Source organism: Mauremys mutica, unplaced genomic scaffold (assembly GCF_020497125.1).
Source record: "Mauremys mutica isolate MM-2020 ecotype Southern unplaced genomic scaffold, ASM2049712v1 Super-Scaffold_100101, whole genome shotgun sequence".
Taxonomy (NCBI): Eukaryota; Metazoa; Chordata; order Testudines; family Geoemydidae; genus Mauremys; species Mauremys mutica.
The window spans coordinates 631,790-702,273 of NW_025423268.1; the positions used below are offsets into that span (position 1 = coordinate 631,790).

The window sequence follows — 70,484 nt, forward strand, 5'->3', positions numbered from 1 at the left end:
ATCAGCCAGAGGTGCCTGGGCAAAAATGGGAATGACTCCCAGGTCATTCTCTTCTTTAAGCGTCTGTCAGCACCATCCAGTAGACATACAGTGACAGTGAAAAAAGACTGAATGGTTGCCGTGCTATGGCGTCTGCCTGGGCAATCCAGGGAAAAGGGAACGAAATGATTGTCTGCCGTTGCTTTCACGGAGGAAGGATTGAGTGACAACATTTACCCAGAATCACCCGCGACACTGTTTTTGCCCCATCAGGCACTGGGATCTCAACCCAGAATTCCAATGGGCAGGGGAGACTGCGGGACCTACGGGATAGCTATGGGATAGCTATCCACAGTGCAACGCTCTGGAAATCGATGCTAGCCTCGGTACATGGACGCACACCACCAAATTAATGTGCTTAGTGTGTCCATGTGCACTCGACTTTATACAATCTGTTTCCAAAAACCAGTTTCTGTAAAATCGGAATAATCCCGTAGTGTAGACATACCCTGTGGTTAACAACTTTGGTGGCTAATTGAAAGGCTGATGGTTCAAACCCAAGTGAAGATGGAGGTGGGTTTTTTTAGCGACGAGAATCCAGTACATTTTAACAGGCAGAAAATCTCCTCAATGCTGCTCTAGCCTCATCCAGGAAGCATAAGTTACACCTTTGCCAGATGCATTGGTGGTATAGTTATGAGCATAGTTGTTTTCCAAGCAGTTGATGTGGGTTCAATTCCCAGCCAATGCAAAGTTGTGATGTTTTCTTCCCTGGGAATTGGTTTAATTTCAGTCACATTGTATCAGTTTATCAATGGAACAAGAGAATCAATGTCCTGCAGGTCATTAAACACAAAATGGAGGAAGAAAGGGGTGGGACTACACAATGAGCTGTTGGAGTTATCCTGGTATTACAATGTTTGGTTTATTTTTTAAAAAAAAATTCCTTACTTCCCTCTCCCTTTTAGACTCAGAGCCTTTAAGGTCAGAAGGGACCAGTGTGATCATCTAGTCCAACCTGCTGCACCTTGCAGGCCAATAGACCCCACCCACCCACTCCTGTAATAGACCCGGGAGGGGCGGCAGCTCTGTGCTCTGCCCCTACCCCAGGCAGCACATGGATGACCTCTGCTCCCCTCCCCCCATGGGTGTGCAGAGATGTGCCCACTCTGCTTCTGTCCCTCCATGTCACAAACAGAAATGGCCGGCATGTCCCAGCATCCCCTGGGGTTGGGGGAGTGTCTCCATTCATTGCCCCTGCCCCGAGTACCAATTCCGCAGCGCCCATTGGCCAAGTCACGCAGAACAGCCGGCCGCCAAAGGCCAACCTCCAAGGGCAGAGGAGACCAAGCCACACGGCTTCAAAAGGTGACTGGCCAAGATCCTCTAGCTTTCCCCTGCTGATGCCAAGGCTTTTTCCTCAGCTCATTTCACCACCCTCTATCCTGCAGGGGTTGGGGTTATCACAGGTGTTACCCGAAATTGGGCCAGCTAGTAAGCGTAGGGAGGACTAATGACCCACCAGATTTTGGCAGAAAGCAGCACATTTATTATACTGACAGCTAACCTCAAAATAAGCGGGGGCGGGGGTCACACTCGCACTCGCATACTCACGCTCCCAGGACTGGCACAGCACTGGAGATGTCAGGATTCTGCAAGGTAAGTGTCCCACAGCGCAGCTATGGACGGTGCGATGAAGGTAAGTCTTCCTGAGGCACAATGAAATACAACGCAGAGAACCACTGGTCAGGTGGTCCTGGCAAAGGGCATTCACTGGAGGTACAAGCTTGTGAGTGCTCTCCTGAGCACATGGCCCCTTCCCCTTTTAAGGGCCTGCACCTCATGGCCTGCAACTACAGATGACTTGGCTGCATCTGGTTGGTCACACTCCACCTTGGGCAGTGTCCATGCTCTGGGTGTGTGATCGCTGCCTAATTAGAGTCCCAGACACCTTGTCTACCTGGGAGCTCTTCTGCTCTTCAACCAACCCATTCATCCCACGAGCATTCCAGGAGGGAGCGGGATGGGGAAAGCCACTTCACAGGCATTCAGAGAGGGAGAGGAGACAAAAGTGGGAGCAGGGGAAGTATAACAGACCTTCTGCGCATAGAAATCACTGCTGCTCTTACAACAGCAGAGATAGGCCAGTAGGAGCTGGGAAAATTAAGCCATTGTGTTTCTGCCTGGTTTCAGGCCAGAGACCTTTTGCGTATTAGGCAAACATGATAACCACTACACTACAGAATCTCTGTCACAGGGCTTTGCCCCTCTCTTCATAAGAACATAAGAATGGCCATACTGGGTCAGACGAAACGTCCATCCAACCCCGCATCCTATCTGCCAACACTGGCCAATGCCAGGTGCCCCAGAGGGACTGAACAGGTAATGATCAAGTGATTTCTCTCCTACCATCCATCTCCACCCTCTGACAAACAGATGCTAGGGACACCATTCCTTTCCCATCCTGGCTAATAGCCATTCATGGACTTAACCTCCATTAATTTATCTGCAAAAAGAAAGAGGAGTACTTGTGGCACCTTAGAGACTAACAAATTTGTTTGAGCATAAGCTTTGCTGGGCTAAAACCCATTTCATCGGATGCATGCAGTGGAAATAAAGCAGTAAGATATATATATACACAGAGAACATGAAAAAAATGGGTGTTGCCATACACACTCTAACAAGAATGAGCAGTTAAGGTGAGCTATTATCAGCAGGAGAAAAAAACCTTTTGTAGTGATCATCAGGATGGCCCATTTCCAACAGTTGACAGGAAGGTGTGAGTAACAGTAGGGGGACAAATAAACATGGGGAAATAGTTTGACTTTGTGTAATGACCCATCCCCTCCCAGTCTTTATTCAAGCCTAATTTAATGGTGTCCAGTTTGCAAATTAATTCCAATTCAGCAGTCTCTCGTTGGAGTCTGTTGTTGAAGGTTCTTTGTTATAATATTGCGACTTTTAGGTTTGTAAATGCATGACCAGGAGATTGAAGTGTTCTCCGACTGGTTTTTGAATGTTATAATTCTTGACATGTGATTTGTGTCCATTTATTATTTTACGTGGAGACTGGCTGGTTTGGTCAATGTACATGGCAGAGGGGCATTGCTGGCACAGGATGGCATATATCACATTGGTAGATGTGCAGGTGAACGAGCCTCTGATAGTGTGGCTGAAGTGATTAGGTCCTATGATGGTATCACCTGAATAGATGGACAGACATGGCAATGGGCTTTGTAACAAGAATAGGTTCTTGGGTTAGTGTTTTTGTTGTGTGGTTGCCGGTAAGTATTTGCTTCAGGTTGGGGGGGCGGGGGGGGCTGTCTGTAAGCAAGGACTGGCCTGTCTCCCAAGATCTGTGAGAGTGAGGGATCATCTTTAAGGATAGGTTGTAGATCTTTGATGATGCGCTGGAGAGGTTTCAGTTGGGGGCTGAAGGTGATGGCTAGTGGCATTCTGTTACTTTCTTTGTTGGGCCTGTCCTGTAGTAGGTGACTTCTGGGTACTCTTCTGGCTCTGTCAATCTGTTTCTTCACTTCAGCTGGTGGGTACTGTAGTTGTAAGAACGCTTGATAGAGATCTTGTAGGCGTTTGTCTCTCTGAGGGTTTGGAGCATATATCTTATATCTTAGAGCTTAGCTGTAGACAATGGATTGTGTGATGTGGTCTGGGTGAAAGCTGGAGGCATATAGGTAAGTATAGCGGTCAGTATGTTTCTGGTATAGGGTGGTGTTTATGTGACCATCGTTTATTAGCACAGTAGTGTCCAGGAAGTGGATCTCTTGTGTGGACTAGTCCAGGCTGAGGTTGATGGTGGGATGGAAATTGTTGAACTCATGGTGGAATTCCTCAAGGGTTTTCTTTTCCATCAGTCCAGATGATGAAGATGTCATCAGTGTAGCGCAAGTAGAGTAGGGGCATTAGGAGATGAGAGCTGAGGAAGCGTTGTTCTAAGTCAGCCATAGAAATGTTGGCATACTGTGGTGCCATGAGGGTACCCATAGCAGTGCTGCTGACTTGAAGGTATACATTGTCCCCAAATGTAAATAGTTATGGGTGAGGACAAAGTCACAAAGTTCAGCCACCAGGTTTGCCGTGACATTATCGGGGATACTGTTCCTGACGGCTTGTAGTCCATCTTTGTGTAGAATGTTGGTGTACAGGGCTTCTACCTCCGTAGTGGCCAGGATGGTGTTTTCTGGAAGATCACCAGTGGATTGTAGTTTACTCAGGAAGTCAGTGGTGTTTCAAAGGTAGCTGGTAGCGTAGGGCCTGAGGAGGGAGTCTACACAGCCAGACAATCCTGCTGTCAGGGTGCCAATGCCTGAGATGATGGCGCAACCAGGATTTCCAGGTTTATGGATCTTGGGTAGCAGATAGAATACCCCTGCTGCTTTTTTGGCCTGCTGCTTCTCTGTCCGGGATGTTTTTGTCAGCCCTGGCACACAAAAAGGGCATCACTACGAGCACCCACAAAGGCGAAATGAATTTTTGCCTGCCTTGCTCAGCTTGACTTGCTTTCTCACCCCATTCCTGCCTTAGATCCTGGGTCACCTGGTGGCTGATGATGGTCCATTGTCTTAAGCGGTGCCAGAGCCTGACACAGTGCCCCCGGGCCGCCTTTGCTCTGCACATGCCGGCCGTGCACATTTGCAAATACTTTAAAGCTCCTGTCAGTAAGTTCTGGGGACAGTTGCTCACCTTCAGAGGAAGCTCCTTAAAATTGGCCTGTCTCACCCAGTGGTACATTGACCTCTGTTCAGACTGAGCCGAAGGGCTGGGGGGGGGGAGGCTCACTGTTGTGGCCGCCGCTGCTGTGAGGGTGTCCACTGTTGCAGATGAAGCCATCCTGCAAGCACCTTCCACCTAGCCACCCACTGAAAATCCTGTAGGCTGTAAGGTGGGAGTAGAAGAACACGGGGGGGGGGAAGGCCTTCCTAATCTCCTCCCCCTTCCGCCACTATCGGCCATTTCATACCCGGTGCTGCACCCAGTGGGGTAAAAAAAATATGGCCATATCGGAAGAGTCAGTTGCATTCTTTGCGGTTGCCCCCCCATTCCCCTCGGGCCTGACCTGCCTTCCAGCTCAGCCACACACTGAAAATTGAAAAACAAAACAGGTAGAGTCATAAAAGTCTTCGAAGCCCACCAGGCCCAACCTCCCTTCTAATACGGCAGAAAAGCCGCACTTCTCCTGACTAGGTAGGGACATCCTATGGCCCCACAAGAAGTGGAAGGCCATCGTGTTCGGTCTCTGCAGCACTCGTGGAGCAGGGGGAGATACCTGGCTGAGGAAATTTCCCACAGATGGGTCTTGAGCATCACAACCTTGTAGGTAATGACAAGGTCCACTTACGCCACCGGCTGAGCCACTCCTCACAGGCCAGCAACCATTTCTCCCGGTTCGCGTTCCCCACCTTGTCCCCAACCGAACGCTAGAAGGCCCAGCCATCAACCTGCCCACTCTTGCAGCCCTCCTCTTCTGCCCTGACTGATGCGGGGGAGTATTGAGCCTCCCTCCCTTAGGCCCTTCAGCATCCCTGGGGAACACCAACACCGCCCAAGTGACTTTGGGCCAGTAGGTCAACCAATAGGGCTGCCTCCTAGGCCAGGCTGCAGCCCAGCTTTAGGACTCAGAGGAAATGGAGCTCGCATCCCTACCTACAGGACTCCAGGCACGGCCAGGCTTCTGGATCAAATGTCCCTCTTGTGCTCAAGTCACAACAGCTAGCGGGTGAAAGACAGGCTTTCATGGCATTGGAGAGAGCAAGATAGAGCCTTGGAAGGCCCAGCAGGGTTTGTGGCACAGAAATTGTCCTCAGAGCCCACTGAGACTTCAGCTCAGATTGCAGGACTCAAAGTCCCGAGTGCTGGCCCTTAACCCATGGGACCAATAGGGAACCCCCAGACCTCTGCTGAGCTCTGGTGTGGATGACCCTGTGGGGGCAGCCCTGCATTTGCTCACCAAGTTGTCATGCAGCAGTTTGCTGCAGCTCCCAGAGGCCTTTCTTAATCCAGCCTGAGAGGCCAGTGGGCATGTGAGGACGTTGCCCCTTCAGTCCCAGGCAGTACATGGCCCTTCCTAGTGAAAAGCCAAGTCCTGGGGAAAAAAGGTGCTGTCAAATAACATCCTTCTTCCATTTCACGTGACCAGGGACTTGAACCCTGAGATTAAAAGTCTGATGCTCTACCAACTGAACTAGCCAGACTCACATGTGAAAGAAACAAATTTAGTGCACGAGAGAAACTAGTCATGAAAATGAAGGCAGGAAACAATACAGAAAACCTGCTACTCTCGCTCTCCTAGCAGTCCTAGCCCCAGCCTGCTCCTCCATCCGGTGCCCTGAGGCCTTATTCTTTTTTTAGTTAAATATCAAATCCAGGAGAAAACACAGTTATACAAAGCAAAACAAAATCACAAACAGAAATGTCATTGGAAATACAGAAATAAAAAAGGAAAATGCAATCCCCATCACTTTATCGTGTCAGGGCCATTCCTGTATCGAGAGCACTTGCTAAGGTCTCTGTGTGCTTACGAGAAACCTGGAGGAACTCATACCACAGCCTGAACATGAAACTCAACTGCTCCCAGGTGCCGCAGTAAAACCCTTTCCCTGCTGTGACGTTGCACTCCATAGGATTTTATGAAAATATGCGAATGAGTGTGAATATAAAGTGACTGGACTATGCTTCATGCAAAAGGTCTCTTGTAAGGTATCACCTGGTACAGGAATCCATCTTAAACCTGGGGCTCTTCCCCAGGAGAGAGAGAAAAAATTCCTGCCTTGTACCAAAGCTGTATAAGGGGGTGGAACTGAACAAACATGGCTGCAGTCATGAGACATCCCCTAGCTATCACCTGAGCTGGAACAAGGGCTATACCAGGTGAAAAGATTGGGTCCAGACAAGAAATGAGTCTAGTCTTTGCCTCTCAGTCTGTGCAGATGGGACCTTTCCCTCCAGTGCCTGAGGATTCTCTGTTCTCATCTACCCTTGTCCCAAGCAGCGCAGCAGGTGGGAATCTTACATGTACAGAGGAGACTTAGGAGCAGAAACCCCCCCAGACCTTCCATGCAATTGGCACTTACCCCTCACTAAGCAGGATTGAAATTCCTGCAGGGAGATTGCAGGGCCACATCCCCTCTGGGCATAAGCAAAGCAGCAGGGTGAAAAGAACCTGGAGATGTTGGGGATTGAACCCTGGACTTCATACATGCAAAGCATGCACGCTACCATTAAGCTACATCCCCAAATGAGCTATGTGCGCTATAGGTTACATTCAGAGCCCTCCTGTTTCCAGAGCACCTAGTGGCCTAAGAGCAGCATGGGGGACACATTCCCTGCTCTGAGGCCAAACCTGCTGTCCTGGAGGATGCTGGTTCTTAGGGGTCACTTTGCAGCAGGGCCAGATTCGATGTGTGGGGCAGAGAGAGTGGGTGCCCTGGACTCAGGGTGCAGAGATACACTCAGCCCTTTCCCCTGCATTGGGTGGGGGGTGCTGCCACCTCCTGCTGGAAGGTAATGTGTGTGTGGGGGGGCACTGTGAGTGAGCAAGTTCATGTGGAGGAGAAACTATGGAAGAAAAAGGGCGCAGGAAACAATAGAGGAAACCTGCTGGTCTCTCTCTCTCTCTTCCCAGCCCTTGCCCTGGCCTGCTCCTCCCGCCAGCGCCCTGAGGCATTTTGCCAGCACCATGCCCCAGTCAGCTCCACCCTCCCCAAACGCTGGAAGGCCCAGCTCAGGAACCTGGCCGCTCTCACAGCCGCCTCTTCTGCCCTGACCAAGAGGGAGAAGGATTGAGTCTCCCTCCCTCAGGCCTGTGCTTCAGCTTTCCTGGGGAAAGACCAACACCGCCAAAGTGACTTTGGGCCAGTAGGTCAACCAAGAGGGCGGCCTCCTGTGCCTGGCTGCAGCCCAGCTGCAGAACTCAGAGTAAACCCAGCTCCCATCCCTCCCTACAGGGCTCCAGGCAAGTCACAACAGCCAGCAGGCAAAAGACTAGCTCCTGCATCATTTGAAAGAGCAAGACAAAGCCTTGAAACTCCACATATGCTTAGGTATGAAGCCACAGGTCCCAGAGTCCCCCTGAGCTCAGCTTGCACTATTCAGTGGAACTCGGGCAGCTGTCACTTGATCCAGTCATACAGTCACACGCTGACTGGCTCCCCTGCCTGGATGCTCTTGTGGAAATCCCACAGGCGACGCTGCAGGACTTGGCACCGTTGGTTTCTTTAATGTTGCGGTGTTTGCCCGACTCCCAGAACAAAGCCGCCGACTCCCACCGAGCCCCCTGGTTGCCATAGAACCCTCTGCTGCTTTCCCGTTCTGCCAACACCACCAGGCCTCACCCCCCTGCTCCTTTATCTTGCAAGCTCTGGATGTTCAGCTTCCAATATCCTCTGCCCTGGGTCAGGGAATTGCCCACATTGAGCACACAGTGAGAGCTGTGTGATCCGAACAGTCCATTGGCACCACCCTGCACTGGGCTGTCGACGTGCTCTCCTTCACGGAAATCCGGTCAGTGCGACTCCTGGCCTGTCCCCTCAGAAAGGTGTATCCTCTCTGTGGCTGCTGTGAGCTCAGGTCAGAGGAATAGGAGGTTACTGCCCACCCTCCACTGGTTCCACTGTGCAGAAACACGTTCTCTAAGCCGACCTCACTACAGACCTGCGCCAGGTAGTGCTCATCATAGAAGAGTTTCCTCTGACGGTTGGGAAAACAGGACCAACAGTCCTCAGGCCGGTGCAACAACTGAAATCCCCCCTGACACCAAACACCGTGCGGTCTAGAAGAAGGGAGCCTGTTCCTTCATAGAACTTTCCTTTCATGCCTTAATTGGGGACCATACACACTAATATAGCAGTAACCAGTGCCATGGAGCACAAAGCCACCAGTAATGCTCTCCCTGGTCGGAGCTCCAGCCCCTTCTGTACTCGCACTGCGAATGTGAAGAACAAGACTCCAACCCCATCATCCTTCCCTGGCCTGGAGGACCAGAGGGATGGGCCCTTCCTCCAATCACCCTCTGCCCATCAAGCTACCCTAGAGTTGTTAATGTGCATTTCCTGAACACCCACCGTGTCCAAACCCAGCTGCTCCAAGACACTGAACATCAAGTGCCTCCTCCTGGGCCCCCAACTCCCTTCCACATGGCCACTTTCACACATGCCCCTTCCCTGGTACTGCCCTCCCTCAGCTGCACAGAAGAGTTTTCATCCTCTATACCTGCCTGTCACTACCCAGTGCCCCCTCTAGCACTCTCTTCCTGCCATATTGGGTCCACCAATAACTCACTTAGGAGAGACAGCTCCTGTCCCTCATTGTTAAATGTCAGGCCAGCCAACTAGGGACAGATGCCCACAATATCTTTTCCTACTGTAGAGCCCAAGCTCAGGGACTCACCTTCGGTGCAGGGACCACTGTGCTCCCAGAAAACAAGCCACCACTGTGCAAAGAGGGATGAAAGGGCCTGCCAAAGCCTGGGATTGAACCAGGGACCTTCAGAACTTCAGTCTAACGCTCGCCCAACTGAGCTACTTTGGCAGCTGTGTAGTAATATTTTGGCCTGTTGCTTCTCTGCCCGAGATATTTTTGCAGCAGTTGCACACAAAAAGGACGTCATTGTGAGCGGCCCATGAAGACAAGACTCGCTTTTGCCTGCCTTGCTCAGCTTGACTTGCTGCCTCACCCCGTTCCTGCCCTAGTGCCCGGGTTGACCTGGTGGTGGAAGGGGACGGGGGGCCAGTGGCGCGGGGAGGAAGTTGAGCTGGACCCTGAGCTAGACTAGACCCTGGCGGTGAGAGTCTGGCCACCACTTGCCGCCCCCCTCTGTTGTCCTGGCTTCCCCCACTGGGCGTCATTTCGGGAGGGAAGTGGGGCTTGTGCCTCCCCTCCCCGATTTTCACACCGCAGAGGAGTGCGAACAGGAAAATGAACGGCTGCTCCACACCCCCACCGGAGGAACCCGGCGCCCTTAGCTGCTCCCCCTGCTCCCCCCCAGCTATGCTACTGAGTGGAAGCGTCCTGTGCCCATCACACAGAGGTCGATTAATCAAAACCCTCTTCTGCCAGCACCAGGCCTCCTGCTTCTTACACTGGGCCTGCAAGCGAGGGGGCGGCTGGCACAGCGCCAAGAGTCTAACCTGTGAGGCAGGAGGCGGCTGACGCCCGCAGCCTGCTGGGGAGCTCCCAGAAGTTATTAATGGACAGAGACTCCTCAATGCCCTTAGTAACAAGGGTTTGGGGGTCACCGAGGCCAGTAAGGGGGTCACTATGTCAGCCCTATAACCCTGGGTGTCAGGTCACTGTGCAGCTTTGAACTAGAGCTCGGATCCCAACAACCAACCAGCAGCCCACAGCCTCCCCCTGGGTCTGCCCCACCTGGTTACTCCTTACAGGCCGACCTTACCCCCCTTCCAGCCCCGGATTCGCCCCCTAATCATCCTACTGCCACTCAGAGCCACAGCCGTGGAGGTGCTGAAGGAGGGAGGGGTGACTCTAGGGTGGGGTTCTTCTCTAAAGATGGCTGGCAGAAAGGTGGTGCTCAGCTCTGGGACCTGCCCAGGTGCCTCGCTGCCAGGGGATGCAGACGTTTCTGTAAGGCCATTAAATGGGTATTTGGCTTCTGAGTGAATGTGAGGAATGTGCAATCCTGAGAGGGAATTTCCATCCTTCTTTTCACTGTTCTTCAGGGCCCCAGTAGCCTAATGGATAAGGCATTGGCTTCCTAAGTCAGAGATTGTGGGTTCAAGTCCCATCTGGGATGGAAAAACTCCTTCCTTCTTGTATATTGCAACAAAGCCTTGGTGTTATTTTCCCCAAGCAAGCTGGGAGACGTTTGAAACCAAAGTACTGGATCTTGGGAGCAATCCCCCAGAAACAGCATCTTCCACTTGACAAATCCTTTCTAGACCCATCAGTAGCAAACACTTAATACTAGTGTTTGTCTGAGAATAGAAGGAAAGGGAGTGTTTACTCCCACACCTCAGTGAGTGACACAGACAGGAAGAGCAAGGCTGTCCTGAAAGAGAATGGATCTGTCTGGAGACAAAGCAGAACCTGAGAATGAGCAACGGTGTGAAAAGAAGAACTTCAAATGTGTGTTAGGTGTTAGATAGGTTGGTCTGACAAATTTCAAGAAAATACCAATGCTCGTAGACTGATGCGGACACTGGCTGCTACTGATCTTTTACTGAGAATTCATTGAGAAATATTTTCCTTAACTATGTTATGGAATATTGGGTGGGCTATGAAGGCACCATTCCTCCTGCTTTCGCCCTTGGAGACAACACGGCTACATGGCGTGCGGCCAATGCTCACCTTCCAGTCAACTGCTAGAGAAGACAACACAGATAGGGATGGCAGCAGGGCAGACTGGAGCTCCATGGAGATGGTGGGACCAGGTCTCATCAATGGGGAGGTGGCCACCCCAGCATGCACAAGGCTGAGCCAGCAAGTGTGGTGTGTGCTCCACGGTGCCCCTACTCCCTGCACATGGTGGTGGAGGGCAGTTACTGAGTTTGGTTCGTCTGGCAAATTTAGGGCTTGGCTACACTTGCAGATGTAGAGCACTGGGAGTGAAACCACAGCAGGGAAACCGCTGCCGTGTGTTCACACTGACAGCTGCAAGCGCACTGGAGTGGCCACATTAGCAGCTCTGGCAATGCCACAGAGAGCAGTGCACTGGGGTAACTATCCCAGTGTGCAAGTGGCTGCAACGTGCTTTTCAAATGGGGGGCGGGGGTGGAATGTGACAGGGAGTGTGTTGTGTGTACGTGGGGGGAACGACAGTGTGTTTGGGGGGCTGAGAGTGTGTCAGCATGCTGTCTTGTGTGTTCGAACAGCAGCAGACCCCCACCTCCCCTCATACACACTCACAACAGCAGCAGCATTCCACACTAATGGTTGCTTTGTCCCGGAGCAGATAAGCAGCCGGCTGTCAGAAACTGAGCTTTGAAAGGGGATATCCGCATGCCTGCAGCCGATTTCAAAACAATGACCAGAGTGGGCACTTGACTTCAGGGGATTATGGGACATTTCCTGAGGCCAAACACAGTGCAGTGATGCAACACGTAATCCACACTGATGCCCGGGTATTTCAGCAGGGCTCAGCGAGCTTTATACTTCTCATGGAGGTGGATTACCCAGAGTGCTCCACCTGCAGAGCCCAGGCGCTCCATGTGCCTTGCGAGTGTGGACACCTCAGGAGTTAGGGCACCCGGGGCTGCTTTAATGGGCTCTAACTTGCAAGTGTAGCCAAGCCCTTAGACTATGTCACTTGTGTGACTTACTTGTGCTATTGTAATAAATACAATAGACGTGCAATGGTCAGAAATTGCACCAGCAGAGAAGTATATTAAAGGGAAACCCTAAGGAAATTAAGAGTTTAAATTATCCTCCACATGTCCCGTGTCCCACTAAAATGAATCCAACCCACAGGGCATGTGGGCAGAAGTATCGGTGTCAGGATGCTACATTGTTAGCACAGTAAATGAAGCTGCAAAATAAATGATGCTTAAATGACCTCACTCTATTTTTTTACAATTTGGTATTAAGAGGTAATAGATACAGATGGACACCAGGCAGGGTCGTTTGGAGGATGAAGCCTTTACGCTTCCATCTCCCACCACTGTCAACTTTTAGCCAATTAGGACAAGTCAGCAAATAAGAACAACCTCAGGTCTCAGTAACTGCTCCAGGTAGCAAAGTCCTACAGGGAGCAGTTTCTGGCACTACACCTGCCCAGCTCTGCTCCCTGGCTCTTCTTGGGCTCCTGCTCTCTCCTTAGCTCTGCCCCACTCTGGCCCAGGCAGGTCCAGCTCCCATGGAGGATGGGACCCCCTGGCCTGGTGACTCCCTCATTACACTGCCTGGCCTGTCAGTGCGGCTAACTTGGAGCTTTGGCCTCTCCCCATTGCCCAGGGGACTGTCAGTCTCAGGGTCCTGATTTCCCATTGGCCCTTCCCCCTTCTATTGGTGCTGGGAACTAGCCAACCAAAACCCCCACTAAGCTTTAGTAAGGGGCCAACAGTCCCTTACATGAGCCGGCCCCATGAGGGTCACTGATGGCTAGAGAAGGCAGCATGAGCTGGTCCCATGGTGTAATGGGCAGCACTCAGGGCTCTGAATTCTGCAATCTGAGTTCAAATCTCAGTGGGACCTTGTGGTAAAGCCCTGGAGCTCACACTGCTCCACTTCCCTGTCTCCAGCTCTGCAAGAGCAATTTTTTCCCCTCCTGCTGGATGGGTCAGGGCTCTAGAACTGACGCCTGAGGGTTGGGATTCTCACGGCTTCACATGGTGCCCACAAGTCTGGCACTTGCCCCTGTGCTTGAAGGAAGCAGGGCTGGGCAGGTGGGAGCCCAGCACCTCTCCTCCTCTGGGCACCTAGTGCAGAGGCGGCTGGTGCTGACAGCTCCAAGGGAAGGCTTAAAAGCAGCGGAGGTCAGGGCAAGAGGAGGAGAGGACCATGATTATGTGTGGCCAGCAGACAGCCACAGGGCCAGCCTGCTCCCTGCTGTGCTGAACCCCACTGAAGGCCACCCACAGACCGGTATGCAGCGCGGCTGCTGATGTTTCTCAGGTCATCTACTGAGGGGGGCTGAGACACTCTGGGCACAAGAAGTTAAGTTCCCAGCGACAAGTGAGACTTAATTGTATGGACCCAGGTGCAGGGCTTTGGCAGGGAGGCTTGGGCATGGGGGATTGAGGTGCAGCGGATGGACCGGCTGTCTAGGCACAGAGATTTAGTCTCCCTGAGGAGGAGGAGGGGGAATCCTGCTGACAGGCAGTGGCTGTGCAGTCTCCCTCGGTCCGCAGCTTGTGGCCGGTGTACACAGTGCAATGCCACATCTGGCGACAAAACTGCCCTGTTTTGGTGACAAAATAAAATGACTTCGATGAGAGGTCTAGAGCTTTTTGCAGCAAACTTAAAGTGACAGAGTAGACGCTGCTGTTCATTATATCACCATAACTGGCCTCCTCCAGTATCCCACAATGCCCGCCGTGAACTCGCCTGCCCTGCATTCCTGCTACAGAGCCATGGGCCCCTCCCCTTTCATCGCTCTGAACCTGTAGGGTTTTTGTCCTGGGACTTTTTTTGCCTCTCTTTTGCCTGCCTGCTCACTCTTGCCTGCACACTGGGATAATCACTCTTGTGGTGAATGGTGAAGATGTTTCCTAACAAGCCCAGGTAGCTCAGTTGGTAGAGCATCAGGCTCTTAATCTGAGGGTCCAGGGTTCAAGCCCCTGTCTGGGTACTCAGCTTTTAAGTTGCCTTGTGTGCCAGGAGCCAAACTCTCTTCACAGCCACACAGGGAATCCCAGAAGCTGTGGCCATTTCCTGGAAAGGTTCCTTTCCTTAGCAAGCAGGAGAGAGGCCTCATCCACAGGAGCAGGCCTAGAACATGCAGTCTCTGGCTGGCAGGAAGCGCTGTGGGTCCAGGTGCTGAGAAAGCCCAGAGGGGGAGCAGCAGAGATGGGGGGGAAGGGATACAGAGAAGCAATGAGGACAGAGGGCAAGTGTACAGGGGGCATCTGGTCTGGCTATTGTGGGGAACTTGCCTGGTTTATACACCACCCTGGTGGAATTGGCCAGGGGAAGGATCTGATTCCCCACCCCCTTACCCAGAGGCTGCCTGACCTCAAGGACTGTTAGGATACAGATATTCAGGCCTGTCTGCAAAGGCCTGTACTTTAAGAATTTAGGTGTATTTTTATCACTTAGCTAGTTATAAAGATATAAAAGAAAGAATAAAAAATCACCATCTGTCTGTGTAATGGCCTTCTCTTACTGTGACAGTCTGAGGCCTGGTTCTTCGGCTAAGCAGCAAAGGCAGCCATAAGGTGGGAAGTGTATGGTCACATCCTCACATTCCCAACTAGTCACATTGAACTAAGGTGCTATTGGGCTGTTAGGAATACAATCCTGTCCTGATATTCCTGTCACCTCCAGAGAAAGGGAAACTTAGTTTGGTAGCATCCTGTCTGGCAAGAACTCACTTATCAATAGACCCAGCTGGAAAACCCTTATGTCTGTATAGATGTAGTTGTGAAATCCTCCCTTCTGTATTGTTTTGTATGTTTATTTGCATGGTCTCTGTCTGGTTCTGTGATTGTTTCTGTCTGCTGTATAATTCATTTTGTTGGGTGTAACCAGTGAAGGTGGTGGAATATAACCATGTTACAGTATATTAGGACTGGTTAGTCTAGAGAAGGAGTGAGGGTGCCAGGCGGCGCGGCGGTCAGGGCCACGTGGTGAGTGTCCCGCTGAAGCACTGGCTGCCCCCCTTCTCTCTCCCTCCGCTCCCTCCCCTTCCCCCCGCACTAGACCGGGCGCGCACTCTGCAGCACAGGGAGTCCCCTGGCTCCGCCCCGCCTGGAGGGTTTTTTTGCGTGTTTGTCCCGTGCCTTGCCGGCCGCGACGTTGTTTTTTCCCCCCAGCCCCCTGCTTTGCTGCTCCAGCCCCACCGTTTTTGTGTTGTCCCCCCCCCCTGTGCCACTCCCGCCCCGTCGTGTCCCCCCCCGCTTTGCCGCTTCAGCCGCGCCGTATCCCCCCCACCCCCCCACTTTGCCGCTCCACCCGTGCCGTTTTTCCCCCCCCTGTTTTGTTGCTCCAGTGGCCCCACCCCATTTTTTTTGCTTGGGGTGGCAAAAAAGCCAGAGCCGGCCCTGCCCACACCTGACTCCTGCCATCTCTACCGGGGCCTGACAAGCTTTACTTGTGTTTGGATTCTGCAAAGCAGAGGAGCAGGTGAGGTTTTCCTTGCAAGTTGTGTGTGAGTCAATCTTTGGCCAGGTCTGCACTACAAAGTTGTTTCAGCAGAATTATATTGCTCAGGTGTGTGAAAAACACACAACACTCCCTCGGTCGGCAGCTTGTGGCCGGTGTACACAGTGCAATGCCACATCTGGCGACAAAACTGCCCTGTTTTGGTGACAAAATAAAACGACTTCGATGAGAGGTCTAGAGCTTTTTGCAGCAAACTTAAAGTGACAGAGTAGACGCTGCTGTTCATTATATCACCATAACTGGCCTCCTCCAGTATCCCACAATGCCCGCCGTGAACTCGCCTGCCCTGCATTCCTGCTACAGAGCCATGGGCCCCTCCCCTTTCATCACTCTGGGAAGTTCTGACAGCTGAGCCTGCTGCTCTGCTCCGGCAGCCAGGAGCAAATCACTGCCGTGGATGCTGCTCTCTCCCGCCCTGCGAACACAGGGCAGGGTGGCGGGAACTTCCATACATTGGGGGGGGAGCACCGGCATCCGAACTGTGATGCCCCCATGACACCCCTTCTATCAAGGATGCTCTTACCTTCTAAACAGGGACAGCTGTTTTCTAGTAAAATCAATAAAAGGGAAGGAGAAAACTCAAAAGAGGTTCCCCCTGGCACTCACGTACGTGAACCTGAATACTCTGTCAGTCCTCAAAGAGAGACCTCGGAGAAGCAAAGCCACAGGGGTCTCTGAGGTTTCCCTGGCCCCTCGCCCCTGTCCTGCCTGGCTGATGTCAGCATCTCTCTGTGAGGTCACCAACTCCCCACCACCTTTGACCAATAGTCTGAGGTCCTGCAAAAGCCTTTGTGATGTCACTGCCACACACCCCTCCCTTGCTGTGCTAATGTCCTGCCCCTGGCCAGGCACTTTGGAGGTTTGAGCTACTCCCTGTGGATCACCCCACTCAAGGAGCGTTCGTTCTAGGCAGCAAGCCGGCTAGACAGGAAAACATCAGACACTGCTCCCAATGCTACACTCAGTTTTTCAGAAATTAGTCAACTTTATGGCCAGAAGAGACCATTAGAGCATCTAATCTGACCCCCTGCATATCACAGGCCTCCTGTATGACACAATAGCTACTTTTGGGGCAAACACATTCCAGAAAGGCATCTAGTCTTCATTAAATGACATCAGGAGATGGAGAATCCACCACTTTCCTTGGGAGCTTGTTCCTGTGGTGAATCATCCTCGCTGTTGAATATTTGTGCCTTAGTTGTAATATGAATTTATCTCTTTTCACCTTCCAGCCATTGGGTCTTGTTATGCCTTTCTCTGCGAGATTAAAGAGCCCTTTCATACCCAATCTTTTCTCTTCATTAAGGCACTTCAACACTTCAATGAAGTCACTTTTCATTCATGAAGGAGCCCCCGCCACCGAATTGCCGCCGAAGACCCAGAGTGGAAGAATCTCCGTAGGCCCGGACCCCACGAGAGTTTTCCAGAGCTCCCGGACTTAGTGAAGGACCCCGTCCAGGAGCCCCAAAAAACTCTTGTGGGGGCCCCTGCGGGGACCAGGGCAAATTGCCCCACTTACTCCACCATCTGGGCAGCCCTGATGGGACCTGGAGCTACTGTTATTTCAGGACTCCTGTGAGACCCTCAGCTGGTTGGTTTGCACTGTGCTCTTGGGACTCTCTCTCCTCCTCTCTCTCTGCTGCTCTCCTCCCCTAGACATTGAACCCAACCCTTGCTGCTGCCAACACCAACTGGCAGAAGGGCCTATAAGTCCCCTGCCTGAGGGGAGGCCAATGCATGTGGTCGGCCATAAGCAATATGATATTTTCTGTCTTATTCTCTATCCCTTTCTTAATGATTCCCAAGATTCTCTTTGCTTTTTTGCCCGTCATTGCACACTGAGTGGATGTTTTCAGAGAACTATCCGCAGTGACTCCAAGATCCCTCTTGAGTGGCAACAACTATTTTTGGGCTCGTCATTTTATATGTATAGTTGGGATTATGTTTTCCAATGTGCATCACTTTGCATTTATCAACAAATCTGTCATTTTGTTGCCCTTTCACCCAGTTTTGTGAGATCTTTTAGTAACTCTTCGCAGGCTGCTTTGGACTTAACTTTCTGTAACAGGTCGGACTCACCCCCGCGGCGCCTCCTGCTGGTGACTCCGGGAATTAGCTCTGTTCCAGCATTCGGAGCGCCCTCTGCAGGCTGGTGATCCACCTGTCTTCAGGCCCCCGTGTCCCTCCCTGGATCCGGTGCCCTCTTACATGGGGTGCTGCCCCCTAGCAGTAACCCCTTTCTCTCTGGGTCTCCTCTCCTTAGGGAATCCCTACCCTCTATCCCCACCTTGCCTCAGTATTTGGCTACTGCCAGTCATTGTCTAGCCCCACACTCTGGGGCAGACTGCAGTATCAGCCTACTCATCACAGGCAAAGGGGTTTGGACCTGCTGCCCTGGCCTACCCCTGGGCTGCCCTCTGCAACCCCCAGTACCTGTTGGCCCACTGCTAGGCCACAGCCTGGGGCTTTCTAGGCTGGAGCTCCCCAGCCTTCCCCAGCCCTGCTTCACTCAGGTATCCAGTCTCAAGCCCCTAAGCGACCAGGCCAGGCCAATCTCTCTCTATAGCCAGAGAGAGACTCTCTGGGCTTCTGGCTTCCCTGGCCTTCTTATAAGGCCCTGTTCCTCAGTTTGGGGCGTGGCCCCAGCTGCAGCCACTTCCCCAATCAGCCCAGCCTTGAGAGCAGCCGCTCTCAAGCCATGCCAGGCCACTTTTAAACCCCTTCAGGGAAGGAGCAGGGGCCACCCTGCTACACTTTCCTGAGTAGTTTTGGATCATCTGCAAATTTAGCCACCTCCCTGTTTACCCCTTTTTCCAGATCATTTATGAATATGTTGAATAGTACTTGTCCCAGACCCCCTGGGGGGCACCACTATTGACCTCTCTGCATTTTGAAAACTGACCATTTATTCCTACCTTGTAATCAGTTATTTACCCATGAGAGGACCTTCCCTCTCATCTCATGAGAGTGTAATAGAGCAGAACAGGGCTTCCTTGGGTGTGGGCGTGAATTGAGAATATATCAGGGGACATTTATTGTCCTGGTGAAAAAGTGTGTCTGAAACTCAGTCTTTGCTGCTCCTGCCGGCTGTGACTGCTGAGGACATTTTCCTTCTCTGCTCCAGGGTCTCTCCTCTGCCAGATTCTCAGCAAGTCAGGCCCCCTGCAGACTATGGCAGAGCAGTTTGGTAATAGGCTGCAGGACTCACCACGTAAGAATGTAGCTGCTGTAGCACCTTGACTGTCCATGGGCCAAATCCTGCAGCCCAGGAAACCTCCCACTTATGGTGATGGGAACTGAGCCTTTGTAACTAGCTGCTGGTACCTGAGGTCTCAGTTACGAATTAAACTGGTGGCAAACACAGCTTCAGCCAAAGATGAGAAGGATATAAGTGAAAGAGCAAAGCCGGCCATCTGGGGAGCTGCTGCAGTCCCGTCACCACAGCTGGAAGGGAGAAGAGGAAAAACTCCCTAAAGTGCTGGGAGCAGCCCTGATAAAAGGAAGTTTGTCAGTGAGATCATTCGCAATAACTATGAAATGACAGAGTGCTTTCTCCTCTGTACCAACATGGCTGAATTGTGTTACTTTACTGTGAGAATAAGCTTTAAAATATCCTGCTCTAATTTCAGGATGGGTCTGTAACCATAACTGGACTCTGTGGGAAGTGGCCTCTGGATAGTGATCTTTGGGCAGAGCTGGCTGAAGAGCCTTCCTACTCACCAGGAGATCCTGGCTTGGCCTGACAGTTCTTCCTTGCTGAACCTGGCTTGTCTGTCAGGCTCCTTTCTTTTATTTCTTCTCATGAAAAGAAAAGACCTCACTGCACCATCCTTGGAAGTGCTTGTTCAAGACACAGAGACCCTTCCTTGCAGCTAAGTCTTGGAAAGTGTTAAGTGGTAAATCTGGAGCTGATGGAAAGGTTACCATGACTCAGAGTTGAGCTGAAGCTGCTGTGAGTGGAACACAGAGCACTAATCAGTATCTGATCACAGCAGCTTGTGGGAGAAGTGCATGTTAGAAGCCCTCTGTCAGCTCAGCTGTGGCTTTCTGTGCACTGAGCCAGCCTGCTCAAGGTCTGCAAGTCTTGAGGGAAATGGGGAACATTTTTACTTTGGAATTTGAAGGTGTAGTCTTGGGCCATGAAGTGGAGTGGTTGCAAATGGCCTGCTGGGGAACGTACCATGGCTTAGTAGGCTAAAGCACCTGTCTAATGAACAGAAGATCCTGGGTTCAACTCCCAATGGTGCCTTGTTCTATAGCTTTTGTCTCCTCTGCTCACATTTTCCTGTGTCTTCCTAGGAAACAGAAGAGACCTCCCTTGACAATCCAAGTAATTGCTTGTGAAGGAAAAGGCTTCTTTCCAACGGAGCATTGGAGAGAATCAAATCCTCAGTCTGGTGTTGATGAAAAGGCTATTGGCATTGGCAAGGAGGTTGCTTCCACTGCAATTTGCTGTGACAGGAGAGCCTGTGTTGTGCGGCCATGCAATTCACTGGGGATATCTATGCACAGAGCCCCTTCTAGAGGGTTCTCTGGAGGGCTTGCAGGAAATGGAGAATTACTGTCCTTTCACTTTTCAAGTTATTGTTGATGAAAAATGGAGCAGTTCGGGGAGAAGTCCCAGAGCGTGGCACCATGGCAGAGCTTGCCAAGAGAGCTGCTGGATAAAGAGCAGATTCAGGATCCAGCATCCAGTGCTGCCTTGCTGAACGTGCCTCCTCTTGACCCCTTTTGGTCAATCTTTTTTGTTAATGGAGAAGCCCAACTCTGGCTAGCTATAGAAATGCTTGCAAAAGAAACGGGTCTTTTTGCTGACAAGTGTCAAAAGGAGGCTTTGGATAAACATGGAAACAAGGTCAAGGTCACTGTAACTCATCTTGCATGTGCAGCTGTTGAAGCTACAAGGCAGAGCACTAAGCACAGTATTACCATGGCTGGTCACAGCAGGATCTCTGTGTGGTGGGATCCGTGGGGTACAATCCCAAACTGTGGAACTGCTCTGTCCTCTTATCTCTCCAGCCTGGGCTGTGTCTTACAATGCTGCACTAGTGACAAGCAGCAAAACCCCCTCCATGTGCTGTGATCACTCAGCCAACAACATGCAGCAATGCACCCAACTAAGTGGCATGAATGCTCTATAAGCCACTCCTCAATTTTACATAGAGAGACACCAGCATATCTTCCTCAGCCTTGCACCTCAGAAATGTACCATCTTACACTGCTCAAAACCTCTTGAAAAGTGCAAGCTCATTAATTAATTCACCACTTTCTCAAAAAGAAAGTGAACATGCACCAGCCTTTTTAATCTGAGCAGCTTTCCCAAGCACTTTGGACAATTTCACAAGTAAGTATAAAACATTAAAATAAGTTTATTAACTACAGAAAGATAGATTGTAAGTGATTATAAGTGTTAGGCAGAGAGGTCAAAGTTGGTTACGTAAATGAAAATAGAATCTTAGTGTGACATTCTAGACCTTTGGGGGAGCGGCTGTAACCCCCATATTCCTCATTTTCATATAATCGTGATCTTACATATAGAGCATGACTTGTAAGGTATCAGGGGAAAGGATATGATCTGCTGAAAGTCATTTCTCTACCCATAGATGTATACCATTCACGCATATGCAGTTATAAGAATTGTGTAGTATGGTTGTCACTATGCTGTAAGCAGTGATGAGCTGCCAAAATATTAACAACCGGTTCCCTCCTTCTCACCTCACGAGGGGGTCGTGCCCCCCCAGGAGGTCATGTCCCATCCAACCCCCCATGTTTTTGACACCCCCCCCAGGACCCCTGACCCATCCCCCCCTTTCCCTGTCCCCTGACTGCCCTTTGCAGCCCCATCCAACCCCTCCTCTCATTCTTGATGGCTCCCCGGGACCCCTGCCCCATCCAACCACCCCTTCTCTCTGTCCCTGAGTGCCCCCACCACCTCATCCAACCCCTGCTCCTTCCTGATTGCCCCCGGGATCCTTGCCCCCATTCAATCCCCCTGTTCCCTGCCCTCTGACCGCCCTGACCCCTATCCACCCCCCCACAACCCACCAAATACCCCCTCCCTGCTCCCTGCCCCCTTACCACACTGCCTGGGGCTGGGACCGGGTCCACTCCGCCGGGACCTCAACCGGCCCTGCGGGGCCCGACTCCCCGGGCCGGGCCGGCACCGGGGCCAGAGCCGCTCCGCCGGCACCGGGGCCAGAGCCGCGGGGCCCGACTCCCCGGGCTGGGCCTGAGCTGGGGGTGCTTGGCTGGGACCGGGCTGGGGCACTCGGCCAGGGCCAGAGGGAGCCCTTCCGCCCCCACGCCCAGCTTACCTGCCTGCTGCTTTTTTCTGGCTTCCCATGAACATTTGATTCGCGGGAAGCAGAGAAAAAGGAGGGCGGAGCATTCAGGGGAGAGAGGGAGGTGAGTTGGGGCCAGGCAGACAGCTGCCTGAGCCTTTGTTAAATTTAAAAGCTTTTTAGAGCCGGTTGTCCTGGAACCACCGGTTCTAAAAAGGCTTTTAAATTTAACAACTGGTTCTTGTGAATGGGTGTGAACTGGCTGGAGCTCACCACTGGCTGTGAGTTGGGGGAATCAGCCATCACCTGCATGAGGCCACACAGGGGGAATTGCTCAACCTTGCTTGCAAAGACACATGGTGCTGGGCCCCCCATCCAACTGAAGTCTTCGGTGTCACAGTGACCCAAGGTGTGTGCACAGAATGGGGATGGTGTATGTGTGGGTGGGTGGATGGATGGATGAATTGATTTCTGCATGTGTTTGTGTGGTTTTCTGCAAGGGTTTTGTGTGTGGAGGGGGGTGTTATTACAGCTCTGGGGGTTGTGTTTGTGGCTGTGCAAATGTGTGTGTGTTCATGTGGCTGGATTTGTGCATGTGTTTGCATCTGTTAGTAGTTGTGTTGATGTTGGCTGGATTTATGTGCGTGTTTGTGTATATTAGCAATTGTGTGTGTGTGTGGCTGGATTCATGCATGTGTTCGTGTATGTTTGCAATTGTGTGTGTGTGTGTATGTGTGCGCGAATGCTCAGCTGCCCTCTGCCGGTGCAACAACCGTTCTCTATATGTCCCAGCCCCCATACCGTCGACCCCGGTCGTGATTTCCCCATCTTACAAGGGCTGGCTGGCCTGACACTTAATCCCTCTGTGGAGTGTGGTGGGGGCTGCAGCTCAACCCCTGTGGGGCAGGAGGGCCCAGGTGCGGGGCACTGGGCTCCGATGCACCTGGAGAGCAGCTCAGGTGAGGCTGGGCAGGGCATGTGGTGTCCGTTCTGTGTTGCCTGGTGCTGGGCCATTGCACAATCCCCAGCCACGCCGCACAGCGCACCCTGGGAGGGGGCAGGGGGCCAAGCAGACGATCCAGCACGAGGGGGAGAGGATGTGTGGTTGGGGGGAGGAAAAGCCTTGGGCTGCACTGGGGGAGTGCAGAACAGGGGTGACACCCCAGAAACCTGCAGCAAAGGGATGGACAGGTGGGGTGGGTGGATAGAAGAGGCAGCGGGACTAAAATCTAAAAGGGGAGTGTGGGGTCTAGTGATCAGAGCGAGGGAAGGGGATTGGTGGTCAGAATTCCTGGGTTCTATCTCCAGCCCTGGGAGGGGAGTGGGGTCCAGTGGTTAGAGTGTGTGTTGGCGGGAGGGAAGAGCCAGGACTCCTGGGTTCTCTCGCTGGCTCTGACTCTCTCATGCAATCCCTCGGCAGTTACCCAACTCACCAGCATGTGGGAGCGAGAGGCTGGGGCCGGGTTGTGACACAGCCCAGAGTCCCGTACTGCCCCTTTGTTACCCAACCCGGGGCAGGGTGGGGGATGGCCTGGGAGACCCGCTAAGAAAGGTGCTTCTGGTGGGTCTGTGTGTGGGTACGCTGCCCCCTGCTGGATAGACCCCCTCTAGGTCAGAACCAGTCTCAGCCCGGGTCAGACCCTGGGAGCCAGCCCCCGCTGTCGCCATGGCCATGTCTATTGGTCTCCTGGAAAGGTCCATTCTCATTGGTAGCTGTCCAGTGGCAGTGAGTTCCACACGCCTCGGCACACGCTGTATGGGGCAGGAGGTCCTTGTGTTGGGAGCAGTGGGAGTGAACAGTGTGCGGTTGTGTCTCTGAGCACAATTGCGAATATTCTGGTGTGTGTGTGTGTGTGTGATTGTGAGTGTGGCTGTGGGTGTGATTGTTTCTCTCTTTGGGGGTTGGGCTAGCATGCCCCTCTGGGTGTGTTGTGTGTGAGTGTTCTTGGGACTGAGAGTCCCTTTGTGCGTCAATGTGTGTGTGTGTGTCACTTGTAGGGTGACCAGACAGCAAGTGTGAAAAATCAGGACGGGGGTGGGGGGTAATAGGAGCCTATATAAGGAAAAGACCCAAAAATCGGGACTGTCCCTATAAAATCGGGACATCTGGTCACCCTAGTCACTTGCTGCAGGATACAAAATCCTGCAAAGCCACCACACACACACACACACACAGAGCGGGGCTCAGCCACACCAGCAGGGGGCAGCAGGGACACACACGTCTCTCCTGGGCCAGCTTGGACAATTTCCCATCACGACCCGGCACAGTGCGGGTGCCCCCACATGGGGGTGGGCAGTGACTGGGCAGGGGGGGCAGATGTGCTGGATTCAGAAGGAAGCACTTTGGGAAAATCAGTCAAGGCCCTTAGCAGAGCTGGAACACAGACCCAGTGAGCCCTGCACCACCCTGGGAGGGGAGTGGGTTCGAGTGGTCAGAGCAGGGAGGGGGCTGGGCACCAGGACCCCTGGGTTTCATCCCTGGTCCTGGGAGTGGAGGGGGTCTACAGCAGGGGGACTGGGAGCCAGGACTACTGGGTTCCATAGGGGAGACTGTTTTTTCTTGTGCTTCCCTCCCTAGAGATCCCAACCCAGCCCCCTAGTGGAGAGTGAGTGGCAGCAGGGGAATTTGCTCTCCCACTTCAGAAACATGATTCAAAACCCTCCCCCATGGGCTGTGACATCATGGACCTCCCCATCCCCAAGGCAGACAGTAGAAGCCCCGCCCCCCCCGGAGAATGTGGGGATCTAGTTGCACCCACAACAATCCCTCTCATGGTTGCAAAGAAACCCCCACATCCCCACAAACCACTGCTAGGACAGGATCTGCTGCTCCCATTGCTTTCTTTTTCACCATGAGCTGCTCCCCGCCAGGCACCACACCCCATTCACACGCCATTGGTCAATACGTGGCTCGGTGTGAATCACTGCCCCGAAGTGACTCCGGTGCAGGCACCCACAGCACGAACTCCCCACACCGGATTCTGTCCACACGCAGAGAATTCTCTCCGCCGGGCTCCTTCGGTTCCTCTCGCTGCTCTGCGTCCTGCCGCCAGACACTGCTCATCTGCATAGCCCCGCCCATGGACACGTGACACCTCCTGTCGTTTTGGTCTCCAGTGAACGAGTCGCCTGCAGAGAGTGAAAACGTCAGCGCACGTCACAACCCCAGCGCACGTCACAGCCGCCGGGCGGGGATTGTCTGTGAGCCCCGCGCTGGGGGCGGGGCTTCAGGAAGTGACCCAGCCCCATAGACAGACTGGGGCAGGGAGATATTGGGTGAAGGGATGAGGGGATGTGGGGAGAAGGGGGGAGGGAGAGACCCAGCCCCATAGACCTGTAGGAGCAGGGGATCTTGGGGTCAGGAGGGGAGAAGGGGGATTTGCAGAGACCCAGGCTGGGGTGCAGGAGAACTGGGGTGGGGTGGAGGGAGACATGTCGGGTGGGGGTGGGGTGTGTGAAATGTTGGTCCAGGGAAACTGAGTCACTCCCAGGACATCGTGTGCAGGGGAGAGCACAGGGGCAGGGAGAGAGCCCCAGCCCCAGCCCCACAGAGCCCCAGAGGGATATTGGGGGCAGGGGAGGGGATGGAGGGGGGAGAGAGACCCAGCCCCACAGACCCCTAGAGGCAGCGGTATATGGGGGGGGTAGGAGAGGGGATGGCAGAGGAGAGACCCATCTCCATAGACCCCCCGAGGCAGGAAATGAGGGGAGAAGGGGGGAGGGAGGGATCCAGCCCTATAGACCTGTAGGGGTAGGGAGATATTGGGGGCAGGAGGGGATAAGGGGGGTTGGCAGAGACCCAGCCCGGGGTGCAGGGAAATGGGGTGGTTTGGAGGGAACTGGGGAGGAGAAGAGACACATGTTGGGACAGGGAAACTGACTCACTCCGAATACATGGGGAGCAGGGCAGGACGGAGGCAGATCATGCTGGTCCCAGGGTAATTTCGGGGGGTTCTGATTCCCCACTCAGCCGGGGGGCTCCCCTCTGGGCTGAGGAGCCCTGGGGTGGGGCGGGTGCAGGGGCTGGGTGTGTGTGTCAGGCTGGGGGAGCTGCCTGGGCAGAGGGGCTGGAACCAGGGGCGGCTCCAGGCACCAGCACACCAAGCGCCTGGTTGGGGGGGGGGCAAGCTGCAGGGGGGGGCTCTGCTGGTCACCGCAAGGGCAGCAGGCACCCCCAGCCCCTCCCCCACTCTACCCCTCCCCTCCCAGAGCTGGGGGAGAACCCAGGAGTCCTGGCTCCCAGCCCCCCCGTATTTCCACATGGCTCCATCCAACAGACCTGCCCCCGAATCGGGAGAGACCCCCGAGGCCAAGAGAGAAGCAAGCGGGGGGGGGCGCGGCGCTGCGGGGGGGGGCAGGGCCGGGCCGAGACCCCTGGACACGCGAGTTCGCGTCAGGAGCCGGAGGTGGGCGGGGCGGGGATGAGGAGTTGCGTTGGGGGGGGAGGTGTCAGGTTGACCCAGGGACCCGCCCTTACCTGGGCTGGCGAGGACGGAGGCGCCCCGGGGCAGGCTGGGAGTTGTAGTTCCTGGCTCGGCTCAGAGCGGAAGTGACGGACAGTTTGCTCAGACAACGCCCCCCTCCCGGTGCACTCTGGGAAGCGTAGTTCTCTCTCGCTCTCTCTCTCTCACACGCGGCCTCTATTGGAGGAGGGGCCGTAACTCATCACTTCGCCGCGCCACTCCCCGCTCCCTGATTGGCGGAGAGAGCGCGGGACAGAGACTCGGCGCGTGGGGGGAGGCCCCGGTTCCCTCGCCCCGAGGCTTCGCTGCTCCCCCGCCCCGCCCCCGGGCGTGGGATCCGGGCTGGGGGGGGGCACAAGGCAGAGGCAGAGCGGAGTGAAAGGGCTTCACCCCCCCCCCGCTGTGACCCTCCCACCAGCCCCGCCCCCGACCTCAGCACCCTGCCGCCCCTTCCTCCTCCCCCTCAGCGCCCCGACCTCCTCCTCCCGCCCCACCCCCTTCCTCCTCCTCCCCCTCCCCGTCCTCAGCACCCTGCCCCCGCCTCCTCCCCCTCAGCGCCCCGACCTCCTCCTCCCGCCCCACCCCCGACATCCTCCTCCCCCTCCCCGTCCTCAGCACCCCACCCCCCTTCCTCCTCCTCCCCTCCTCCCTGTCCTCAGCACCCTGCCCCCCGCCTCCTCCCCCTCAGCGCCCCGACCTCCTCCTCCCGCCCCACCCCCGACATCCTCCTCCCCCTCCCCGTCCTCAGCGCCCCACCCCCCTCCCTCCTCCTCCCCCCATCCCTGTCCTCAGCACCCTGCCCCCGCCTCCTCCCCCTCAGTGCCCGGACCTCCTCCTCCCGCCCCACCCCCGACATCCTCCTCCCTCTCCCCGTCCTCAGCGCCCCACCCCCCCTTCCTCCTCCTCCCCCCATCCCTGTCCTCAGCACCCTGCCCCCCCACATCCTCCCCCTCAGCGCCCCGACCTCCTCCCGCCCCACCCCTGACATCCTCCTCCCCCTCCCCGTCCTCAGCACCCTGCCCCCCCGCCTCCTCCCCCCATCCCTGTCCTCAGCACCCTTCCCCTCCCCCCCAGCACCCCACCCTGACCTCCTCCTCCCTGTCCTCAGCACCCCGCCCCCTTCCTCCTCCTCCCCCCCATCCCCATCCTCAGCACTCCTACCCTCCTCCCCCTCTGTAGGGACCCGACAGCCCTTTCAAGCCCTCCCAACCTGCCCCCCCGTGTCTCCCCTTCTGTTGTGACCCTCTCGCCAGCCCCACCCCCATCTGTGGGGATCCCTCAGAACCCAGCGTCCCCTCCCCCATCCTGTACACTCTGCCTGGCCTTTCCCTTTGCCCCTGACTTCCTCCTCTCGCCCCTCCCCCGATGACCTCCTCCTCCTCCTGCCCCTCCCCCTGTTCTCAGCACCCCATCCCCCCTTCCTCCTGCCCCTCCCCGTTCTCAGCGCCCTGCCCCTAATTGATTCCAACCCATTTCTCCATTGCTGGGCCCCACTTTCCCATCCCCCCACTCCCCCAGCCCATCCCCAGGGTGTGAGGTTCCTCATCTCCAATCTCTGCTACCCCCAAACCTGCCGGGTTCCCCTTTTCAGCCACTGTGGAGTCCTCCAACCCGCCCCCACCCATCCACTCTGGGCTCTCTAAATCCCACATTCCCACAATGCACCTTGGTATTCCCACACTCTTCTATCCCTAATCCCCCTAGTCCCTTCCCTTGGGTCCTCCTGGACACCCCAACCCACAGTCCGGCCCCCACATACATCCCAGTCCCTCATTCACACGCTGAGCTAGTTCTTCAGGGATCCCCACAGCCCACCAAACTCCTCCATCCATGAGCCACTCTCACAATCACCTCCCCACACACCATAATATTCACAATCACGCTCAGAGACACAACTGCATGCAGTTCACTTCCACTGCTCCAAATACAAGGACCTCCTGCCCCACACAGCATGTGCCAAGACCTGTGGAACTCACTGCCACTGGACAGCTACCAATGAGAATTTTCCCCTTATGCTGGATCATCTGCTTGCTCCCCCCACTCCCTCCCAGGCTGCACTGTGCGGCGTGGCTGGGGACTGTGCAATAGCCCAGCACCAGGTAATGCAGAACAGACACCATACGCCCTGCCCTGCCTCACCTGAGCTACTCTCCAGGTGCATTGGAGCCCAGCACCCCGCACCTTGGCACACCTGCCCCACAGGGGGTGAACTGCAACCCTCACCACACTCCGCAGAGGGGAGAAGTGTCAGGCCAGCCAGCCCTTGTAAGATGGGGAAATCACTATCGGGGTCGACGGTATGGGGGCTGTGACATACGGAGAAATGGTTGTCGTGCTGGCAGAGGGCAGCAGAGCATGCGCACACACACAATTGCAAACATACACGAACACATGCATGAATCCAGCCACACACACACAATTGCTAATATACACAAACACCCGCACAAATCCAGCCAACACCAACACAAGCCTGGGAGCCAGGGGAGCAGAGCAGGCCGGGGCCGGGTCACTCCACTTCCTGCAGGAAGTAGCCAGCCCCCCATGTCCCACTATGGCCTGGGACCAGCCCCCTTCTGCTTCCCCCCACAGAGGCCTGGGGCCCCAGCCTGCTCTGCTCCCCTGGCTCCCAAGCTTGGGGGGAGGGGGGAACCGCCCCACAGCACTCGCCGGTGGCGTGGCTGGGAGCCAGGGGAATGGACCAGGCTGGGGCTGGGTCACGCCACGTACCATGCAGTGAGTGCAGGGGCGGGGGCCAAGAGGAAGAGCCGGGCAGCCCCCCTGCAGCAGCTCCCCACCCCAGCTCACCTCCGCTCCGCCTTCTCACCTGAGCACGCCGGCGCCGCTCCACTTCTCCCGCCTCCCAGGCTTGCGGTGCCAATCAGCTGTTTAGTGCCGCAAGCCTGGGAGGGGAGGAGAATCAGAGAAGGGGCGGCGTCCTCCGGGGAGAAGACGGCGCAGAGGTGACCTGGGACAGGGAGCGGTGCCCCTGCACACACACACCCCCGTTACTTGCTGTGGGCAGCCCCCCCCGCACCTCCCCCAGCCCCCTGCCCCAGCTCACCTCCACTCCCCCGCCTCCCCTGAGTGCGATTTTTGGTGCCCCCAACCACCTGGCACCCTGGGTGGCCGACTAGTTCGCCTAGTGGTTGCAGCAGCCCTGGCCACTGCCTGTCAGCAGGATTCCTCCTCCTCCTCCTCAGTGAGAATAAATCTCTGTACATAGACAGCCGGTCCGTCCGCTGCACCCCAGTCCCCCATGCCTGAGCCTCCCTGCCAAAGCCCTGCACCTGGCCCCATAGAATTAAGTCTCACATCTCACTGGGAACTTGACTTCTTGTGCACAGAGAGTCTCGGCCCCCCTCAGTAGCTGACCTGAGAAACACAGTGTCTGCAAAAGCAGCAAAGAGTCGTGTGGCACCTCACAGACTAACAGACGTATTGGAGCATGAGCTTTCGTGGGTGAATCCCCACTTCATCGGATGCATCAGTGTCTGCCTTTTCCAAAGAAGTGCCTGGAGGGCCTTTTCCTATGTGACCACGTGACTAATGGAGAAGGCGTCTGACTTCGGATCAGGCGATCGAGGGTTCGAGTCCTTTCGTGGTTGTGCTTGTGCAGTTTTACCGTTGTGCTGAAAGTCCTGCTCCCTTCAGGGCTGGAACCTCTTCTTGGCGGCTCAGGCCAATGCTCTGGCTTCAGCTAGAGCCCCGGGAAGGAGTTGGGGGTTGGGCGTCACAAAGGCTGGGACATGAGCCCCAGGTGCTTCCAGTCTCGCCTTTGCCCTTCCTGACTTGCCAAAGAAAATGGGCGGCTGCCTGGGCAAGTGTATGGAGCAGTTTCCCTCTTCCAAGTGTGCGCCTGTCCCTGTGCTGGAGGGTACTTGCTAAATAGCACCTTGGGAGCCTGGGTGTTTCTCTGCTTCTCGCCAGCTGGGGAAAAGCCTCTTGGGGTAAAATCTCCTGCCCCACTGCCAAAGTGAGCCCCTTGAGTGGGAACAGTAAGAGGCGCCACCAGGGGGGGTGGCCCTGCTTTCCTACCATCTTCTGATGTTGGCCACAGAACATCAGCAGCCGCCCCACATGCTCCTCTGCGGGTGGCCTTCAGTAGGTGTTTGGCATGGCAGGGAGCAGGCTGGCTGGGTGTTTTTGTGCCTGTCTGAAGACCACACATAGGCATGGTCCTGCCCTCCTCTGGCCCTGACCTCGGTTGCTCTGTGGCTTTTAAGCTTCCCTTGGGCGCTGTCAGCGCCAGCCGCCTCTGCTCCAGGTGCCCAGAGGAGGAGAGGGGCTGGGCTCCAGCCTGGAAATCTGGCCCCGGCACTGCTTCCTTTAAATGCCATGTGGGCAAGAGGAAGAGCTGCAGCTACAGGGACCAAAGTTGTGGGCATCAGGTGAAGCAGGAAGAAACCCAACCATCAGGTCAACCCGCAGGAATCTCTAGCCGGACTGTTAAGTTGTAGGACCCCACCCTATGGCGGCCAGCTGGACCAGAGACCCATCTCCAATGGGCACCAGTGACCCAGGAGGAGGAGAAAAAAAATCACTCTAGTTCACCCTGAGAGAGGGTAACCAAGCACATTGAGCTCCAAGGCTTTGCAGAAAACCAACACACCTGCCAGAGGTCCCACTGAGATTTGAACTCAGATTCCAGGATCCAAAGTCCTGAGAGCTGCCCATTACACCATGGAACCCACTGCTGTTTTGTTTTCTAGACCCCTGTGACTCTCAGCTGGCTGGTTTGCACACTGCACTTATTGCTTCCCACCAGCGGCTTCCTCTCGCGGGACTCTCTCTCCTCCTCCAGCAACTATAGTCCTGCGCTACCGGATCCGTGGGTCCTGCCCTGAGTCCCTGCATCCCCCTGCTTTGTCTCCATTCCCTGCAGGCTGCAAAAATGTCAGGGGAGGCCGCCCCTCCCTTCACTCAGAGCTCCTGCTCGTATCAGCCAGCTGCAGCCTCATCTCCTGGAACTCGGGCAGCTGTCGCTTGATCCGGTCGTACCGTCACACGCTGACTGGCTCCCCTGCCTGGATGCTCTTGTGGAAATCCCACAGGCGACACTGCAGGACTTGGCGCTGTTGGTTTCTTTAATGTTGTGGTGTTTCCCCAGCCACCAGAACAAAGCCGCCAACTCCTCCCTCACTGACTCCCACCAATCCCCCTGGTTGCCACAGAACCCTCTGATGCTTTCCCGTTCTGCCAACACCGCCAGGCCTCACCCCCCTGCTCCTTCATCTTGCAAGCTCTGGATGTTCAGCTTCACTATCCTCTGCCCTGGGTCAGGGACAGGGGCGGCTCCAGGCACCAGCGCAGCAAGCTGCGGAAGGCGGCCTGCCGGTCGCTCTGAGGGTGGCCGTCAGGCTGCCTTTGGCAGGCTGCCTGCAGGAGGTCCCCTGGTAATGCGGATTAGGCGGCATGCCTGTGGGAGCTCTGCCAGTGCCCCAGCTGCAGCAGCAATTCGGTGGTGGTACGCTGAAGGCACAGGACCGGCGGACCTGCCACAGGCATGCCACTGAATCCGCCTTACTAGAGGACCTCCCGCAGGCATGCCGCCAAATCCCACAGGCATGCTGCCGAATCCGCGTTACCAGAGGACCTCCCGCAGGCATGCCGCCGAATCCGCCTTACCAGAGGACCTCCGGCAGGTGTTGGGATAGATCTGTATTACATTATATACTAATGTTAGATGTGTAGAAAGTGTGACTAGAAAGGAGCAGTGTGACGGTGCTGCCTGTGGGAGCCAGCTGAGGTCACTCAATAAGGGTGAACTGCAAACAAAACGGGGCAGACAAACCCCAAACACTGGTGGTTATTCCAATACTTAGATTTACCAACCAGCACAAAACAGCTTCTGTAGCACCTCACTGGTCACTTAGAAGTCCAAACCACGCAGTTCCCTTAACGTGCCCAGCCTCAGGCCTCCGTCCAGACACACGTCAGATATGATGATGATTCCTGAAAATCTGATCTCATCATATAAAAGAAAAGGTTCTTCCAATCCCAAAGGATCAGCCACAAACCCAGGTTCAATTATAACTTAGATCTTACCCAAAATACACATAGGCGGCAGGTTCATATAATTTTTGGTGGGGCCCAAAATGGTGGTCCCCTCCCACCCCCGCTCTCACCCTGTAAGCTGATATAAAATGAAGCTACAATGCGTCAGCACCACAACATTACAAGGGTCAATTAAAAGTGGAAAGTCAGAAGCAGCACTTGCCTGCTTCAATATACAGTATTAAATTTTGTTGCACCTGTTGTGACAAAGTGGGAATGTTCTTAATGTTTTCTCTGAATACTGTGTGGGTGCCTCAGTTTCCCCTGCAAAGTGCCAACTGACGGTGTTGGAGACAAAGAGATCAGGTGGCCTCCTTGTCCGGAAGAGACACAGAGGCCAGAGGAGGGAGTGTCAGTTTGGAGCTGGCTGGGGAAATCGGGAGAGGCCCAGAACTTGGGTCTGGGCTCCCCACCCCCCAAGATGGACCTGACAGAGGGGTTCTGTTTTCTGTACCAACAAGCTCTGTTTAAACTGTGTTCCCATCATCTAATAAACCTTCTGTTTTACTGTCTGGCTGAGAGTCACATCTGACTGCAGAGTTGGGGTGCAGGGACCTCTGGTTGCCCCAGGACCTGCCTGGGCAGAGTCGCTGTGGAAAGTGCATGGTGTGGAAGGGCAAACTGAATGCTCCGAGGTCAGACCCAGGAAGGTGTAAGCTTCTTGCCCTGGAGACAGTATGCTCAGAGAGGAGGCTCCCCCAGAGTCCTGACTGGCTTTGTATGGAGTTGTTCCAAAGCATCCCAGCATCCCCTTCCACACCATGCGCTTCCCGGAAGTCTGCACAGGCACTGACACTCCCTCCTCTGGCCTTTGTCTCTTTTCCAGGCATTAGAAGGCCACCTGATCTCTTTGTTCTCCAACACCTTCAGCTGGCACCTTGCAGGGGGGTGGCCCAGGCCATCAGTTGCCTGGAGGCAGGGTTGCAGCCATTATCTGTGCAGACGGCATCACACTGGCCCTCTAGGGCTTTACAACAATCACACCCCCTTATCCCACCATCTAGAGCCTTAAGAAATGCATTGGGGAAACTGAGGCACACAGACAGTATTCAGAGAAAACACCTGTATACGACCAGTTACATACTTTGAAGGGTGTAAAATAATCAAATATTTTGCTAAATACAATGATACTCCAAACACCTTCAGTTGGCACTGTCATGGTCTGCACCCTCACTTGGAACTGTTGGGCTCCAATGTGGGGACCTGACTTGGTTTCCCTCTAAACTAAAATCCTAGTTTAGATCTAGTAAGCTGCCACCACTCAATCAGGAAATGTGGATTGAGACACAGTCCTTCCCCAAAATCCTAGGGGATTCCAAGAGCCCCAAATCCATGGAGTTCTTACACCCAGGAGAAACAAACCATTCCCCCTGCTTCCTCCCCCCTCCCTTTTCCTAGGAGAGATACCGGGATCTAACTAGAGAGGGATACCTCCCCCTTGTTTTTCCCTGAGAATCCACCCAAGGAAAGACCAAACAAGTCCTTAATAGAAAAGGATTTATTTAAGAATAAAAAGAAAGTAACTTGTCTCTGTAATTCAAGATAGAACAATACAGGGTCTAAGCTTATCAATCTCTGGAGAGAATTCCCCCTCCCCCTTTCTCAGTAAAAGCAATATCAGCAAACAGGAATAAAGCATTTCCTTTAGCAAACACACAATTGCAAATATAGAAATCAAATCATAAGACTAATTCGCCTTTCTAATTAATACTCACTATTAATTAGTAGGAACTACTCCAGGAGAACTTGGAGACATGACTGACCTCTCTTAGATCCAAAAAGAGCTCTCACAAAGAACACAGACAAAGGCTTCCCTCCACAGAGATTTGAAATGATCTCGTCTCTGATTGGTCCTTTGGTCAGGTGGTCACCAGGTACTACATGTTAACCCTTTCCAGGGAAAAGAGACCTTAACCCTGATCTGTTTATTTATGACACGCCCCCCAAATCGCAGACAGTGGGGGAACCACACTGGCGGTGATTTCCTTCTAGAACTTTAAAATAAACAGATTAACAAAACATATGCACTATTACATATACTACTAAGTATGTAAACAACAAGGTATTTGACATTGAACAACACTTTTTATGCATTTGACCGGACATATTTGGCAATGTCCTTGCCCATTGCCTCCCAGTGGAAGGACTTCCCCAACCTGTCTTTGGTTGTGTTCACCCCAGAATGACCACTGGGATGTCATGGCCCAAGCTTAAGAGCTTGTACCGGTACTTAGTTGGAACTACCAACTCTTTTTGAGGATTGTGGCCTTTCTGGTGTCCACCAGAAAGAATGTCCTTATATAAAAGTCCTTGTTTTACAACAAACTGGAATTGATTAGAAGAGCTGAGAGGCGGTGGGTTGCTCCGTGCCGCCGCCCAAGCTGTCTTAAGGCTGTCATTGGCTTCCTGCTCAGTCTGGAACTGTTCCCTTGAAGCTGGAGACACCAGTTCCTCCATAGACTGTGGACTTGGAATTGGTCCCTTTGGAAGCGATGTAGGTAATGATGTTGTTTCTGTTGACTGTGAACCGCTCTCCGCTGGTGCACAAGGTGATATTTCAGGCTCTGGCTGAGCCTCTTGGGAAGAGTTGTCTGCTGCTTCTGCCAGTTCAGGCCCGTTGGCGCCCCCTGGCGGTGGAGTTGCAAGCGCTGGCGTCAGTGCTGGCGCTGGTTTTGCCGCTGGTTGCTCTTCCAGTTCCGGTCCTGGGACTGGATGTACTATGGCTGCTGTAGTTGTTGGCATGAGATCCGGTTCCACCACCTCTGTCTGGGTGTCTGGTAACACAGACCGGGTCTTGGTGGATGGCTCAGGAACAGGGATGGGAGTGCCTGCTTGTTCGGCCTGGCTGCGGGTGACCACTCCCCCCCTCTTGGCCAGCTGCACATGGTTGGCCAAGTCTTCCCCCAGTAGCATGGGGATGGAATAATTGTTATGGACAGCAAAAGTCCACTTTCCTGACCAGTCCTTGTACTGGTCTTCAGGGATTCTGTACCCATGGCAGGTCCTTTTAAATTTTTTCAAGAAGGCCTGAGTGTCCTCACCTGCCATGTAGGTGGGAAATTTCTTGGGATGGGGAACAGTGCCTTGTGGTGTTGGCCACACCCCTCTGCCTTCAGGGAATTGGGTTGCTTGCTTCCCAATTCCTACCCTGTCTACTCGCGATTGAATAGAAAGAAACAAAAGCTTTTGATTTGCAATTGGTGTTTGCTTGTTTGCTGGCTTACAAGAAACTAGAAAATCTGGTTTGGTAACTTGCCTTTAGCAATTTCTAATGCTCTCCCAGTAGGGGTCCTTCCTAACAAAAGCCTGTTAGAAAAACTTACACCTCTTCCCTAGCTGTTTTTAAGCGGACAGAAAGAAAAAGGAGAAAAAAGAAAAGAAGAAAAAAAATTCCTTTCTTAACACAGCCCGTTAGAAAACCTTATCTCCCTCAGCTAAACCCAGCTGAAAATCTGTTTCCAAAAAAAAAAAATCTCCCCCTCCTGGCTTTCAAGAAGGTGGAAAAACCTGTTTTGCCACTGTCTTTTGCAAATTGCTAAGTACCCTCTCAGTATGGGGTCTCCTATAACAAAGCCTTGCCAGAAAACCTACCCCTCCTTTTCCTCCAAGGTGCTTTTCTAAGCCACCCGAAAGAAAAACTGCTTCCAACAAAGCCTGCTGGAAAACTTAATTGCCTCCAGCCAAACTGCTGAAACTGCTTCTAACAATACCAGTTAGAAAAGGAATACTTGTAAACTCCCTCTTGTCTCAGGTTGCTTTCCTGCTGTAGAAGAAGAGAATAGCTCCCTTCAGCGTAGCCCAGCTGAAAAAAACTCCTTTTAACAATGGGTTCGAAACTCCGCTGCCACCATGTCATGGTCTGCAACCTCACTTGGAACTGTTGGGCTCCAATGTGGGGACCTGACTTGGTTTCCCTCTAAACTAAAATCCTAGTTTAGATCTAGTAAGCTGCCACCACTCAATCAGGAAATGTGGATTGAGACACAGTCCTTCCCCAAAATCCTAGGGGATTCCAAGAGCCCCAAATCCATGGAGTTCTTACACCCAGGAGAAACAAACCATTCCCCCTGCTTCCTCCCCCCTCCCTTTTCCTAGGAGAGATACCAGGATCTAACTACAGAGGGATACCTCCCCCTTCTCTTTCCCTGAGAATCACCCAAGGAAAGACCAAACAAGTCCTTAATAGAAAAGGATTTATTTAAGAATAAAAAGAAAGTAACTTGTCTCTGTAATTCAAGATAGAACAATACAGGGTCTAAGCTTATCAATCTCTGGAGAGAATTCCCCCTCCCCCTTTCTCAGTAAAAGCAATATCAGCAAACAGGAATAAAGCATTTCCTTTAGCAAACACACAATTGCAAATATAGAAATCAAATCATAAGATTAATTTGCCTTTCTAATTAACACTCACTATTAATTAGTAGGAACTACTCCAGGAGAACTTGGAGACATGACTGACCTCTCTTAGATCCAAAAAGAGCTCTCACAAAGAACACAGACAAAGGCTTCCCTCCACAGAGATTTGAAATTATCTCGTCTCTGATTGGTCCTTTGGTCAGGTGGTCACCAGGTACTACATGTTAACCATTTCCAGGGAAAAGAGACCTTAACCCTGATCTGTTTATTTATGACAGGCACCTTGCAGGAGAGTGGCCCAGGCCATCAGTTGCCTGGAGGCAGGGTTGCAGCCATTCTCTGTGCAGACAGCATCACACTGGCCCTCTAGGGCTTTACAACAATCACACCCCCTTATCCCACCATCTAGAGCCTTAAGAAATGCATTGGGGAAACTGAGGCACACAGACAGTATTCAGAGAAAACACCTGTATACGACCAGTTACATACTTTGAAGGGTGTAAAATAATCAAATATTGTGCTAAATACAATGATACTCCAAACTGACCACCAAATTTAAGTTGCATGTTTTTCCCCTCAGGTGAGGGTTCTGGGGTGGGGCTGGGGATGAGGGGTTCACAGTGCAGGAGCGTGCTCGGTGCTGGGGGTGCAGGCTTTGGGGTGAGGCAGGGCTGAGGATGAGGAACCTGGGGTGCAGACAGGCTGCCCCAGGGCTAGGGCCAGAGAGGACTCCCCATCACCACCACTGGCAGCAGCAAGCTCCAGCGGAGGGACCCCTCCTGCCCCCCACGGCACACACACTCTGCACATGCTCCTAGGGCCCCTCTCAGGTCCAGAAAGCTCACTCCCCTCCCCTATGATGGGTACTGGGGGGGGCACAGGTGGCCTTCCATGTTGCTGCCCCTCACCATAACTTCACTGTGGATGGGGCTGCCCCTTGCCCAGCATGGGGCAGAAGTGGGGTAGGCAGGGTGGTGGCTGGCTATGGGACGGGGGAGCAGGGTGTCATAAAATTCACCCAAGCCCCAGCTGCTCAGGTCTAGGAAGCCTCCCTCTCCCTCTTCCTCTCATATATGAAGAGGAGATATGATTGCACTCTTTAAATATATCAGAGGAATAAATACCAGGGAAGGAGAGGAATTATTTCAGCTCAGTGCTAATGTGGACACGAGGACAAACAGATATAAATTGTCAGTCAGGAAATTTAGGCTTGAAATTAGACGAAGGTTTCTAACCACCAGAGGAGTGCAATTCTGGAACAGCCTACCGAAGGAAACAGTGGGGGAGAAGGACCTCCATGACTTTAAGATTAAGCTAGATAAGTTTATGGAGGAGATGGTATGATAGGATAACAGGCTTAGTCAATAGGTCAATTAAGTGCCACACTGGTAATTAGTACAATGGGTCAATGATAGGATATTGTTAGCCTTTTTCCAGAGGGTATGGCTGGAGAGTCTTGCCCGCATGCTCGGGGTTCAGCTGACTGCAATATTTGGGGTCGGGAAGGAATTTTCCTCCAGGGTAGATTGGCAGTGGCCCTGGAGGTTTTTCGCCTTCTTCCGAAGCATGGGGCAGGAGTCGCTTGCTTAAGGAGTGGGTGGATCGGCTTATGTGGCCTGCATCTTGCAGGAGGTCAGACTAGATGATCATAATGGTCCCTTCTGATCTTGAATTCTATGATTCTATGATTCTATGATCCCTCCTGTGGCGGGTGGGTTGGTGGGTGCTGGGGGAGGGGGCATTGCCTTCACATGTGGCTTCCTGCCTCCCCTGTGCAGCCTGCTGTGCCTCACTGGGGGTAGGAGTAGGGGCTGGGACTGGGACTGGGGCTGGGGTGGGGGGGAATCATAGGGTGAAACACTCAAACATAATAAAAAATCATAGGGTCAAACACTCACGGAAGCCCCAACAGCTGCTAAGGTGAGTGATGTCTGTCTCCTGGCCTGTTTGTGTCTCCTCCAGGTAGGGGCAGGAGAGGGGAGGGGGAAGGGGAAGGGAGGCCCCCTCCACTCCCCTCCCCCTCCTGAGTGCTTCAGCAGCAGTTAGCATTCCTCTTATGCTAATGCTGCAGCCCTTAGGCTATGAGAGCAGCAGCAAAGGAGAGAGAGACGCACTGTGCGCTCTCTTTACATTCAGGCAGGGAAGCTCCGGGGAGGGGGAAAAAGCTAGCTCCAAATATTGGTGGAGCAGAGCCCCTGATTATGAATATTCCTGGGGCTTTAGCTCCAAGAGCCCATATAAGTTGGCGCCCATGCAGAGAGAGTGGGTGCCCTGGACTCAGGGTGCAGAGATACACTCAGCCCTCTCCCCTGCATTGGGTGGGGGGTGCTGCCACCTCCTGCTGGAAGGTAATGTGTCGGGGGGGGGGCACTGTGAGTCGCTCAACACCTGACCCTGGTGGCAGCAGTGCTGTGGGGAGCGCTAGGTGTTTCTAGGATCTGCTCTTTCCACCTGCCTGTAAAGTCCAGCTTTCCCCAGCACATTCACTGCGGTGCAATGGGGTCACTGTTTCCATGGCTGAACAGCAAAGAATCACTCCCAGTTTCCCTTCTATCTGCAGCAGGATTAGCCTGTGTCAGTGGTTAATGAGGTGGATCTAGTTGTAGATTGTTATTCATTCCCCACCTTGACAATTCACACAGTCCCTTTCCTACTCAAATCCCCAGCACCTCGGTGATCCTGGTAGCAGGGGTTGGGTCTGAGATTTTCAGGGTTCTTTCCCCCTCCACCTGGAGTGAACTCAGCTTTTCCCCCATCCCAGACAATCCATGAAATAACAACAGGAGCATAAAGAAAGAGGGGAGGGAACATCTCACGGCCAGGGCTGGATGTGCTCAGGGCCCCCTGCTTGTCCATTGTTTCCATGGAATTTGGCCCCCAGCTTTGCACAGGGGACAGAGAAAGATCTTGCTGTTCCTGTGTCTGTGCAAGGAAAATTGTGCTTCCCTAGGAAAGAGAGGCGGGAAATGGCCCCATGATGGGACAATATCCTCAGGATTAAGACCTAAGGACTCAGGCTGAGAACTGATAGAACTGCACTCATCTGGGATTTAACAAATTGTCTTCCATGGAGCAGGGCCAGTTCCAGTGTTTTTGCCACCCCAAGTGAAAAAAAAATAGAAAAGCTGGAATCAACTGCAGCTCTAACTCTGCCACTGTTGGCCTCAAGTCCTTCCCACTGAGAAGGACCAATTGCTGCTGAAGCCTCCCCTTTCCATTGACCACCCCAGGGACCTGCTTGCTGCACTGGTGTCTGGAGCCAGCCCTGCCATGGAGACACTGGGAACATGGGGGAATCAGGAAAATACCAGGGATTTGTTTGTGTTGTAAGTGAAGAATAACAGAAGCAGTTTTGGTTTAAAGTAATTTTTCCCTGACTGGGAATTGAACCCAGGCCTTGGCAGTGAAAGTGCCAAATCCTAACCACTAGACCACCAGGGAGGGGACAATACTGGTTTTCTTCTCACTTATGTTACACTTTCTTAGGCTACTGTCATAAACAGATAGTTAAGGGTTAAAGTCTGTTTTACCTGTAAAGGGTTAACATGTAGTACCTGGTGACCACCTGACCAGAGGACCAATCAGAGATAAGATTTTTTCAAATCTCTGTGGAGGGAAGCCTTTGTCTGGGTGAGAACTGTTCTTGAATCTAACAGAGGACAGTCATGTCTCCAAGTTCTCCTGGAGTAGTTTCTACTAATTAATAGTGAGTATTAATTAGAAAGGCAAATTAGTCTTATGATTTGATTTCTATATTTGCAATTGTGTGTTTGCTAAAGGAAATGCTTTATTCCTGTTTGCTGATATTGCTTTTACTGAGAAAAGGGGGAGAGGGGATTCTCTCCAGAGATTGATAAGGTTATACCCTATGAGTGTCCAGCTTGGGCTCATAGAGATTCTGTATTTTTTCTTTTTATTCTTTAATAAATTCTTTTCTTTTCTTTGGACTTGGTTAATTCCTTCCCTTGGGGAAATTCAGGGGAAGGGGAGGGGGAAGTGGGCTGCTTCCCTGTGTGTAGAGATTCAAGGCATTTGAATCCAGGCACCTCTGTCTCCGGAGCAGGGGAGAGAGGGAAGAGGGGGGAGGTTCCTCCTCTGTGAATTGATCTGTGTTCCCAAGGGGGGAAACAGGAGTGTCCCGGCCCACGGAATTGACCGGGTGGTGGCAGCCGAAGGGGAGACCTACCCTAAGATTTTAGGGTGGGGGAATACATGCGGGTCCTCACTTTGAAACCGCCCAGTTTCAAGTGAGGGTAGACTCTGACATGGTGGCAGTGGTGTTTCGGACCCAGAGAGAGAGGCAAGGCTTTTCTACCAGAGGCACTCTGAGGCAGTTTCAGGGTTAGAAGTATTTTCAGTTTTTTGCAGGGCTTTCTGTTACAAAGCCCTCTTGCATCCATTGTGATACGAGGTACCACTCAGGATTCCTCAGGTGGGGGGAAGTGCTCGCCAAAGTACATTCCCATCCAACAGGAAAAACAGGTTTGGGGGGGGAAGAGACAAACCCTCCAGCCAGGTTTTTTTTTCTCCCTGTGTCTTTTGAAAGGATCAGAAGACAGGAGAACACAAATCCCTGAGGAATAGACCAGATTTTTCTCAGGGGTATTGTTAGCAGCAGCCTTTCAGCTGGGCTGCTGAGTACAGCAACTCAGAGCACAGGCAGTTTACAGTTTCAGCCAGGTTGGCTGGAGGCAATTTAGTTTTCCAGCAGGCTTTGTTGGAAGCATATTTTCGTTCTTGTTGCTTGGACAGGCAGCTTGAGAAAAAGGCAAGTTTCAAGCAGTTTTCAGGGTTAGGAGGAGTTTTTTTCTCTGCTGGCTATGCTGAGGAAAAACTCTTCCCTAGAGGTGTGTCCTTCCTTTGTGATATCAGGTACCACTCAGGATTCCTAAGGTGGGGGGAAGTGCTCGACAAAGTACATTCCCATCCAACAGGGAAAACAGGTTTGGGGGGGGGAGACAGAAACCCTCCAGCCAGTTTTTTTTTCCCTGTGTCTTTTGAAATCCTCTGAAGCCAGGGAATACAAATCTCTGAAAGGATTTACTACACTTTTCTGCAGGTACTAAGTAGCACCAGCCGGTCAGCTGGGCTTATTAGAAAGATTGTTTTTTTTGGAAACAGATTTTCAGCTGGGTTTAGCTGAGGCATAAGGTTTTCTAACAAGCTGTGTTAGAAAAGGATTTTTTTCCTTCTTCTTTTCTTTTTTCTCCTTTTTTTCTTTCTGTCTGCTTAAAAACAGCTAGGAAAAAGGTGCAAGTTTTTCTAGGAGGCTTGTTAAAAAGGACCCCCACTGTGAGGTACTTAGCAAGTGCTAGAAACAGGACAAACCAGCTTTTTTGGGTCTTCTCAGTATATCAGCAAACAGCAACTACACATTTGCAAATCAAAAGGTTTTGTTTCTTTTCTATTCAGTCTCTCGGGAATAGACAGGGTTAGGAATTGGGGAAACCAATTCCCTGACTGCAAAGGGGTGTGGCCAGCACCAAAAAGCAACACCAGCAAGCCACACATAACATTCACTGACTGCAGAGGGGTGTGGCCAGCACCAGAAGGCACTGTTCCCCATCCCAAGAAATTTCCCACCTACATGGCAGGTGAGGACACTAAGGCCTTCTTCAAAAAGGTTAAAAGGACCTGCCATGGGTACAGCATCCCTGAAGACCAGTACAAGGACTGGTCAGGAAAAAGGACTTTTGCTGTCTATTACAATTATTCCATCCCCATGCTACTGGGGGAAGACTTGGCCAACCATGTGCAGCTGGCCAAGAGGGGGGGGAGTGGTCACCCGCGGCCAGGCCAAACAAGCAGGCACTCCCATCCCTGTTCCTGAGCCATCCACCAGGACCCTGTCTGTGTTACCAGAGACCCAGACAGAGGTGGTGGAACCGGATCCCATGCCAACAACTACAGCAGCCATAGTACATCCAGTCCCAGGACCGGAACTGGAAAAGCAACCAGCGGCAGAACCAGCGCCAGCACTGACGCCAGCGCTTGCAACTCCACCGCCAGGGGGCGCCAACGGGCCTAAACTGGCAGAAGCAGCAGACAACTCTACCCAAGAGGCTCAGCCAGAGCCTGAAATATCACCTTGTGCACCAGCGGACAGTGGTCCACAGTCAATAAAACAACCTCATCACTACATCGCTCCCAGAGGAACTGGTGTCTCCCGCCTCAAGGGAACAGTTCCAGACTGAGCAGGAAGCCGATGACAGCCTTAAAAAAGCTTTGGGCGGCGGCACGAAGCAACCCACCGCCTCTCAGCTCTTCTACCCAATTCCAGGTTGTTGTAAAACAAGGACTTTTATATAAGAACATTCTTTCTGGTGAACACCAGGAAGGCCAGCATCCTCAAAGACAGTTGGTAGTTCCAACTAAGTACTGGGACAAGCTCTTAAGCTTGGGCCCTGACATCCCAGTGGGCATTCTGGGGTCAACAAACCAAAGACAGGTTGGGAAAGTCCTTCCACTGGGAGGATGGGCAAGGACGTCGCCAAGTATGTCCGGGCAAATGCATACAAAGTGTTCTTCAGTGTCAAATATCTTGTTGTTTACATACTTAGTAGTATATGTAATAGTGCATGTGTTTTGTTTATCTGTTTATGTTACAGTGCTAGGAGGAAATCACCACCAGTAGTTCCCACTGTTGGCGATTTGGGGGGCGTGTCATAAACAGATAGTTAAGGGTTAAGGTCTGTTTTACCTGTAAAGGGTTAACATGTAGTACCTGGTGACCACCTGACCAGAGGACTAATCAGAGATAAGATTTTTTCAAATCTCTGTGGAGGGAAGCCTTTGTCTGTGTGAGAACTGTTCTTGAATCTAACAGAGGACAGTCATGTCTCCAAGTTCTCCTGGAGTAGTTTCTACTAATTAATAGTGAGTATTAATTAGAAAGGCAAATTAGTCTTATAATTTGATTTCTATATTTGCAATTGTGTGTTTGCTAAAGGAAATGCTTTATTCCTGTTTGCTGATATTGCTTTTACTGAGAAAAGGGGGAGAGGGGATTCTCTCCAGAGATTGATAAGGTTATACCCTATGAGTGTCCAGCTTGGGCTCATAGAGATTCTGTATTTTTCTTTTTATTCTTTAATAAATTCTTTTCTTTTCTTTGGACTTGGTTAATTTCTTCCCTTGGGGAAATTCAGGGGAAGGGGAGGGGGAAGTGGGCTACTTCCCTGTGTGTAGAGATTCAAGGTGTTTGAATCCAGGCATTCTGTCTCCGGAGCAGGCTGGAGAGAGGGAAGAGGGGGGGAGGTTCCTCCTCTGTGAATTGATCTGTGTTCCCAAGGGGGGAAACAGGGGTGTCCCGGCCCACGGAATTGACCGGGTGGTGGCAGCCGAAGGGAAGACCTACCCTAGGATTTTGGGGTGGGGGAAGACATGCGGGTCCTCACTTTGAAACCGCCCAGTTTCAAGTGAGGGTAGACTCTGACAGGCACCCTGACAGCAGGATTGTCTGGCTGTGTAGACTCCCTCCTCAGGCACTATGCTACCAGCACTCCCAGCTATCTTCGAGACACCACTGACTTCCTGAGGAAACTACAATCCATTGGTGATCTTCCAGAAAACACCATCCTGGCCACTACGGAGGTAGAAGCTCTCTACACCAACGTTCCACACAAAGATGGACTACAAGCCATCAGGAACAGTATCCCCGATAATGTCATGGCAAACCTGGTGGCTGAACTTTGTGACTTTGTCCTCACCCATAACTATTTCACATTTGGGGACAATGTATACCTTCAAGGCAGCGGCACTGCTATGGGTACCCGCATGGCCCCACAGTATGCCAACATTTTTATGGCTGACTTAGAACAATGCTTCCTCAGCTCTCATCCTCTAATGACCCTGCTCTACTTGCGCTACACTGATGACATCTTCATCATCTGGACCCATGGAAAAGAAAACCCTTGAGGAATTCCACCATGATTTCAACAATTTCCATCCCACCATCAACCTCAGCCTGGACCAGTCCACACCAAAGATCCACTTCCTGGACACTACTGTGCTAATAAGCGATGGTCACATAAACACCACCCTATACCAGAAACATACTGACCACTATACTTACCTACATGCCTCCAGCTTTCATCCAGACCACATCACACAATCCATTGTCTACAGCCAAGCTCTAAGATACAACCACATATGCTCCAACCCCTCAGACAGAGACAAACACCTACAAGATCTCTATCGAGCGTTCTTACAAGTACAGTACCCACCTACTGAAGTGAAGAAACAGATTGACAGAGCCAGAAGAGTACCCAGAAGTCACTTACTACAGGACAGGACCAACAAAGAAAGGAACATAACCCACTAGCCATCACCTTCAGCCCCCAATTGAAACCTCTCCAGTGCATCATCAAGGATCTACAACCTATCCTGAAGGACGATCCATCACTCTCACAGATCTTGGGAGAACAGGCCTGTCCTTGCTTACAGACAGCCCCCCAACCTGAAGCAAATACTTACCAGCAACCACACAACAAAAACATTAACCCAGGAACCTATCCTTGCAACAAAGCCCGTTGCCAACTCTGTCCACATATCTATTCAGGGGACACCATCATAGGACCTAATCACGTCAGCCACACTATCAGAGGCTCGTTCACCTGCACATCTACCAATGTGATATATGCTATTATGTGCCAGCAATGTCCCTCTGCCATACTGGACAGTCTCCACATGAAATAATAAATGGACACAAATCACATGTCAAGAATTATAACATTAAAAACCAGTCAGAGAACACTTCAATCTCCCTGGTCACTCGATTACAGACCTACAAGTCGCAATATTACAACAAAAAACCTTCAACAACAGACTCCCACGAGAAACTGCTGAATTGGAATTAATTTGCAAAGTGGACACCATTAAATTAGGCTTGAATAAAGATTGGGAGTGGATGGGTCATTACACAAAGTCAAACTATTTCCCCATGTTTATTTGTCCCCCTACTGTTACTCACACTTTCCTGTCAACTGTTGGAAATTGGCCGTCCCGATTATCACTACAAAAGGTTTTTTCTCCTGCTGATAATAGCTCACCTTAACTGTAAAAGCAGCAAAGAATCCTGTGGCACCTTATAGACTAATAGATGTTAGTCTATAAGGTGCCACAGGATTCTTTGCTGCTTTTACAGATCCAGACTAACATGGCTACCCCTCTGATACTTGTCACCTTAACTGCTCACTCTCATTATAGTGTGTATGGCAACAGCCATTTTTTCATGTTCTCTGTGTATATCTATATCTATATATCTTCCTGCTGTATTTTCCACTGCATGCATCCGATGAAGTGGGTTTTAGCCCACGAAAGCTTATGCTCAAATAAATTTGTTAGTCTCTAAGGAGCCACAAATACTCCTCTTTCTTTTTGCAGATAAATGAATGGAGGTTAAGTCCATGAATGGCTATTAGCCAGGATGAGTAAGGAATGGTGCCCCTAGCCTCTGTTTGTCAGAGGGTGGAGCTAGATGGCAGGAGAGAGATCACTTGATCATTACCTGTTAGGTTTAGTCACTCTGGGGCACCCACCATTGGCCACTGTTGGCAGATAGGATACAGGGTTGGACGGACCTTTAGTCTGACCCAGTATGGCCATTCTTATGTTTTTATGAAGGGAGGAGGAGTATCTTAGGTCAGAGTTTCTGTAGTGTAGTGGTTATCACATTTGCCTAACACGCAAAAGGTCCCTGGTTCAAAACCAGGCAGAAACATGTAGGCTTAATTTTCCCAGCTCCTACTGGCCTGTCCCTCAATCCTCCTCCCTATTGGTCAGGGCAGAAGAGGTGGCTGTAAGAGCAGCCAGGTTCCTGAGCTGGGCCTTCTAGCATTTCGGGATGGTGGAGCTGACTGGGGCATGGTGCTGGCAAAATGCCTCAGGGCGCTGGTGGGAGGAGCAAGCCAGGGCTAGGGCTGGGGGGAGAGAGACCAGCAGGTTTCCTCTATTGTTTCCTACTCTCTTTTTCTTCAGTAGTTTCTCCTCTACATAAAGTTGCTGACTCTTTCTGAGAATCTGGCTAGCTCAGTGGGCCAAACATCAGACTTTTAATCTGAGGGTCCAGGGTTCAAGTCCCTGGTGAGACACTCAACTATTCCTTGAGATCTTAAAAAGCTCTGTCTTTGAAGTCCTTCTTGATGTTACTTTTTCTTTTCAAGATTTTTGCCTTTCCTAAGAAGGTCCTTTTGTGTGTGGGATTGAAGGGGCAACTTCCTGACACCACCCCCCCACCTCCCATCCTCGCAGGCTAGAGGAATAAAGGCCTCTGGACAGGGGCAGCTCTAGACTAGCTACCAGCAACTGGTGCCCTAGGTGAACCCTGGAATCGGTGCCCCCAAACCCCAAGGGCAGATCTAGGCTGAGGTATTTTGGTAAACGGGGAAACATTTTGCCCCTTTTTTCCTTTTAATGTTTTTAAGTCTTTTTTTTTTTAAACAGAGGCTTAATTATTCGGTTTGTCCATCCGTCCATCTGTCCAACCAATGTTTCTTTCTCCATCCTTCTGGTTCTGGCTGCCCCTTACTACAACCATAACTTTGGTCTTGAACTTTATAGAGTAGTGAGGTACCTTAAGGGTTAAATGCTAAATACCAAACCCAAACAACACTAGTTACCTGTGTCTGGCAAAAGGTGTCCGGCAGTTTTGCCACTTTGAATGATTCAAATGGATTTTCAGTGGCATTATAAAAAAATCCCAACAAAGCAGAACCAAACCAATTCATCTTAAACCTACAAAACAAGAGTTTTACAAACCATGAGTGTCAGTTTAGGTCCTTAAAACCTTACATCATCACACACAGTTCTCCTTTGCCTAACATCCCTTGCACTGCGATTACTCTTTTTTACACAACTGAACCCCGATTGCACGTCCATCTTGTACAACCAGAGCCAGCCAGGGGCAGGCAAGTTAAGTGCCAATAGAAACCCCTGACATTCCTTTAGTGATTTTGATTACATTACCCAGTAGTCAAATAATTTTGATGAGATTATCTCTCCGCCTGCTGCCTGCAGCCGTCCCCTATAGACCATTTCTGTGGGCAAAGGGCCCATTTCCCCTCAAAATGGCTGTAAAAGCTTCACGGGACAAAACATAGTGGTGGTAGTAGCCACTTTATCTGACCCTCTTGTATAATTTAATTACCAAACTTCTATCAAATGTGACTGCACAGAGCTGCACATACAGTTACGTACAGTTACATTCACTGAACGTGAGCAACTGTCACCAGAACTCACTGCCAGTGGCACAGGTACCTTTTAAGTACCGAGACGTGCAGTGACATCTTTCATAGGAATCGGCCAGCGTGTGCATGGCCGGCGTGTTCAGAGCAATGGTTGCCCACAGGTGCCGTGTCAGGCTCTGGCCCCGCATGAGACAATGGACCACTTTATGGTGGCTGGTTTGTTTCCCCGGCAGGTGTGGGGACTTTGGGCTACATGATGGCAGCTGCCAGATTTGGTTGGACAGGATTCTTTTCAGCTCACCTGAGGCTTGTTCCTGGCCGAACGAGGGCAACCACAGGGCGCCAGCAGAACCAGCTGCAGCAAGGGCGCCCTCAGCAGGGGCCGCCGTATAGCGGGCGGGTGTCACGGGACACACTGCACCTGCTCAATGTCAGAAAATCCCCTTCAGACTAAACCAGTTTGTTTCTCGAAATCAAAACAAGTGGGATGAAAGTTCTTTGCAAAAATATTTTGTTGCAAAACAAAAGCATCTCCTGTTTGTCAGAGTGTGTTAAATTGTCTCGTCACACACAGAGGGGAGACACTTAGATCACAAACATTAGATAAGATGCTTCAGTCTGAGCTAAGTAGTTGCTGCTCTTAACAATTGCAAAATAAAAAAAATACAAATGAAATAGACTTTCAGCTATTCTATTATGTTATAATCTGCTCTCAGTAAATGTGATAGGACACCTCATATTATGCACTACTCCTAGTGACACTCTCCAATGGATCCCCACCCACCGTGAGGTAGGTAGGAGAGGATCATTATAATCCCTACTTGAGAGAGGAGAATTGACTTATCTTAGGTCACACAGCCAGTCAGTGGCAGAGTTGGGAATAGGACCTAAGAGCCCTGATTTTCAAACTAACCATCGGATCTTGAATTTCATCCATTGAATGATGGGAATAAAGTGCTCTCAGATGAGCTCCAGACCAACAACACTGCACAGTAAGTATTCAGCAAGTATCTGAGGAGAACTGCAATGTTAGAGAGAATCATGAACTGCTCAGAGACCATTAATGCAGAGAAGCAGCAAAATTCATCAAACATATGACTGGTTCTGACTTATTTACTTGGTCTTAAAAGAGAACAACAAGGACCTGAGTCTCCTCCCTGTCAATAACCCCCTGCTCAGCCAATCAGGGTAGAGACTGAGGATGGGAAGCTGAGGGTTCTCAGCAGGGAGCCCAAAGGATGGCCCAGATCACTGGTGGGGATCACTGCCCGAGCACTATTTCAGCCCCACATTTTTGGGTGGACCTCCCACAGTGGGAGCTGCCAAAGACTCCCCCGCAACACATACACACACCCCGCTCTTGGTGTTGGGAGGGAAAGAGGTGAAAGGACAAAAGAAGCAAGAGAAGAAAGGGACGGAGGAAAAGGTGAAACACAAAGGACAAACCCTAATGTCCCTAGTGATTCTAGGGGACAAAATCCCAGGTGCGGAATAAAATTCTGCCTCCTTGAGCTCGTGTTTTCCATGCTTAGACTTTGTCACCAGATGGATCAGACTGAACCGGTTTCAAACCTTGAGGAGGCTCTTACCTTCTAAACAGGGACGTCTTTTTTCTAGTAAAATCAGGAAAAGGGAAGGAGAAAACTCAAAAGAGGTTCCTCCTGGCGCTCATGTCCGTGAACCCAAATACTCTCTCAGTCCTCAAAGAGAGACCTGGAGAAGGAGACTTGCTGAAGCAAAGCCACAGGGGTCTCTGAGGTTTCCCTGGCCCCTCGCCCCTCTCCTGCCTGGCTGATGTCAGCATCTCTCTGTGAGGTCACCACCTCCCCACCACCTTTGACCAATAGTCTGAGGTCCTGCAAAAAATCTTTGTGATGTCACTGCCACACCCCTCCCTTGCTGTGCTAATGTCCTGCCCCTGGCCACGCACTTTGGAGGTTTGAGCTACTCACTGTGGATCACCCCACTCAAGGAGCGTTCGTTCTAGGAAGCAAGCCGGCTAGACAGGAAAACATCAGACGCTGCTCCCAATGCTACACTCAGTTTTTCAGAAATTAGTCGACTTTATGGCCAGAAGAGACCATTAGAGCACCTAATCTCACCCCCTGCATATCACAGGCCTCCTGTATGACACAATAGCTACTTTTGGGGCAAACACATTCCAGAAAGGCATCTAGTCTTCATTAAATGACATCAGGAGATGGACAATCCACCACTTTCCTTGGTAGCTTGTTCCTGCGGTGAATCATCCTCGCTGTTGAATATTTGTGTCTTATTTGTAATATGAATTTGTCTCTTTTCACCTTCCAGCCCCTGGGTCCTGTTATGCCTTTCTCTGCTCAATTAAAGAGCCCTTTAATACCCAATATTTTCTCTTCATTAAGGCCCTTCAACACTTCAATGAAGTCACCTTTCAATCTTCTTTTGATAAACTAAACAGATTGAGCTCGTTCAATAGCTCACTAGAAGGCATTTTTCTCCAGCCTTCAGAACATTTGGTGGCTCTTTGCTGACAATTTCACAACATCTTTTTCAAATGAGGACACCAAAACTGGAGGCAGTATTCCAGTATCAGTCTCACTGATGCCGTGTCACCTCCTGTGACGTTATTGACATAATCTATAACTGTATAGATCACCGTTGCGACCACTGTTCTATATTTGCAGCCAATATGGTAGAAAGGTTGTCATGTAAGGGGTCTATGGAGAGGTTGTGATTGGCTGATTATAATGATGCTATCTCTAGATATGTATCATTTTTGTAGTTGACATTATGAATATTGGCTCTATGCTGCCCGTATTTCAAACTTGTGTTATGCTTCCGGGAATCATCCCAGACAAGTTGGTGTCAGTTCTGCCTAGCCTGCTTGATGGCCCATTAAGGACCATCAGCTATACAATCGACCCATTGAGAGAAGGCAGATACACCTTGTGCCTCAGCAAAGTATGCAGGGACCTGCCTATGCACAGAACTCTAAGGTTTTTCTATGCCACATGTTGGATAGACTGTCCTTGGGACAAAGAAAGCAAAGACCACATGGCAAGAGACTATAAAAGGCTGATGCCTCATCTCCATCTTGTCTTCAATCCTGCTTCATACCTCTGGAGGGACTTTGCTACAAACTGAAGCTCTGTACAAAGGACTGAATGACCCATCCCAGCTGTGGATGGACTCCAGAGACTTGATTTGAACCTGCAGTTTATTCCATCACTGCTACAAGCCTGAATCAAGAATTTTGGCATTACTGTAAGAGAAAGCCTTGCTTGTTAAGATAGGCCTGGTCAGCAAATTGCCAGGTGTTGGAGCTAAGAACTAAATAATTGTGTCTTATTCAGAATTGCAGACTGAACAAAGAATCCCTGTTCCTATTGTGTTAGTCTCTTCTGTAGGGAGACGTTCTTCCCACAGAGCCAACCTTGAGTTTATGAGAAGTTGGCACTTGTCAGTATAAGATATTGCATCCTTCCACCTCCCTTCCCAGGGACCAATGCCTGCCTTAAGACACACAGAAAACAATCTTTATTGCCATATACTTTCACTGTTTCTTTGCTTTAACCCCTAGGAATGTACCTGTTGGACAATGAAAGGAGTTGCTCCATTTCTATGGACCCCAAATCAGATATTTTATACTAATAGCTTTCTCCACTGATGTCAGCACCCTCTGTCATGCAGGGGTTGGAGTTGTCCCAGGGACAGGCCAATAGGAGAAGAAGTGCCTTCCTGAACAGCAAGAGGATCTGAGAAAGGGAAGCCAGTATGTTTCTGCCTGGTTTTGATCCAGGGACCTTTTGTGTATTAGACAAATGTGATAACCACGACACTACAGAAACTCTATAAACTTGGCTGGTGCTTGCCCTGGCACACACCGATGGGGAAACAGAGCGAGTGATGGCAGCCCTTCGACAGGTCAGCTGGTAGAGCAGAGGACTGGAGCCGGTGCTCAGGAAGTCATCCTTACGTCCCCCTTCTGAACCTTGCTTGAAGGGGAGCTTCTTTTTCTTCCCCTTGCTGACAAAGAGCAAGAGAAGAATGAAAGGTCAGGTGGGCCAACTCGGTGAAGAAGCCCATGCTGCCTTTTCCTGCTGCATAGCCTGAAATGAGGGATTTGTGGCAGTCAAAGGAACAGCCCACCCTTGCACAAAGGGGGAAAGAAGAGCCCCCCCCCAAGCTTGAACCACAGACCTTTAGGCTCGCCCAGCTCAACTACTTCAACAGCTGCTAGGTTTCTTTTTAGCCTATTGCTTTTCTGTCTGGGATGCTTTTGTCAGCGGCCCATTAAGGCAAGATTCACTTTTGCTTTTCTTAGCTGGCTAAAGCCCTTGTTTAATAAACCAGGAGATCCTGGGTTCAACTCCCAGTGGTGCCTTGTTGAGATGCTTTTGGGGCACCTGACATTGGCTACTGTCAGAAAACAAGATTCAGAGTGAGATGGACCTTTGGTCTAGCCCAGTGTGGTTTTTCTTATGGTTTAAATTACACTCACAGGCACTGATAATAGAATTACTGAACGTTTGGGAGTTAGGGGCTGATAGGTCAGTGGTCCAGTCCCCTCACAGATGACCCCCTCCCTCTGGGACAGGGGCAGGTCTGAGCTCTCACACCAAATGGCTCTTTGCAGCTGCCAGAATCTGTGGGCAGCTCATTTAGTTTATGCCGAGGGTTGAGTCCTGCTTTGTGCCCAGTGTCTGAGAATGAAAATCCTAAACCACCCTATGAAATAACGAATGTAGCAGGATGTGTTTTTGTCCCTGCCTCAGAGCAGACAGAACAAAGGAGAAATGCCGTCAAGTCCATGGTAATACTTCCCTGCGGTTTTACCATTTCCACTCGCTAAACTCCTTCCAAACCTTCTGGGCTCCTAGAGCAGGGGACTGAGCCTGAGCCCAGACACGGACACTGCAACTTTACTCCAGACCAAGCTGCATGGCCCTGATTAATCCGACACAGGCCAGCCGAGGGTGTTTCATTGCACTGGAGACGTAGCCTAATGTTGTCTACACTGTGATTAACACACCCAGGGCACCTGTCGCAAAGCCCGGGTCAGCTGACTCAGGGTAATGGGGCTTGGGCTGCAAGACTATAAAATTACAGTGCAGACATATGGGCCTGAACCCAACCTCTGAGGCCCCATGAGGAGTGAGGGTTTCTGAACCCAGGCTTCAGTGTGAACACAAATATCTGCACCACAGTTTTTAGCCCCTCAGCTTTAGCTCCATGAGCCCAAGTCAGATGACCCAGGCCAGCCCTGCTGCCATCTTTTTCCCAGGAGAGATGGACTCTAAGGTATGTCTCCATTGCAGTGTAAACCCAGGTGTGGCACACTGTGCTCAAAGCAGCACCTGGAAGCCCCATATTCACCACTCTCATATAATGATGACATGGTTTGTACAAAGTCTGCCTGGTGAGGTATCATTTCAAAAGTCTTGATCTGTTGAACATTAATATCTTGTTGGATTGTGTGTGCTCGCATTGTTTGGGAAGTTATGAAGTTTTGCTCTTTGTGTGTTACTGAAATATGAGGTTTCAAAATGCCCCCCACCAGCCTTTCAGGTGTGACAAGGGAGGAGCCAGACTTGCTGCTGGCCCATTGAAGGTATCCACACTCCCAAGGACTATCCCAGGAGCCGTGTACAATGCAGACTTCTCCGAGATAGCACAGCGAAAATGGACATTGCTTGACTCACATCGTAGCAAAGGAGCTTCCTAGCAAGTTGGAAGAATCTATGAAAGAAGGGTAGAGACATCATGACTTGGCCTCTCTCCCCCACAACTCAACATCTGGAAACATATTGGGAGGACAAAGACTGGACTGAACTGATTCAGAAATCAGAAGCGAATAATAACAATAATACTTTCAAACCAGTCTCCAAACAGACTAGTATTGGGTTCTCAGCAGAAAATTTTCAGTTTGGGGAATTTTGTTTTCTCAGTCAGACTTTGCCAAGGGAAACAGGGAGAAAATGTTTGAGTTGCCTCCTTCAGAATAGCTCGGCCTAGACACTAGCTCTGGTTCACGGTTGTAGCCTTGCTCGGGTTGAGGGTATTTTAATAATTTGGGGAGGTCCTGGGGTGTTTGGGGGAGATGATGAGGATGTTACCTTTTGAGATAAAAACTAAGAAATATGGGACTAGAGAATTTCTTTAAAAATCTGGGATTTAGACATTTTATTTAAAGCAAGGAGGGTCTGAGTTTCTGATAAGGTTTTAGTTTGATCTGTCATTGTACCAAAGGGGTAGATGGTTGTCTATAAATAAAGAAGGTCTGAAGACTAAACACATCCTATGAGAAAGGGATTTGAACCCATGCATGCAGAGCACAATAGATTAGCAGTTCTTCACCTTAACCACTCAGCCACCTCACCTGAACTAGCAAAAAAAGGGACAGGAGGAGAAATCTAAGGTCGGCACTGATAGGGCTTATATGGAGTTTTTAAATACTAAGCATAAGCAGGGGCTGAATGAGCTGGGGGAAAGACTTTAGGAACAAACTGTGTTTGCACAGACACACCTACTCTGCCTAGGTATGCAGCATGATGGGGCCGCTTCCACAAAATGAGCAGTTTTGGCTGGTGGTGGGCTACAAATCACTTTAGGATTGAGTGGAATGAAATGTTATTATCCTTCCTGCATGAGTGAAGGGCAGCAGAACATACCTAGTCCGTCCTGATGGAGGGAGGGGTGGGTGAGGAATAGCTTTTATTGGACTGCATAGATGTGATTGAGGACATCCATGGTTGTGGCCCCTCGGAAGCCATTGTCAAAAACAGGGGCTGGGAGTGGGGCTGTTGCTTGCTGGGGAGGGGGGTGCAAACAGGGGTAAGGGGGTCAAGGCCAGGATGGGAGTCAGGGGCCCAGGCTGAGGGTGGGGTTGGGGAAGAGCTGGGGAAGAAGTGGGGCTGAGTGCTGCTCCCTCCATGGGGGCTGGCTCGGGCCCTGAGGTGCCCCCATGAAACTTCATCTGTGTCCCCCTAGGAGTCATGCCCCACATTTTGGGGACCACTGAACCCTACTCGCTAAGCAGGGGCTAGTGATGCCAAAGCCCGGGGAAAGGGAGAACAAGTGCAGGGGCCCCAGAACTGGAACCATGACCCCCCGTTACTGTCTGTGGCTCCCCCCCCCTTCCACACACAGACCCATCCACTGTCACCTCTGTTCCACCCCTTCCCCCACTGGCCCCGCCCTATCACTCCTTTGCCCCTGCCCCACTGTGGCCCCAAGACCAGAGAAGCTCTGTGCCCCTGCTGCAGCCCCCGGGCCGTAGCACGGAGTGGGAGCTCCTCCAGCCCTGCGGCCAACATGGGGGAGACTTTTCCGGGGGGCCCAATTTGGCCAGGGCCCCTAGTCATGGGCCCCACTGCCCCCTTGGCGACGCAAGGCTTGGGGAGGCTGAGCCCCCCGAGCCTCCATTACGAGCCGCCCAGGCTACCACTGCTCAGTGGGTGGCCAGTCTCCCTGTGTCTCTGCTGTTCGTGCTGGGGAGCCCAGCCGGCCTTAGGGGTGGGGCCCCCCGGCAACCGCCCAGGGCTCCAGGGGTCAAAGGGCACCATGTGCCAGTGCAAAGGTGCTCACTGCTCTCCCCTGCCCCCAATGCTCGTCCATGGCCCCATAGAGGGTTGTGGGGAGCGAGGAGCAACACTATGTGCTCAATGCGTCCTGGTCACTTTCCCCACCTGGTGCTGTGAGGGGAGCATCAGAAGCTGCTGCTCTCTGCCCTCCCCTGATGCAGCCCGGCTGAGGAAAGTGACCTGGATGCAGGGAGCTCGGATGATGTCGCTTATCACCCTGCCCCCGCAGCCCCTCGGGGTGCCTGGAGGAGCAGCATTCCAGGGAGGAGCGGGCAACAATGCCAGCTGCTCCATGCACACAGGTCAGTGTCCCCACGTGGGTGCAGGACGCGGCACAGTGGTTAGGGGTGAAGGGAGTGCAGGAGCGGGGCAGTGGGTTGTAATTGCTCAGCATCTTCCTGCTGGGGATTCTCCTCCTCATTCTCACTCACCATCCCAACACCTGATGGGAGACAGGGAGAATCCAGACATAGGTCACTCCCTGTGCCAGAGAAAAAGGAAATGTCAAAAAGGGAGTCGGCCCTGGGAAGATGCAGGCACGGCACTCTGACTGGCGGAAGCCAAACGCCCACACCGAGAGTTTAGCATGGACAGCTTGGAAACAGCCAAAGCGGGGAAGGGCTGCGTTGGTCTGGAAGAGGGAGTCGGTGGCTGTCTATCCTGGCTCAGGCAGGGTCGTTTTGCTGTATGCTGGGCCGGGGGCCAGGGAGTCTGCTAGAGTTGCTGAGCTGGGCCTGCTCCTGGCTTTGCTTGGGTTAGAGGAAAGTGGTGAAGATAGGAACGGCCCTCCTGGGTGAGACCGATGGTCCATCTAGGCCACTATCCCGTCTTCTGACAGTAACCGATGCCAGGCGCTTCAGAGGCAATGGCCAGAGCAGGCAATCGTCATGTGATCTATCCCTGCGTTGTCTTCTGAAGCTTGGTGCTTGTTCCAGGGGCTAACTCTCAGCCCAGACACACTCCAGGGAGGGAGCGTTGGTGTTTGTTCCGAGGAGCGTGGCTGGGACTCGGACTCCCTTCCCCAGCTCTGGGTAGCACGCCCCCCTCCCCCCCATTTCAGGCTGTGTTCTGCTTAAGGCCACAGAGCCCTTGCCTTTTTTTGCCCGGTGCCTGAGAGTCAGGCCAGCTGCGGGGAATTAGCTCAAGCGGCAGAGCGCTCGCTTTGCATGCGAGAGGTAGTGGGGGACGCTGCCGGCATTCTCCGAGCTGGTCAACTAAGGGCTCCTGATGAGCGTGGTGGACGGGAGAGCCGGCCATCTGACTTTTGGCCTTGCTGCCCGTAGCAGTCAGGCCGAAAAATCAAAAGCCATCCTCCCCAGGCCCACAGCCACCCAGGGGCTCCTCTGCACCATCTTGCCTCCACGAGTGCCACACTCTGACCAGCTGAACCAGGCAAGCCACGGGAAGCTTCTCAAGGTCTTTCCCTGGTGTGGGCTTGGATGCGAAAAGCACCTGGCCGTTCATCAGCTGTTGCAAGAAGTGTGCAGAGTAGGAGTAGCGATGGGGCTGTAGCTTTCCACAGCATCTCAATTTGGGCAGCTTTCCATTCCCCTTTTCTGTGTAAGGTCCCTCCCACGGGTTTCACTTGCGGAGCTGTACGACTCTGGCAGGGTGGCCATTTAGAAATCTTTTCCTTGCTTTTCTTTTTCGCCTGGCTCCAGCGTTAGGACCGTTTGGGTGTTTCAGTGTGTGTGTGTATTCCCATTTGGAGACATTTGGAAGTTTGGAAGGGGAGCCGAACGAGGAGTCTTTTTCACAAGCAAGTTGGCTTTCTGCACAGGTAGGGCCCTTGGCCGTAAAGCTTAGCTCCGTCAGTGCGTCTGCATGGGGTTCCTCCAGTGCCTCAAGAGCCCGTGCTAAACTCTCGGTGTGGGGCGTTTGGCTTCCGCCAGTCAGAGTGCCGTGCCTGCGTCTTCCCAGGGCCGCATAACATGGGAGGAAAGGGGTAGAAGAGAAAGCAAGTGAAGCTGACTTCGAGTGGTGGTGCCCCTGGGCGGAGTGGTCCTCCTGCTCCTTCCTGTCGGAGGGGTGGGCTCGAGTGTGGGCTTGGGGGCTCTGGCTGTGGGGGTGGGAGGATGGTGTCCAGGGATGTCCCAAAGGTCACCCTTCGCCGGCGGAGTGTGAAGCCTCTCCCCTAGGTTGGGGTGCCGCGTATTAAGCCTTCCTCTGTGGCTTGGGCTGGAGAGCATGATCCGGCGTCGGGTCCATTTGGGTGGAGCTGGTGGCCGGCAAGAATTCGGGCCATCAGGTCAACCCTCTGTGGACAATGGGGGCGAGCCGGCAGGCCTGCGATTTTGGCTTTGCGGGCGGGCAGCTCAAGCCTGGCCTCCTATGAGCCTGGAAGGCAGCCGGCCGGGCTCACCCGTCTCCTCCCCAGGCCCAAGTTCCTTTCAGGCAGCAGGTGGAGCGAGCAGCCCAGGGAGGGGAGACCAAGGAGGTGTCCGGAGCCTCGTCCTGCCCAGCGCCCAGCAGGGCTCTTGCCCGCTCCCAGCCCACCTGGTTTTGGCCTCTGCCACCCCTAGCAGTCAGCCAGAAGAGCAGAAGCCACCCTCTCCCTCCCGCAGTGGCCAGCATGGGGCTTGAACCCATGACCTTGGCATTATTAGCACCACACTTTAACCAGCTGAGCTAGCCAGCCTACAGGAAGCCCTCCCTTGCCTGACCCTTTTGGAAGGAGTCACCGGCTGGCGCGGGGAACGATGTGGCCTCCGTTATCGAATGGATGAATCAAGACACCGTTTTCCAAGGTAGGGGAATTAGCTCAAGTGGTAGAGCGCTCGCTTCGCATGCGAGAGGCAGCGGGATCAATGCCCGCATTCTCCAGCGGCAAGGCAGCCACAGGACCTTCTCTTGCCCTTCTTTTAGAAGCCATGGACAGTCAGCCGGCTCAGCTCCTCCCGTGGCCTCCATCCCTCTCCCCGCTTGGCCTCCCAAAAAGCCAGTCCTTGCGGAGCACAAAGCTCTTCCTCCCCGGCCCTTCTCCCCCTTGCGCTGACTGGGAGGCTGGAGACAGCTGGGAGAAGTTAGCTCAAATGGAAGAGCATGGGAGAAGTAGTCAGACCCAGACACACATTCTCCAGCCTGCTCTGCTCTGCTCTGCTCTGCTGGGCTGGGCTCTAGTGGGGGACCTGCACCTTTCTTTCTGAGCTCTCACTGGAGCACAATCCCTTTCCTCCTCCCTCCCTGCTAGTCTACGCCAAGCTCATTGGCCAGGAGGGAGAGCCACTCAAATACAGAATTACTCACATCCCAGGGGTCCATGAAGGGAATGAGGAGATTGGCGGGGTGGCACGCGATACCAGCTCAGCTGAGACCGTGAGACCTCGCAGCCTCCTGATCTCAGGCAGCATGGCAGCCGTGGAGCAGAGCAGAGCACGCAGACAGCTTGGAGACAGCCAAAGCGGGGAAGGGCTGCCTTGGTCTGGAAGAGGGAGTCGGTGGCTGTCTATCCTGGCGGAGGCAGGGTCGTTTTGCTGTATGCTGGGCCAGGGGCCAGGGAGCCTGCTAGAGTTGCTGAGCCTGCTCCTGGCTTTGCTTGGGTTAGAGGAAAGTGGTGAAGATAAGAACGGCCCTCCTGGGTGAGACCGATGGTCCATCTAGACCACTATCACGTCTTCTGACAGTCACCGATGCCAGGCGCTTCAGAGGCAATGGCCAGAGCAGGCAATCGTCAAGTGATCTATCCCTGTGTTGTCTTCTGAAGTTTGGTGCTTGTTTCAGGGGCTAACTCTCAGCCCAGACACACTCCAGGGAGGGAGCGTTGGTGTTTGTGCCGAGGAGCGTGGCTGGGACTCGGACCCCCTTCCCCAGCTCTGGGTAGCACGCCCCCCTCCCCCCCATTTCAGGCTGTGTTCTGCTTAAGGCCACAGAGCCCTTGCCTTTTTTTGCCCGGTGCCTGAGAGTCAGGCTAGCTGCGGGGAATTAACTCAAGTGGCAGAGCGCTCGCTTTGCATGCGAGAGGTAGTGGGGGACGTGCCCGCATTCTCCGAGCCTGTCGACTAAGGGCTCCTGATGAGCGTGGTGGACGGGAGAGCCGGCCATCTGACTTTTGGCCTTGCTGCCCGTAGCGGTCAGGCCGAAAAATCAAAAGCCTCCTCCCCAGGCCCAGAGCCACCCAGGGGCTCCTCTGCACCAGGGCCGGCTTTAGGAAGTGCAGGGCTTGTACTCACCGGGTGGTGCTCCGAGTCTTCGGCGGCAGGTCCTTCACTCACTCCAGGTCTTTGGCGGCACTGAAGGACCCGCCGCTGAAGTGCCGCCGAAGACCCAGAGCGCCGCCAGGTGAGTAAAAATTAAAAAGGCGCCTCTAGCCAGGGAAGGGATTCTCACTGGACGTGGGGCCCTCTTAGGCGCGGGGCCCGATTCGGAGGAATTGGTGAAATAGGCCTAAAGCCGGCCCTGCTCTGCACCATCTTGCCTGAGCAGGTGGAAGTGGAGCCTGGAACTGAGCTGAGGCGCTGAGGGTTATTTGCTCTGTGCGCTTCACACGGAGGTAAAAACACGGGGCACAGATCTTTGAGCACAACCCTTGTCCTGAGGAATGGAGGGGGCTGCACAAAGAGACCGGCTCTCCCTGGCGGGGCTGCAGCGGCTCTTCACAGGGTCAGTCCCACTGGCAATTCGTACCAGAGTTTTGAAAGTCTCCTTTTCTGGCCTGGTTCCCCTCTCTTTAGGGAGACTGGTGGCCCCAAACTTCCCAGAAACCATCATAGCGAGGCCAACCTGAGCACAGACACCTGCTCAGCACCCCAGGGTGCAGCCCTGAACTCCGGCTATCAGCTACGCTCAGCTGCCCACCCAACAAGCGTTACACGCAGGAGCCTTCGTGCCCCGCGTGTTCAGGTCCCTCCCAGCGCCAGCTTTAAACTCCGCTGCTCAGTTCTAAGCTTTGGCCACACGGGGGCAGCCTGGAGCTCAGCCAACGCCTCCCGGTGCTGGTTGCGTTTCCCACTCCTCGTGGCAGGTTCACACCCCGCAGGCAGATCTCTGAATCGGAGCCGAACCGTTCCCCAAATCCAGCGCTTTAGCAGCAGCTTTGCTAGGAAAGCGCTGACGTCCCCAAGTAAAGTAAGAGCCAGAGCGCTGTGTCGAGGATCTTCTATTGGGCCCCTCACCGTGGTGTCTGTCAGGCGCAAGGAGAAACCAGGGAAATGTTTTCATGGCGTTTAAGGGCAGAAGGGGCCATTAGCTCAGCTAGTCTGACCCCCGAATAACACAGAATTACACCATGACACGTATTGATCCCACAGACCTTAGATAGATCAAAGCGTTTCAGCCCTCAGGAAGGAGGCTAAACTGGGTGCCAGAGGCAGCGAACAAGGGGCCCCCAAGGCAATGGCAGGGAGCTGACGAGGTGAAATATGCCCAGATGATCCCAGCAGGTGACCCACCCCCATGCTACAGAGGTGGGAGTCCCTGTTCCTCCTGCCCTTAGGAATCTCTGGTGGTAAGTGGGTCCCCCCAGTTCCCCAGATAAGAATCCTCCATGTGGTTTCCCTGGCTTCACCTCCAGATAAGAACATTGTGTGGAGGGGGTGGGAGGAAGGTTGTCTGGCAGATATGTAAACGGGGACTGTGTCTCCCTGTCTGGCCCAGGCTCCGGGAGGAAGTGATCTCAGTGTGTCTGGCTGTCTCTATTCCTCCCACCCATAAGAATCCCTGGTGTGTGGGTGCACCCTAGACCATTAAGGATCTCTGGTGGGTGGGTGTCTCTCTCCCCGTAGTCAGGATCTCTGGGGCGTGCCTGTATAAAAAGAGACTTTGACTCACCCAGGCTGGGCTGCCATCATGGAACATACCAGGTCCTTCTGTGGAGGGTTTGCGTTCCTCCAAGGACGTGATCTCAGTGTGTGTGGGTGTCCCTGTCCCTTCAACCCTTAACAATCCCTGGTGTGTGTGTGCGCTGGGCCCCATTACAATCCCCTCTGTCTTACCCCCACATGAGGGATCCGGCAGGGCCGCCCAGAGAATTCCGGGGGCCCGGGGTCTTCGGCGGCGGTGGGCCCCCGCTCAGGGGCGGCTCTAGACCCCAGCGCGCCGAAGACCTGGGGGGCGGCATTTGGCTCCGGTTGAGCTCCCGCAGGCATGACTGCGGCAGGTCGACCGGAGCCCGGGACGAGTGACTGCGGCGGGTGCCGTGGTCCCGCGGCTCCGCTTGACCTGCCGCAGTCATGCCTGCGGGAGCTCAACCGGAACCGCAGGGGCCCCAGAAAACACTCGTGGGGGCCCCTGCAGGACGCGGGGCCTGGGGCAAATTGCCCCTCTTGCCCCCCCCTCTGGGCGGCCCTGGGATCCGGTGGATGTGGGTGTTCTCCACACTACGAGGGGTGTCTGGTGCCCCTGTCCCTACTGGTTAATAGTGGAGTGTGTGGGTGCCCCCCCGCCCGTTAAGGATCCGTGTTGTGCAGATGCCCCCGTTCTTCTCATTAAGAATGGTGCAACGGAGCATATGGGTGTGTCCCCCACCCCATGAACTAGCTCCCGTGTGTGGTTCACCTGCCCCCATCCAGGCTCTGTGGTGTCTGGGTGTCTCTGTTCCTCTTTTCAAGAACTGTGTGGCAGGGGGGCGTCCCTCCCCCCAAGTCAGAATCCCCAGCGTGTGGGTGCTCCCATCCCCCCAGCCAGGCTCTGCAGGGTGTGGGGGGGTGTCTAAAAAGAGACCATGTCTCACTGTCTTGCCCAGGCTACGCTGCAGGGGCTATTCACAGGTGCAAACCCACTACTGACCAGCACAGGAGTTTTGACCTGCTCCGTTTCCAACCCGGGCTGGTTCACCTCTCCTTAGGCAACCTGGGGACCCCAAGCTTCCCCGGGATCAACATATTGATGCCAAACTTAGTGCGGACACCCGATAAGCACAGCCCTCTGCAGCCCAGAACTCCTTAGTTCAAGTGATCCTCTTGCCTCGGCCTCTCCAGGTGCTGCGATCACAGGCACCAGCCACGGAGCCCGGCTTGTTTTATGGCCTGGCAGCTGGAGCTTTAAACTCTGCTTGTGAGCTCTGTGCCTTGGCCAGACGGGGACAGCCTGGAACTGGGAAATGCTCCTGCTTCCCCCGCCTGCATCTCATGTCGAGCTGCAGGAGCCGCTGTCGTCCCAGGTAAGATCCCAGATGTTTCGGTGCCCCCTTCCCCCGCCCAGGTGTCCAGGTACCTCTGCCCCCCAGACAGAATCCTGGATGTGTGGGTGTCCGTCCCTCTGCAGAGGATCCCAGAGTGTGGATGCCCTTGTACCCCCCTACAAGATCCTGGGTGTGTGGGTGCCACTCTCCCCCCCAGTAGATCTCTGGTGGGTGGGTCCCCAGGGTGTGAGCGCTCCCATCCCCCGATACAGGCTGGGGGGGGGTATAACTGGCTTTCCCTGTCCTGCCCAGGCGGTGCTACAGCAGCTGTTCACAGGGGCAGCAACCCCACTGTCACCCTGCAGCTTTACCCTGCTCCAGGGGTGACCTGCTTCACCCTCCTGTGGGAGCCCGGGGACCCCGAACTGCCCAGAATCACCTGATCGATGCCGAGCTTAGCACAGACACCGGCTCAGCCTGGCAGGGTGCAGCCCTGAGCCCTGACAATCAGCTTCCCTCCGCCTCCTGCTGCACAGCGAGGGTCCCACGCGAGAGGCTTTGGGCCCAGTTTGTTCAGGAGCGTCCCAGGCTCCAGCTGTAAACTCTGCTCGTCATTTCTAACCTTTGGCCACACGGGGGCGGCACTAACGGTCCCATCTAAACGCTGTTTGCGTTCGACCCTTCGGATCGCAGATTGTAACCCGCGGGCAGATCTCTGAGTGCAGCCAAATCCCTCCCCAAACTGAACATTGAAGCAGCAGCTCCCGTTGGAAAGATCAGGATTTTTGCCTTTAAAAACAAGGGAAATGTCTCCAGCGAGAGACTGAAGAAGCTCAATTGATTTCATTGACTCCATGAATGTTCCTCTGTGTCCCCCTAGGAGTCATGCCCCACTTTTTCGGGACCACTGAACCCTACTCCCTAAGCAGGGGCTAGTGATGCCAAAGCCCAGGGAAAGGGAGAACAAGTGCGGGACCCCCAGCACTGGAGCCATGTGAAGGGGCTGCAGGAGAGGGGTAATGGCTGGTGGCACAGGGAGTTAAGGCAAAGGGGGCACAGGAAGGGGCAGGAGTTAGGGGTGAAGGAGGTGCAAGGGCTAGGAGTGCAGGAGCTAGCGGTAAAGGGGGAGTGGGGATCGTCCAGGGGCAATGGGGAAGTGCCAAAGTACAAGCTTTGCCCAGGGCACCATTTCCCCTAATGCTGGTCTGAGCAAACAATTGGAAATGACCCTTCAGTGAGACCAGAACCATCGTGTAGAAAAGCCCCTTTGTTAAGTGGTGGTGGCTGAGGGCTTAGGGAGATGGGTTAAAAAGCAACAGGCATTTGTCTGTGGAGGTTTGATTCTTGCCTGCTAGGCCAGGCTGGTGTGTGGTGTCTCCATGGCTGTACTTTCAGTGTCTGATCTGCCACAGGGACCCAAGTCTAGACATACTCAGAGGCTCTATGCCAGGGTTTCTCAAACTTCCTTTCACTACAACCCCTTTTTGCCAAAAAAAACCAAAAAACTTACTACATGACCCTAGAAAGATGCACCAAGCCCCTCTACACTGAGCACAGGCAGAGGAGACAAAGCCTGAGCCCTGCCCCTGTTGGGGGAGGGCAAAACCAGAGCTTGAGGGATTCAGCCCTGGGTGGTGGGGCTCAGACGTTTGGTTTCAGCCCCAGGCACCAACAAATCTAATGCCATCCCTGGCGACCCCATTAAACAGGGTTATGACCCACTTTGGGGTCCTGACTCACAGTTTGAGAACCACTGCTCTATGCTGAGGGGAGAGAGTTTCCTGTGGGTGTAGTTAATCCACTTCCCAAGAGGTGGCAGCTATGTCAGTGGGAGAAGCTATATCGGTGGATGTGCAAGCTGTGGTGTTTGCCACATTTAAGAAGTTTAGTCACACCCCATTTTTAAAACCCCCTGTGGTCTGGGAATGGCAAAGGACCTCGATGAAGCAGGGTCTGTCCTTCAAAGTGCTGGACATCACAATTCCGTTGTCCTGGGGATATTGCTCAGTGTTAGAGTGCTTGATTGTAGTTCAAGTAGTCCTCAGTTCAAACCCCCCCTGTTCTCTTATAACCCTCTTTCTTTTTAAAAAAAAAAGGAAAACATTTCCATTTCCATTCTCCATTATGTTCAGGGATTCCTCTATACAGGAGTGCTTGATATCAATGTAAACACTCAACATTTCGCTGTCCAAATGCATAAAAACCAAGCGAAGCTGTCCATCAGCTGAAATCAGTTCCAATCCTCTAAGTGTCTAGTTTATGTTTTCATCAGTTAAACAAAGGTATCATATGAATGTACATTTGCAGATCCCTCTTCTCCAGGAGCTATGTTGTGCAGAAGAACAAGAACCACATCCAGCTGCAGTTCAGGAGTCTGATGACAAATGTTCTGAGGGCTGGAAAAAAATGCTTCTAGTGAGCTATTGAACAAGCTCAACCCGTTTCGCTTATCAAAAGAAGATTGAAAGGTGACTTCATTGAAGTGTTGAAGGGCCTTAATGGAGAGAAAAGGTTGTGTATTAAAGGACTCTTTAATCTAGCAGAGAAAGGAATAACAAGACCCAATGGCTGGAAGGTGAAAAGAGACAAATTCATATTACAAATAAGACACAAATATTCAACAGCGAGGATGATTCACCGCAGGAACAAGCTACCAAGGAAAGTGGTGGATTGTCCATCTCCTGATGTCATTTAATGAAGACTAGATGCCTTTCTGGAATGTGTTTGCCCCAAAAGTAGCTATTGTGTCATACAGGAGGCCTGTGATATGCAGGGGGTGAGATTAGGTGCTCTAATGGTCTCTTCTGGCCATAAAGTAGACTAATTTCTGAAAAACTGAGTGTAGCATTGGGAGCAGCGTCTGATGTTTTCCTGTCTAGCTCTGTGTTCGCAGTGCGGGAGAGAGCAGCATCCACGGCGGTGATTTGCTCCTGGCTGCCGGAGCAGAGCAGCAGGCTCAGCTGTCAGAACTTCCCAGAGCGATGAAAGGGGAGGGGCCCATGGCTCTGTAGCAGGAATGCAGGGCAGGCGAGTTCACGGCAGGCATTGTGGGATACTGGAGGAGGCCAGTTATGGTGATATAATGAACAGCAGCGTCTACTCTGTCCATAGGCGGCGAGTTCTATGGGCCCGTGGGGCCCAGGCTCCACCAATAATCCTGAAGCTGGGCCCAGCTCCACCAACGTTTGGGCCCCAGGCCCTGTGCTTTGGGGGTCCCCGCGTCGCACTGCCGGGCGCTCTCACCTCAGCGGCAGCTCCCGGGAGAGGCCCCAGCAGCGACTGGGCTCACAGCCCATTGGCCGGGAACCCCAGCCAATGGGAGCTGCCGGGGGCAGTGCTGGAGCTGCCTGGCCACGCCTCCACAGCAGGGAGCGGGAGAGAGCCACCAGCAGCGGCTGAGCCCTGGGCAGAGCAGCAGCAGGGTCTGTGCCTGTCAGACAGACTCAGCCGGTGAGCTGTGGGGGCAGCCAGACACAGAGACACAGCCGGGGAGCGGGGGTTGGTGGGGACAAACAGACACAGCTGGGGGTTGTGGGACAGACAGACACAAGGACACAGCCAGGGGGTTGTGGGACAGACACACACAGCGGGGTGGGGTGGGGGCAGCCAGACACAAGGACACAGCTGGGGGTTGTGGGACAGACAGACACAAGGACACAGCCGGGGGGTTGTGGGACAGATAGACACATGGACACAGCTGGGGGCGTTATGGGACAGACAGACACAGCCGGGGGTGGTGGGGGCAGCCAGACACACGGACACAGCCGGGGGGTTGTGGGACAGACAGACACAAGGACACAGCCAGCGGGGTGGTGGGGACAGACAGACAGACACAGCCGGGGGTGGTGGGGACAGACAGACACAAGGACACAGCCGGGGTGGGGGGTTGGTGGGGACAAACAGACACGGCTGGGGGGTTCTGGGACAGACACACACAGCTGGGGGCGGTGGGGGCAGCCAGACACACGGACACAGGCGGGGGGTTGTGGGACAGACAGACACAAGGACACAGCCAGGGGGTTGTGGGACAGACACACACAGCCGGGGGTGGTGGTGGCAGACAGACAGACACAGCCGGGGATTGTGGGACAGACAGACACAAGGACACAGCCAGGGGGTTGTGGGACAGACAGACACAAGGACACAGCCAGGGGGTTGTGGGACAGACAGACACAAGGACACAGCCAGGGGGTTGTGGGGCAGACAGACAGACACAGCTGGGGGTGGTGGGACAGACAGACACAAGGACACAGCCGGGGGTGGTGGGGGCAGACAGACACAGCCGGGGGTGGTGGGGGCAGACAGACAGACACAGCCGGGGGTTGTGGGACAGACAGACACAAGGACACAGCCGGGGGGTTGTGGGACAGACACACACCAGGACACAGCCAGGGGGTTGTGGGACAGACACACACCAGGACACAGCTGGGGGGTTGTGGGGACAGACAGATGGAGCCGTGGGCGGGGAAAAGAGCAGCAATGGGCACCCCGGGGCTGGTATAAAATACACAGGATGGGAGGGGGCTTCCTGAGGGGACTATAGCAAGACCCCCCACAAAGCAGACCCAGATTGCAGCTGGCTCCGCCCATCACAGCCCCCTGCCCCACAGAGACCCACACAACCCTCTGTCCCCTCGAGAGACTCCCAATGACCCTCCTCTCCAGAGAGCCCTCCCCTTTGTGCCAGCCCACTCCCCTCCCCCACTGCCTCCCCTCCTCCAAAGCTCCCCTCCCTACAATCTCCCCCTTTGCCTTCCGCCCCGCAGCCCAGCCCATTCCATTGGCCGGGAGGCTCCCAGTCTAGTGGCTATCAGGGCCCATGGGAGCTGCACCTGAGGCAGGGTGCCTGCTTGCAGGTGCAGACCTGCCTGGCTGTGCCTCCACAGCACAGGGAGGGGGAGCCACAGGTGACAAGCGCTGGCCATCATCATCATCACAGGCCCAGTAATTCTCTGGATATTTAATTTCACTGAGGCAAAATGTGTGCAATTTTATGTGTTGAATGATTGAATGACATAATACCCACCTGCCCACATTGTCCATCACTAAGTCCAGTAATTTTGTCAAGTGTTTGTTGCACAACATGGTGGTGCCTACCCCTACCTTGTGCTTCAGGGGGTGATGGGGTCCAGGGCAGCCTGTTATAGCCTGTTATAGAACTACCTGATTAGTAATTGGATATGTTGGCTGGCATCTTTTTTTACGTGTTCGCTCCCCCTGATGTTAGAACCTGGCTACACCACTGGGGAGGGGAGCTTCCTAGACCTGTGCAGCTGGGGCTTGGGTGAATTTTGTGATACTCTGCCCCTCCCCAGCTACCACCCTGCAGTCCCCACTCCTGCACCATGCTGGGCAAGGGGCAGCCCCATCCCCAGTGAGGCTATGGTGAGGGGTGGCAGCAGGGGAGGCCACACGTGATGGCAACCTCCCCCCTCGGTACCCACCATAAGGGAGGTGAGTGGGCTTTCTGGACCTGAGAGGGACCCTAGGAGCATGTGCAGTGAACTGCGGGGGAGAGGAGGGGTCCCTCCCCTGGAGCTTGCTGCTGCCAGGGAGGGTGGAGGGGAGTCCTCTTTGGCCCTAGCCCTGGGGCAGCCTTTCTGCACCCCAAGTTCCTTATCCCCAGCCCTGCCCCAGAGTCCTCACCTGACAGGAAAAACACGCAACTTAAATTTGGTGGTCAGTTTAGAGTATCATAGAATATCAGGGTTGGAAGGGGCCTCAGGAGGTCATCTAGTCCAACCTCATGCTCAAAGCAGGACCAATTCCCAACTAAATCATCCCAGCCAGGGCTTTGTCAAGCCGGGCCTTAAAAACTTCTAAGGAAGGAGATTCCACCACCTCCCTAGGTAACGCATTCCAGTGTTTCACCACCCTCCTAGTGAAAAAGTTTTTCTTAATATCCAACCTAAACCTCCCCCACTGCAACTTGAGATCATTACTCCTTCTTCTGTCCTCTGCTACCACTGAGAACAGTCTAGATTCATCCTCTTTGTAACCCCCTATCAGGTAGTTGAAAGCAGCTATTAAATCCTCCCTCATTCTTCTCTTCTGCAGACTAAACCATCCCAGTTCCCTCAGCCTCTCCTCAGAAGTCATGTGCTCCAGCCCCCTAATCATTTTTGTTGCCCTCCACTGGATTTTCCAATTTTTCCACATCCTTCTTGCAATGTGGGGCCCAAAACTGCACATAGTTCTCTAGATGAGGCCTCACCAATGTTGAATAGAGGAGAATGATCATGTCCCTCGATCTGCTGGCAATGCCCCTACTTATACAGCCCAAAATGCTGTTAGCCTTCTTGACTGTTGTGTATTTGGTTGTCATGGTTTTGTTACTATGGCAACTGAGTTAGACTATTAAGGGATAGCTCAGCCGGTTTCAACCGGCTGAGTGAGCTCTCTGTCTCTGTAAATAAAAGGGAGGTTTTGGTTAGCTGTCTGCTCTCTGGCCTCAAGTGATTGCTTCCTACACCGGCTGCCCCAAGGATATAACACTGGCGACGAGGATGGGATGCTTTTGCTGCTCCAGTAACAGAAGGAAGTAGAAGTCAAGGTAAAGACCAAACAAAGAAAAAAAGCTGCTTGTTTGCACTGACTGTGAAAGTGAAACTAAAAATCATGGCTACTCTGACCAGGCTCCTGGAGCCTTTTGATGAGAATACAGAGCAGTGGCATGTGTATACTGAGCGTTTTGAGCTTTTTGGTATTGCAAATGACATTACAGAAGCGAAGAAGGTGCCAATATTCTTAACTGTTGTAGGGGCTAAAACCTACTCTCTGCTACGCAGCTTACTACACCCTGTTAAGCCTGAGACTAAATCTTACAGTGACATTGTGGAAATCCTGGGGTCTCATTTCTCCCCAAAACCACTGGTAATTGCTGAAAGATATAGGTTCCACAAAAGAGACCAAAAGGAAGATGAAACAGTTGTACAATTTGTAGCCATTTTAAAAAAGCTAGCAGAACACTGTGAATTTAAAGAGATGTTAAATGATGCCCTGCATGACAGGTTAGTGTGTGGCCTCTGCAGTGAAGCTATACGGAAGCGCCTACTGACAGAGGCTCAGCTTACATTACAGAAGGCTGTTGATATTGCTGTCTCCATGGAACTGGCTACAAGGGAGGCACAATACATCGGTGCACCCCCTAGGGTGCAAAAAGTGTCACAAGAACCGACCCACAAAACTGTGCAGAGTCAAGAATGTTACCGCTGTGGTAAGCCAGGACACCAGGCATCAGAATGCTGGTGTAAGGACCTGGTGTGTCGACACTGTGGCAAAAAGGGACACATTGAGTGTGCCTGTAAACAAAAGAAAAAGAGGCCTGTGGTCTGGCCGACAAAAAGAGGAACCTTGCATACCCTAGAGCAGACCCAGGATGATCAAGGTGACACCGCCTCACAAGAGGAAGTGCCACTGCATGTTTTGTCTTTGGCAGCGGGCTCACATGAATACTGGGTAACCCCCTTATTGGAGGGCAAACCTATACGCATGGAACTAGACACCGGTGCAGCTGTCTCGCTGGTTCCTGAGACTGTGTATAAGGAAAAGCTACAGCATCTTCCGCTTAAGGCAACAAAAACTGTTCTGAAGACATATACAGGTGAAGCTGTGCCCATGTTGGGCACTATTGATGTTAAGGTGGAGCTCAATGGACGGGCGGCTAAATTGCCACTGTTTGTGGTGAGAGGTAACTACCCAGCCTTAATGGGTAGGTCTTGGCTTGGGAAGATTCAGCTGAACTGGGCAGAAGT

The 70,484-nt window shown here is 52.9% G+C and overlaps 8 non-coding genes across 8 annotated transcripts; 4 read left to right on the forward strand and 4 right to left on the reverse strand.

Moving 5' to 3' along the window:
* Positions 1-9,449: 9,449 nt before the first annotated feature.
* On the reverse strand, positions 9,450-9,522 carry TRNAF-GAA. The gene has a single exon. It is a non-coding gene; the product is annotated as a tRNA-Phe (tRNA).
* A 1,149-nt stretch (positions 9,523-10,671) lies between these two features.
* On the forward strand, positions 10,672-10,744 carry TRNAR-CCU. The gene has a single exon. It is a non-coding gene; the product is annotated as a tRNA-Arg (tRNA).
* A 3,419-nt stretch (positions 10,745-14,163) lies between these two features.
* On the forward strand, positions 14,164-14,236 carry TRNAK-CUU. Its single transcript has one exon. It is a non-coding gene; the product is annotated as a tRNA-Lys (tRNA).
* A 26,055-nt stretch (positions 14,237-40,291) lies between these two features.
* Positions 40,292-40,363, reverse strand: TRNAE-UUC. Its single transcript has one exon. It is a non-coding gene; the product is annotated as a tRNA-Glu (tRNA).
* Positions 40,364-46,570: 6,207 nt separating this feature from the next.
* Positions 46,571-46,643, forward strand: TRNAV-AAC. The gene has a single exon. It is a non-coding gene; the product is annotated as a tRNA-Val (tRNA).
* Positions 46,644-51,865: 5,222 nt separating this feature from the next.
* TRNAI-AAU lies at positions 51,866-51,938 on the reverse strand. Its single transcript has one exon. It is a non-coding gene; the product is annotated as a tRNA-Ile (tRNA).
* A 6,299-nt stretch (positions 51,939-58,237) lies between these two features.
* TRNAI-AAU lies at positions 58,238-58,311 on the reverse strand. The gene has a single exon. It is a non-coding gene; the product is annotated as a tRNA-Ile (tRNA).
* Positions 58,312-58,423: 112 nt separating this feature from the next.
* TRNAA-CGC lies at positions 58,424-58,496 on the forward strand. The gene has a single exon. It is a non-coding gene; the product is annotated as a tRNA-Ala (tRNA).
* Positions 58,497-70,484: the final 11,988 nt, after the last annotated feature.